The following is a 70,077-nucleotide window of genomic DNA, read 5'->3' as shown; positions in this document are numbered from 1 at the left end:
TGATGGGGAGATTCATTTGATGCTAAAAAAGGTTTCACTTCATATCTAGATGCCATTGTTACCTACTTTGTGGGCTTCATTTTTCATCTTTTGGTTGCTTTAAAAGAGATACCATAGCAGATTTTGCTAAAACTTTTCAGGTTGAACCCAATGCTAACAGAATAGAAGAGCATCGCCGAAAATATGAACGTCTGCGAAAAGAAAGGGAACTGAGAAAAATTGAGCTTGAAAAGCAGAGACGTCAAGCTAAATCCCAGGTATCTTCTAATTGTTGCCTTCAATTATTTATCATCAATGGCTTCCCTTTACTATAGACTAGGCTTCTCTTGTCGTTGTGTCCTTTTTTTTTTATGTTCTATCTAATCAGAAGTCTCAAGATTTATAATTCCATTTATAAAGCTTGTAATTCTGTATGTGGCTTACTTCCCTGGTTCCATTTACCCATTTTCTCGAGTTCAACTTGAGCAATCACTTCCTTTCGATTTTATTGCAGGATGCTGAAGCTGCTTATGTTTTAAAAGATGGTACTTTCATCCCTTCTTTCGAATTTTGTCCGCAGTCAATTTCATTTATTCAAATCCCTTGTCATAGCGGCTTAATAGCTCCTATCAGAGCTAGATAAGCAACATTGCACATGCTGGCACATGTAGCAGCACACATAATGCCTTTTTCATGCTGAAGTATGACTTGTGATGGTTTTTCTCTGTTTATTTTCATTCGGTTTACAGGAGAAGTAATCGGAATTCACTCTGCTAGCGAGCTGAAAACTAAGCTGAACGCCGCTTCAAAGACATCACGGCTTGCACTCATCTACTTCACTGCAACATGGTGTGGCCCGTGTCGTGTCATTTCTCCAGTGATCTCAAGCCTTGCAGGAAAGTACCCGAAAGTCGTGTTTCTGAAAGTTGATATAGACGAGGCAAGAGATGCAGCTGCTGAGTGGAATATCAGCAGTGTCCCAAGTTTCTTCTTTGTGAAAAATGGCAGAGAGGTTGATAAAATGGTTGGTGCTGACAAAAGTACACTTGAAAGGAAGATTGCCCAGCATGCTAACTAAGTCTTTTCACAGTGTAATAACAGAGACTTCCTCATGTAATCGAGCCATAGAATTCGTGTCCTAACTCTCATGAACTAAATCTATTTATATATCCCAAATGTGAATGTATTGTTCGGGGCGTATCTGCCCTTGTTTGGACTCTGAATTATATCTTAACTGTTTATGAATTACATAAATTACTTGACAAGTGGAATATATTTTTTTAATTAAAATTTCAAAAAAGGAATCTTAAAGATTAATTGATATTTTTTGGCAGTCGAGGATACATGTCTCGCCTTGGCTGGCACACGAATCTGTATCAGCCTGTTGATCAAGAAAGCTTGAAAATAATTTATAAACGTTCATGTTTACTAGTATTTTACGTTCTGTTACCATCTGAATATTTTTTTTCCTTCAGCTAGTGTCTTCGTAAAACTGAAGAAACCAAATGCTGCAATCCGAGATGCTGATGCTGCTTTACAGGTGCCTTTTTATATATGGGCTATTAACTGAATCCAACGCTCAATTGATGCATGGAAGATACTATATGTTATATATATTATCTTTTAAGCCAAAAATGTAATTTATGTGATGGCATGTTAGATCAACCCATGCTTAGCTAAAGGATTTAAAGCATGTGGAATGGCAAAGGCATTGTTGGGCTCATGGGAAGCTGCAAGAATTGATCTCCATGTAGCATCAGAGTTAGATTTTGATGTGGAGACCAGTATGATGCTCAAAGGGTAAGCTTAATCAGGTTTATTCATCAAAAGGAAAAAGAAAAAAAGGAAAAACGCCATCACTATTGCCAACTTACATGGGTTTAATTGTCATACTTGTTTTCTAGTTTTGGCAAGGTTTTCAATTTCCGTAGTTGAGATAATGTAATAGATGTTGCTTCAAACTCTTTAGGTTGAGCCTTTTGCTAACAAGATTGAAGAGCATAGGCAAAAATATGAACGCCTTCGCAAAGAAAGGGAGCTGCGGAAAATTGAGCTTGAAAAGCTGAGGCTGGCCCAGGTATCATTCTAATTTTAGCGTGCAGTTGCTTTATGGTCAATATATTATGTAGTGAAGATCTTTCGGCACTTTGAGATTGCTCTTCTAGTGAAAGAACTGGAAGTTTTCATGTTAGTAATTTGAATTATGATCTGGCCAAATTATGGTTGTTTCTTCCTCAATCATACTTATTTTTGTTCTGATTTTAATTTCCCATGCCTTAAGTGTTTCTAGTTGAGTAAAATTACTTTCTTTTCATATTTCAACAGAAAGCTGAAAATGCTGGCTTGTTGATGCACTGTACGTTTATCGGATTTCTCTTCTGACCAGTATGATATGATAAATCATTTCCATAGTTACAAATTCAATTATGCTGTCTAAAGTTAAAGCTTTGTAGTTGAAGCCTTTCACATAAAAAAGAACAGATAAAGGAGTAGAAATATATTGAAATAGTGCATGTCTTTGCAAGATCAAGTTCTTTTGTTTCGTTCTATGTTTGTGACCTATACGAGTGGAATCTTTCTACAGGAAAGGTAATTGAGATTAAGTCTTCAAGTGAAATTGGAATCAAGTTGAGGGCTGCTTCAAATTTGTCCCCACTTGCAGTTGTTTATTTTACTGCAACATGGTCCGGCCCCTGTCATTACATGGCTCCACTATGCAAGCTTGGCTGCAAAATATCCAAAAGTCGTGTTTCTGAAAGTTGATACCGACAAGGCAAAGTATGTAGCTATTGAGTGGAATGTCTACAGCATTCCAAGTTTCTTCTTGATTAACAGTAGCAGAGAAGCTGATATAATAATTGATGTCGATATGGCCCATGCGAACCTTGTTAAGAAAATGGGGATAAAGCAAATATTTTGCATTTGAAGAACTGAAGCATTATCACATGGCATCTGCACAATTGTTGCTTTATTCATGTTAGAGATCATGATCTTTCTGTGTAATTCACATTCTTTGCAGTTTTGCAAACTGAAGGGATTAAATGATTGACTTTCTGATAACATGCAGCGGTCTTGTTTTCTTCATGCTTTCCCTTGTGTGTTTGTTGTAGTATTATAGAATTTGTTCTCAAAGGCAACAATACAATGAAGTAGTGGATTAACCAAATTTTGTACTTATGAAGAATTTTATGCACTTCTACTTAAAAGTTGAGGGGGTAAGAGTATTGAAAATTGTTAAATAACTAACGACAAAACATGGAGATGGAGGACACACTGTGTCGAGCTTTTGTTGATTTGTAGTATTTCTGAGGGCTCCTTGATCTCTGCCCTTAGACATTGTGAAATGAAAGATTATGAGCATTTGTTGCCTGTCTGAAATCTTCAGTTCTGTTTAAGTACTTGAGTCAAACAAAATATGTTAGGATATGACATGGTTTAACCCTTGAAGTTTGTAGTGTGATGGATGCTCTAGAATAGAGCGAACACAAAAATCAAACATAATCTGAACTACTGCTACAAGATTACTCCTTTTGGGTACAAGAAAATTTTCATTTCCAAGCTGACGAAGATTATACCTCCTTCCGAGAATGCAATCTTCATACCTTGAGAAACTATGCTTTTAGATCTAAAATATTGGAATGAAGTCATTGTGGTACAATCTTTTATGTGCTTCCTGTCATAGAAATCTGAATTTTGGGAGATCTTCAAGTTAAAAGAAGGATACAAGTCGTCATTTTCGCTCATTCTTGGAATAAAACCTGAGAACCACATAGAAGAAAAGCCGGTAAAGAACTCCCCATGCCAGCAGAATGCCGATGTCAACCCAAATACTCTCGATGCTATGAATATCCATAGTGAATAGAACATCTTCACCAATCAACATGCACTTTGGATCCTGAGCTACAGCTGATGATGTATTATGCAGTTGGCTGATCCTTATCTCTCCAAGAGGGCCAGGTGAAAGGTCTTCAGGTTTGCCTTGATAACACTTCGTGCCCTTGAATTCATTTATCAGCAGTGCCTCAAAAGGGTACTTGATTGCAGATATGTAGTGCAGCCATCTCCAGTACCTGGGAATTTGTGATGATTTCAAGAAGAAGCCGCAAGTCAAGAAAAAGAGAGCTGTTGTGGCTATAACTACTGCATAACCGGTGATATAACTTGGAACCATTGCACTCACAAGCATCACATAAGCATTCGTGGTTATAAGTGAAGCATAGAGGATCAGCCAGAAGTATATGATGTTACACCTCAGGCGGAGAATGTATCGGGTAATTGCTGCAAATGTGATGCCCTGGACTGCAAAAAATGGGAGGTACACTATGAGGGAGGAGATGACATAAGATGAAGCTCGATAAGCATTGTGGGACGTTTCGCGTATGAAGATAAATCGTTCTTGGATGAAAGTTGGGACAGCATCATTGGAAGAGAAGAAGACGAGGCAGATGGCAAAGATGTAGAAGTTAAGAAGGCGGTTGATGGTTTTAAAGTCCTCTTTGTTAAGATTCTTGAAAAGGGATGACAGAACCAGAGCCATTACTGCCAAGACAATCTCGCGGGACAAGAATAGCTCTGGGGTACGGATCACGTTGAGGCCCGTACGCCATGACAGAACCGCCACTTCACGTAGCCAGGGGTTGGCGAATTTGTTCCTGTGCTCAGGCTCATCAAGTACTTCTTCTGCTATGTTCAATTCTTCATAAGAAGGTGCATATGAATCAGGTGCAGGGCTAAAGACTGTTGGAGTTTTTGTATGTGGAGGGTTCCTATGATTAGTGGGGTAATGGTTTGATATATGACTTCTTGAACTGGACATAGGAGTTTGCCTGGGGGTTCTTGCTGGAGTCCATGTTGGAGGCCGGCGGGGGGTCCCCCTGACACCCTGATAGATCCACACTGAGAAGTCTTTGTAGAACTGAGAAGCCAACCGAGGATGATAGACTCCACTATGCATGCTCATGGGCGTATGAGGTATCCTGCTTTTTCGTTCCAACGAAGCATCAAAGTCTTCTTCATCATCTTCTCCATCATCATTGTTAGAATCGAACTGCCTTGATTGTGCTCGAGGGGTCATGTTTCCATTTGAAAACTGGCTGCTATGGAGGCTGATAAATCTAGACCAGGGACTCTTTGTGAGTGGAGTCTTAGGCCTTCTCGGTGTTCTTCGAACTGGGGTCATAGCCACTCTGTCCGGTTTGATCCCATCACGTTGGTACAGAACGAGCGGGTCAAGTCCGATAGTTGATTCATCATACTCTTTGATCACATCCAGAAGATACTCAATGCTGTTTTCACCATCTGGAACTGGCCTTTTAAATCCAGAGAGGTAGGAAGGCAGCGCATCTGGACTTCCCATGTAAATCAGTCTACCTCTGTACTCATAAGTTAACACTTGCTTAGCCTAGAAAATGACATATGTCATGAATTGATTCACATAAAAAGATACACATACCTTGCAAGAACTACGATACGGTCCAGGAGCATTTGTATTCTGAAGGAAGGCTGGTGGATTGTCATGAGGACTATGCTGCCACCTCTTGCAATATCCTTCACCTTTTCAACGACACTAAAAGCGCTCGTCGAATCAAGACCTGATGTTGGCTCATCAAGAAACAAAAGTGATGGTTTGTGGATTATGTCAATCCCAATAGACACCCTTCGCCTTTCTCCCCCAGAGACTCCTCTATTACCTTCGTTGCCGATGTATGTATGCATTGTACTCTGCAAAAACACAAATAAATATCACCCAAGAAATCACATGAGGGGACAGAACGGAGGAGGAAGGAGTTTGGAGAGACTATGCATACTGTCAAACCAAGCTGATCAAGAAGTTCAATAACTCTTTTCTTTTTTTCAGCAGTGGAGATAGATGGAGAAAGCCGAACTTCTGCTGCAAACATGAATGTCTCCAAAACAGTTAACATGGGAAAGAGCTGATCATCTTGCATCACATAGGATGAAATCATCTTCATATAACTGGTTGTCACCTGCAAAAGGGAACCTTATTCATCCATAACAAAGAATATTTCTACTACACTACCTAGCTCTTTAGTTGAAAACATTTACTTGTTTCCCGTCGATTCTGACAGAGCCTTCAAGACTCCCCTGCGCTATCCGACCAGCCAAAGCATCAAGAAAAGTTGACTTGCCGGCTCCACTAGGCCCCATAATGGCCATAATTTCACCTCTCGTGGCCTGCCCTGAAATGTCATTGAGAAGATAAGTTTCCTTGGTGATCCACACACCATCTTTCTTTTGTTTCTTCAAGACGCTGTATGATAAGTTCTTGAATTCAAGGCCATGGCCTGGAATCAACTTCCGTGTAGGCTGCCTCGTAATATTTTTATTCCCTGGAGCAGTTTTATCCAAGTCCAACAATGTCTCAAGGTTCCTATTCGCGTCTGTACGTGCAAACTTTGCCATTTGTTTCCCTTTATTTGATTGAGAAAACACTCAGTTTCCAGCTACTAACTTTCCTCCTTAAGAGTAAGAACAGGGACATAAAGTATGTATAAATGCAGGGGCTGGAGATGGAGACGGTAGAAATGAATGAAATGGATTTGGAAGGTAGCTGAAGAATACTGTCAGCATAATCACATTGGTTTTACCGATGATACTTCGTTGTTGCAGACAACAAATTCTTATATTGTTTGCTTATGCAGTAAAGACAATCTTTTCTCTTTGTCTTGTTTGTGTTGTGCTTTAGTGATTTCTTGTTCCCTGTTGAGTGTCAACAGTAGGCGTTGCTTGATGATACTTCCGGAGGAAAGGGCAGTTGTTGAACTCTGGTAATTCAGTTGAAAGGACTGGATATCAGGCTCTCTTTCAGCTGCCCTCTCTTTTATGTGCTGCTTTTCTACAGTAGTAATTTCACTTTAGTGTTCTTACAATTTTGATGTCTTTTCCGCCTGCTTCAGTTCATTAATCCTTCATTACATTTCTTCCAATTTTCTGAATGTTAGTTTGATGGTTTCTTGCATCTGTCAATACTGTTCCTTATGTTACATTTCATTGATATTATTCGGCTTTTCTTTAATCACTTCTCTCTGCTTATTTCCTTCTGGGACAGCGAACTGTTTTTCTCAGTTACTATTACTTTCTAGGACAAGGAATTGATGATGAATGAAGAGATAGACAGCATTTTCCTGTGTCATATAAGTTTGCACCAAATAGATCCTTCTGTAATAGTGAAAGGTCCAACATGCCCCTAAACTCCTGTCTTCCACAAATTTTGTCGACCTGTGACAGGGAGAAATAATTAGAAAAAAAAAAAAAAAAGCCAAGAATACAAAATCAGCAAGAAAGAAAAAGATAAAAAAAAAGGAGGAAAAATCATGGTTGGTTTCTGTGTGTTGTGGAGATGAACATGAGGATAACTTTGGACACAAACAAAACAAAACAAAGGATCGTCGCATTTCAACCAAATCATACCTTAGCATAGGAACGAGAGGAGTAAAAAAAAAAAGAAGAAGAATTGCAATGGCATCAAAAGCCATCTCTCCTCCACCACTCACAGCTTCATGTTCATCAGCAAAAACCCAATTTTTTACCAAAAAGACTGTTCTTTTATCATCATCGTCATGTTCCAAGATACTAGGAGGTTCAAGATTAGCCAGCATAAGAATCAAGAAAAGAACTTTAAGCAGTGGGAGGGGGTTTGGAGTGGTGAAATGCATGGCTTCTGCTGCACCATCAGTTCTTCCCAAGGCTCTTTTGTTCGATTGTGATGGTGTGTTGGTTGACACTGAGAAAGATGGCCACCGCATTTCTTTCAATGAAACTTTCGCTGAAGTACTTTACTCTTGCGGTTCCTCAGCTGTTCTTGTCTTTTCTGTTCTTTGTTTGCCTTGGCTTTCATTATTTGTTGTAAAGAATTGCTTGTTTAATTTTTCTGTTTTTGCTGGTGCGAAGTGGGCTAATTTTGTTTTCATGATTCATTGAAAAATAGTTCTTGTTTAGTTCTGCTGTGTGTATATTTATTTTATGTGTCTAGATGAGTGGAGATAGTGTTGGTTGTTTATCTCGCTGAATGGGCTTCTTAAACTAGAGAAGTTTTGTCCTTTAGAATTAATGCTAATGTGTGATCGATTAAGATTTTGTTATGGGATTGAGTGAACATCTTCAATTGTTTCATTGTGCAGAAAGAATTGGGAGTTACTTGGGACGTGGATTTGTACGGTGAACTGCTCAAAATTGGGGGTGGAAAAGAAAGGTACATTCACCATTCTGGGAAATTTCTGCATAGTTCTTTGGGCTTGTTATGTGATTGCCTGATTCCTGAGGTACCTTTGCTTAATCAACTTTACATTGATTTTGCTCTAGCATGGAAGTGTGGATTTTGGATTTCGCGTTTTGAGAAAGAAAACAACTTGAATTCACAGTTCACATTAGTGAAATTATCTTGAATTGCTGAGGAATATATTTGCTGAAATTATATGATATGTTTATTGCTGGTCGGACTCCAGGATGACGGCCTACTTCAATAAGGCGGGGTGGCCGGACAAAGCCCCCAAGAGCGATGAAGAAAGAAAGGAATTCGTAGCATCACTTCATAAGAGAAAGACGGAACTGTTTATGGCACTTATCGAGAAAAAGTTGCTGCCTCTTCGACCAGGTGTTGCAAAGTAAGCTGCTGCTAAATCTATGTGCAATTTTCCTTTCTGAAGAATTTGCAGCGAAAACCTTCAATCCACTACTCTTACATGTGTTCTGAGAAAGCAAGGAGAACATTCATATCATCTGAACAGTATCCTTCGGACCAATATGCCATATAAATGATAAGGATTCTTGGAAATTAATGTTATTGCGTATTTGACCTATATTGTGGCCTTGTTGTAATAATTTTTTCTCCCATGTCTGAGTATATGCTTTCTGAATATATTATTCTCCAAAATTCAGAGCTCAAATCCCTTTTCTTTTGAACAGGTTAATAGATCAGGCTCTCGGAAATGGAGTCAATGTTGCTGTATGCAGCACTTCAAACGAGAAGGCGGTATGCATTATCAGGTTCTTAAGTTTTCTATTGTACTTATACTATTGCCCATGTGGATTATCCACTGCGGCATAAGGCATTTTACGGACAATACTGATAGGAGCAACTTCAGCGAGTGGTCTTTATTAACAGTTAAGCTGTCAGATCGTCACCATTGGAAATTAGAATGAATAGATTTACTTTATTTGATATTTGTCTGTACCATTACAGACTACTACTCGTCTTGATTGTAGAATCTGTTATGTGAAATATGATCTCATGTTTTACAGCTGATAGCCTACTGCTGATGAAACCTTGTGGTGAGTGTCAGGTCTCTGCTGTAGTTTCATTCTTGTTAGGACCCGAACGAGCAGAAAAAATCCAGATATTTGCTGGAGATGTGGTTCCTCGCAAGAAGCCTGATCCAGTAAGCTTCACACCCTTGTACCTGAACTTAAATGCCATAGCTTCTGCAGCAAGATCACCTTACCTTATATGGTTTATGAACAAGAACCATAAAAGTACAACTTTGTTTTGCACACGCATTTGGGAACATAAATGTAGTCATGTTGGTATCATCTGTCGAAGTCTTAACTGATGCCTTGCGTTGCAGGCAATTTATCTGTTAGCTGCAGAAACACTGGGAGTCGAACCTTCAAGGTACATCCTCATTACTAAAATCAGACAACCTTTTACATCTACAAGACTGTCATACCTAAAGGTTCAGTGATTAGTTACAGACATTTCATGGTACCAAAGAAGAAACTTTGATGCTCGATAATCAACAACTCTACAAGAGTTTACTGTTTCTGTTAGAACGTTAAACCATCTAAACAGTGCTATTATTCTTTGTAGTTGCGTTGTTGTGGAAGACAGCGCAATCGGTCTTGCAGCTGCCAAGGCTGCAGGAATGACATGTATCGTAACAAAGAGCGGGTAAGTTGAGGTATCCTATTAATGCAGCCTCATTTTTCTGCTAAATTTCCACAGATGACTTCCAAACTGTGGAATTTCAGGTACACGGGCGATGAGGATTTTGTGAATGCTGATGCAGTTTTCGACTGCATCGGTGATCCTCCGGAGGAACGGTTCGACTTGGCATTCTGTGGGAGCCTTCTTGAGAAGCAATATGTTAGTTGATCCCACTCCACTTCATTTCCGTCTTCAACATGTGTTCTTCCCACCCATTCTGAGATTTTCAACTTATCTCATCCTCTTCTTTCACTGTATCAGATGACTGCAAAAATTCTTTGTTTGAAATAGTGCAGTAAAAAGATTTGTTTTTCTCTTTTTTTTGCATTTTTGCAGTACCAAAACATATAAAAATTTGGTTACTTATTTGTTTGTGAATTGGTACGAGAAATTATATTATTCAGTACATTTAAATATATTTTTGATTATTCAAAAACCAATTAAATACAATTTGAACCAAAACAAATTAGGTTAAATTATACTGAGCTCCCCTGAAATTTAATCTAATTACAAATATTTCTCCTTATTTGAAAAATATTAACAATACTGCAAATATGTAAGATAATTATGTAATCCTTGATAACAAGGTGGAAATGTCAACTTTACCCTTGTTGAATTTTTTTTTCTTTGAAAAAATAATAAATATAAAAAAAATCTGATAATAGATGGACGTTATTATACAAAAAATAAATAAATAAATAAAGTTTTAAAAAAATGTAAAAAAATTATAGTTCATGATCTAAAATAGCATTTTAGACAATTCAATATAAAATTGGGATGAGGCTCCAACAACAGCTAATAGAATGAATCAATTATTAGATGGACATTATTATTAGGACTATTTTCTCGAATAATAATTACCAAATAAATTAGGATAGTGGGCTCAAATTTAAAATATTTTTTTTTAGGGGTGAATGTAAGTTTCATTAATAAAATAAGATCGTACAGTACAACAGTGTTCAACTGGTGGTTGCTCCCTCGATAGGTCAAGGGATACGCCATAATCTATATAACACACATGAACTAACAGAACGAGATAAATTATCAAATTAAAAATATTTGTGGCTTAATTTTGTAGAGAAGAAATGCACCCTAACAATGTTTCAATAATTTGATTGAATGTGGAAGGGGAATTCAGAAGAAGGATTCTTTTCCAACATGAATTATTAATTATGTAATGACAATGATTTAGAAATATTATTTCTTTGTCCATAAATAGTCATGTTCTTGCCAACTTTCGACACGAGCAATTTTAATTATTTCTCGTTACTATTATTGGATCATGTCTGAATCAGGTTTGCGTACATGTTTTATTTTTTCATTTCATCAAAATAGATTTTTTCATCGGCCATTTAAATCGAAATTTTTTGTGCCAACTTACCTGAAAAAAAAAAAAAAAAAGTTAGAGAATTCGATTTAAATATTTTACGTTCTAGCTTTTTTGATATATTGAATTTTGTATTTAGTAATAACAAGAGAATTAGTACAGTATTTAGTAGTGGGGGCTGATTAATTAAGGGGTAAATTACAATGACCTCTTCTAAAGTTTCGTATAATTATGAATACTCTCTCGTTATTCGAAAAATTACAAATACCCCTTAATGATTGATGAAATTATGTAATCTTTGGATGGATGGATGGATGGATGGATGAAATTGTCAATTTTGTCCTTATTGTATTTTTTAAAATTAAATTAAAATTTTTTGAAAAAATTGAATGGGGTGGATGAAAAAAATTTAAACTTATAAAAATAAATTATCAATTAAAAAAAGTAAAAAAAATTACAAAATAATTAAAAAGGGCATTTTCGTCTGTTCACCACAAAAAATGAACAAAAACCTAATGGATTGAGTTAATTGTTAGACAACCATTAGAACCAGAAATGTATTGATACTTTTTAAACAACGAGATTATTTGTAGTTATGTTAAATTTCAATTTGTAACTTATTCTTAATTAATATTACAATGATGTTTTATTCTTTGTCCCTTTTTGAAGAAAAAGAGGAGAAGAATTGTCGTGTAATGTAGTCTCCTAGTGGGACATATTCATGTTGTGGTCCATCCATCACCTCTTTTATCATCTTTAGCCGTTGCAAACATCATTTTCTCTTGACCTTTTCTCATTTCTGTTTTTTCTTTTTAATTTTATTATAATAAATAGCATAAAATTACAATAAACTCCTATAAAATTCGACATAACTACTATAATTTTTTATTATTCAAAAAATTATCAATACTTCTAATTTGAACCGCACTCTAACCTCAATTTATTAGCCTCCGTTATGTTTTCATCAATTTTTGCGGTGAATTGATCAAAATGTCTTTATGGACTATGGGTTATAATTTATTTATTTTTTTTAAAAAAAATTACAACAATGACAAAATTGGCATTTGCAAGTCTCCATTCAAAAATTACATACTTTCGTCAAACAACAAGGGGAATATTGATAATTTTTTAAATAACAGTGAAATATTTATAATTGCTCCAAACTTTATAAACTCATTGTAATTTTACCCTAATAAATAATAATAATCAAAAGAGCACAAGTTTGGAGTTATGTAGAAGAGAAGGGATGATATAAAGCATGTTCCTTTTGGACATAATTGATATCCCTTCTCACTCACACTTTATCATAATAACACATTATTATTTTCACTTTATTAGGTGTACCCTAAAGTAAGTGTATATAATTAATCAACAACATTATTTCAATTATTACTACATATATTATTGTTCATGCATTTTTTTTTTTTTTGAATATTTAGGGTATTATTAAATGCTGGTTTTGCAAGTAATTTAAACAAGATTTAAAATAATCACATGATAATCATAATACTGTTATAATGTGATTGATTCAGTACAGTCAAGCTCGACTCCATTTAAAAGCAAGAAATAAATCAAAGTTGAAAGAAGAACCAATATAGTTGTACAAACATATATTTGAAACCTTGGATACAATAATCTTGAAAATATTAAAATTAAATCAAAGAATAATGAGTGTCAAATTTCAAGAATACCCTTCTATGAATTCTTTGTGATCATCAAATAACAGAAAATATATATATATATATATTTTTAATTTTAATTAATTTTTTTTCCTAAAGACAACCTCAGTGTCCAGCCCAAATCCATCAATACTTGTTACCTCAACCAGCTCCGAGTTCTTGAACAGTTCCTGTAATGGCTTCACACTGTACAGATCATTGGCCGAGTACTTATCCGCCCGTCGAGATAGCAACACGTGTAACACGCAAACCCCTCCCCGCTTCAACGTCCGTTCGATCTCCCCCACGAATTTCCATGGATAAAGCGCGTGGTCAAACACGTTTGAGAACTCGAAATCAAAGGTCTCATCATTGAACGGCTGATGATGGAAGTCGCCCTTCAGGACAAGTGGAGGATAGGGCACTAGATCGATTCCCACGGAGTCATGGACTCCCACCCGTTTCAGGGCAGCTACTTCTTGCCCCACCCGAGCGCCAATGCATAGAGATTTTGACCCGTTAAACAAGAGTTGTCTCTGCTTCAGACTCTCGAAAAACTGGGAGAAGACCTTGACCTTTCGGGTCCAGTCGCGGGTGGTCCATATTTGTCGGAGTTTGGGGTTGAGGGTCTTGTTGAGCTGGCGTTGGAGGTATTCATCGTAGGAGGAGTAGCCGGGTCGGATCTTGAGATCTGAAGGGAGGTTTTCGGGTGTGGTTGTGGTGGTTTTGTGGAGAGCTGGACGTGTGGTTTGGAGGGAGAGAAAGGCTAAGAAGGGTAGGGAGAGGAAGATGGAGAGGATGAAAGGTTTGAGGATGAAGGGTAGTTTTTGAAGATCCGTTTTCATGTCTGCATGAATGGATGTGTTTTTCTTCTGAGTAAACGACTGAGTTTTCTTTGTGTTTAGTGTGTGTGTGTGTGTGTGTGAGAGAGAGAGAGAGAGAGAAGGGAGGGCTAAATGCAAAGTGCAGAAGTGAACAGTGTGTGTTTGGGGAGAGTCTTGGAATAGATGTGTATATAGGAAAATACAAAAGTATTGTATACCACAATGAAAAGGACAGAAATGATCAAGAATACACACACACACGTAATTGAGGAGAATTCAACAAAGCAAACAAAAGGTGGAGAATATAGAAATTAAAGAATTATGAATGTGTGTGAGTTCAATAGTGTCATTGACTTTATAGTTCACATGCAATGCAAATCAAAGTAATAAAACAATAAATGAATGGGGAGTAGTGGGTTTGAATGCAATACAAATAATTTTATTCTTTTTCCTGTCCATATGCGTCCAACTATATCCCCTTCTAATTAATGCCCATTATCTCCCCACCCCACCCTAAACCACATCAATCCATCCTTTTGAGTGCGGGTCAGGTGTATAATCTTCTACTACACTGAAAGTTTTATTTAATTTAGGTTTGATCCAACATATCAATCATATAATAAATATAGTATAATTATCATGTGAATTAATTATACGATAATTATATTGCATTTTTTATATAATTAGTTTAGATACGACCAAACTCAATTTGAATTAGAATTCTTAGATCATCTATTGATAATGTTCATGTTAAAAGAAAAATGAGTGTTTTCAACTTATTGATGGTTCTAGAATCATAACCATTCATTTTGATCTAATGGGTTGTAAATGGATCAAGTGGAAACATTGTGTTAATTTGCTTAGTAAGCAACTAGGGAAGGTATATTTGGGCTGTGGGGGGTGAAGTAATCAAGAAAAACTGGCAATGGATGAAGTAGAGTATGACTAGTTTTATGGGCCAGTTGCAGTAGGTAGAATGTCCCCTTAATGCGCCCATAAATCTCTACTTCTGAAAATGGGAATTTGGAATGTCTTGGAATTCGTTTCACGCCCACGAACTCAGGATCTTGTCATCCTGTAACACCACCACAACTTCATCATTCACCACTCAAATTCTTTCTTTTTGCATTTCAGAGGGGAAAAGAGAAAATCTCTTTTTCAGCTGATTCGATGTTTAAATAGTTGCATACCTATTTTACACCAAAAGGTATGAGCTTAATTTCTGGGCATTCTCATAATATTTTCAAATAACTCGATATGTGCAATTTAACTCCAGTCACAGTTCTAAATGTCACATGAAATAGAACATCGATGTAATGAACAATTTGTACGTAAAAATACGTAGAGAAAAACCAAATGCCAGTTTGATGATACTATTCATAAACTCTCCAAACGTTCCACTTTCTATATATATAAATTAAAAACAAAAAAAAAAAAAAGAAACAGAAAATTCAAAGTTGACAATGCAGAACCTACAATTTACAAAATCACAAAACAAAACGAATATTACAATTGATTTCTGTAATTGCGAGTTTTCTGCAAATGTACACATACAATTGTGTCATTGTTATTATGCTTTACCTATTGACTTATCGGCTGCAGTGGTTGATAAAGAGCTAGAGAACACACATCTGACCTCTTCATGTGTCCTTGCCGAAGGTCAACCAAGCAGAGAGTTCTATGCAATTTGAAGATTTTGGACCGCACCAGAAAATACTGGTTTGGTTCAGTGTGATGTCTTTTCATCATATATACCATTTTTATCTGCCCAGATGCAGCATAGGATAAGATGATGCACCGGCATATGCCACCAATTAGACCACATGAATGCCAAATTTTTCCATGTCTTGGGACATGGAGATCCTTACTCTTCATTCTGCATTGAACTTAACACGAGCTGTGAACTTGGTTTGAACAGGTAATATGCAGCCACCAACAGCGGCAGCACTCCTGTGACCCAAACCTGCCTCCTAGGCACTGCCTTATCGTCCAATATGTGGAAGATTTTCTAACAATATGGCCCTCTTCTCAGATCAATAATCTTCCCTAATCAACATTAGCTGAATCTTCTTACCCTGTTTGTCATGATTGCCCTCAAGCCCAAAATAGCACAAATAACTCTTCTATAATATTCTACAGCTCATCAAATGAACCCTCATCTCAAAGAAGCGTATCTTGATCTCAAGGGACATCCTGAAAGGACTCCCAATTGTTCCCACACATCCTTGACAGCTGCAGCAGCAAGCCAAAACATGAACCTTGATAATGGGCTGATTAGTGGACCAACAACAGAAAAGGAACTTATGATAGCAGCAGGCAGATGCTGAAGTTAAAACGACAGCTTCCCTTGTGAATCGAAGTTGAATGATTATCTCATGCTGGTGCATATCATTAGATCCAGCAATGGCTCAATGATGCAAGACAAGGCATGAGCAACCATACCCTTCAGAAGTCAGGGACAATGCTTGATTTGCACAATTGGTAGAATCTGGAAATATAACTTAACCATTCGTTGCCCAATATCTCCATTGCCCTAACAACTGCATCAGAAGCACCTCAATTTGGAGAGATTCAACAAAGTGGAAACCAAGACATACACTAGTGATAATTTAAGAAAAGCTTTAACAGGTAACAACCACATAATCTTCTCTTATTACCTACGCATTTAAACATACTGAAACAAAGAATTCAGTTGACTATTAGTACATCTCATGATATTTTGACCAGTTAACAATGTGCACTATAAATTTGACGCCACCATCAAATCAATTCAACCAGAAATACTACTACTATAATTCGGGGTATGGACTTTATAATGTAGTATTGAGGAACAGATGTCATAAAACTGAAAGTACCGTGGACTGAGGTTGCAGATGGCCTAATGCATGCTTAACTCCTACTATTAGGATATGTATGATAGGTGCTACTCAAATACTACATTACCTTCAGTTTCACCTTAACGAATCAAAAATGAGGCATGAACACAAGCTAGTATCTGTTTTTGCACATGGTAGCCACTTTAATCACGTTGGATTTGGCTGCATCCAAGAATGGATCCGATTCAATCGCCTTTTTGAAGCAAAACTTGGCTTCTTCAAAGTGACCCTCAGCTACAAACACGAGACCGAGATTATTATATGCGGGAGCATAACCTGGCTGCAGTTCGAGAGCCTTGCTAAACATTGCTTTTGCACTTGCATATTTTCTTAACTGCCGATAGAAGTTCCCAAGGTTGGAAAAAATAGCATGTGCCTGTCGGGATGTAGCTAATGACAGAGCATGTTTATACACTTCTTCAGCTTGTGAAGACTCCTCCAGAAGCTGAAGTGAAATACCTAATACCATCAAAAGCAACTTAACCAAAGGAAACATTATTATTTAAACACACATTTCTATGGAAAATCTAAAAGTTGCAAATTACCAAGATTTGACCATGTGTACGCACAGTCATTAAAACGAGCAACTGCTGCCTTGAGATATGTCTCAGACATTTTAAGCTGCTGCGTACAAAGACAATGAAGGCCAATTTGGTGCCAGTGTACAGCATCATCAGGATCTTCACCTATCGCCTAATCAATGTCCACGACAATAAACGTTAGCATTGTGCTTCTACTAAGCTTTCTTTTCTTCAATGCAGCTTTGACAGCCCATTCACCTCCTCAACCCATCAAACAAATGTGGATTTCACAAATTCATTAAGAGCGGAGAAGTTCAGGCTCTGGGTGACTAATGAATTAAGTTACATAAGAAGTTGTAATTCAACCTATCTTTTCTCAAACCTTTTTGATAATTCTATTAAGAAGAGCTCAGCTAAAGTTGAGATAAATAACTTATCATGGAGTAGACAAATGAGAACACAAATTTCAGAACCAAGATACAGAACTCAAATACTGTGTGTTAAAATAAGCAGACCATACACCATGCTCGATCAAGGTCTTCAAATAAACTCAGTTTGTTTAAAACCATTGAATGCACCTTAACCTCAGAAAGAAGAGAAAAACCACAAATTGAAGCACAAAAAGTTTGTCTACAGTCTACTTTCTTTAAATTGAGCCTTCAAACAATCTTGTAGAAATGGTTAAAATCCTACTTCAGATCTAAACAAGAGGATCCAATCTGAACCCAGTTCTCCTATGTTCTGTTTCGTCAATTCTTAATAGGCCCTCTGGGTATGATTGCACACTAACTGAAAAAAGAAATCCATGTGAGGAAACATGGAAAACAAAGGATAAGTTAGCACTATAAGATTACAAATCAAGTATTCCATGCAATTTTTCTCTAGAAGTGGAAATATATGAGAATATTCCAAATTATATAACAAACTCACTTCTCTATGCGTCAAAATTGATGTGACATGCTTAAACAATTTAATTTTGTTTTGCAAGAACCCTTCAAGAGTTTTGAGCTTTTCCGTTTTCACTCTTCTAGAAACATGTCATGAAAGGAAACATCAAACCACATTAATGAGTTACGATAAAACTAATAACCTGCTTTAGACTGTACATAGCACGTTCTTTAACTTCTAGCAGTTCCGTTGGATCAATGTCAAATACTGCTGCAATCTCGTGTTGAGCCTTGTGCGCCATAGCAAGACCTGCCCATGCTATTGGGGGCTCAATGAGGATGGAATCTCCTTCCCTTATCACTGAGGCCATCTCATTTCCTGCCCAAGTGAGCTGTTCATTGGGATTTTGGGACCTTTCCGCCTCTCTAATACGGTGAACACCAACAGCATACCGTGTAGCCAAACAATTTGGATCCAGTTTTCCAGCCTAGAAAATAACAAGGACAGCCATAATAATTAGGGTTGTTAACAAAGTTCACAGATCAAAGCCCCAGAGGTTTGACAATCATGAGGCACTAAAGAAAACATCTGGAGAAAAGGATAAAAGTTTTATTATTCGAATGATAATACTTCACTCACCAGAAAGCAAATTATGGTATTTTCCCAATAAAGGAAGTACGAAACAGAAAATTGAAAATACTAAGTAAACTATGTTTCAGAAACAATAACTAGAGCACAGAGCTAAAACACCTTCTCCAAGCATTTTCCAGAAGTTCTATGATCACCAATCAAATAATATGCATTGGCCAGATTGGTCCAAATATGAGCTGCTCTGGGGTCAGCTTTTGCAGCTGCTAATAAACATTCCTTGGCAACATCAACTGCTATAACTTCATCCCCAGAAGTCTGAGCATCAGCATTAGCCCCCGCGCCTATGCATAGTGGGTTTGAATTAGTGATATCTCTTTGTATAAAAAGCTTACAAGAGAAAGTTAGAAGCATTCAATGATACAGATTATGACATTTGTTTAAGACATCATAAATTTTGTAGTGATACCTGCAATAACTGATCCATATTTACATAAAAGTAAAGCAGCATAGTTGATTAAAGCTGCAGGATGATTCTGATCCTTCAGAACCAAATCTTGCAAACACTTCTCTGAAAGTTCCAAATACCCACTGAAAAACAAGTTGTTAAAATCAACAGTCAAATTAGCAATCATGAATTAAGCAAAAGAATTTGATATACAAACAGCTGCGAGAGTGGTGTGATACTTGTCAAAACATGTCAAATAGCACTATAGGAAACAGACGCTAATTGGAAAACCAAAAAGAATCATAATCTGGCGGTCCTGGATCACTCTTGAGAAAATAATAATTTGCTGAGGAGGAGGCGTTGCACATCAAAATCATGTTGAAATACTTTGCTACTCTATGGCATACAACCTCCCCAACCCTAGTAGACTTTGGTCAAGTTGGAACAACTAATAAACTTTGAGGACTGCAAGTTCACAAAATTTTGTTTGTTTATGGATCATATCAGTAGTACAACATATACCACAATATTGCAACATATCCTTCTTACCCTTGAAGATAGGCAATTCCAAGGTTTCCAAGGCCATCCAAGTTGTCAGGGGCAATCTCCAACAAAGAAGAAAATACAGATATAGCACTCTAGGAAGACCAGAAGTCATGTTAGATAAAACCTTATTATATACATATATACTCTTGCTATCTACACAAAGTATATTACTATTTGTACCTGCAAGCGACCAGTTCTAAGAAGTATTAAACCAAGTGTATTCCAAACAGATGCCTGTCTAACATCTGACTCCATAGACTCCCTCAACCTGGAACAAATTTCATCAAGTTCTTGAGGTTCAAGTTCTTTGTCTGAACTACAATTCTCCAAGCTTTCTAAGAGTATACACTGCATGAGCAATCAAACAAAATAAATATCAGCAAAAGAGGGAAAAAAAATTTACCAACCTGACTACTTATAAATAAGAATGATAGAAAATTTTATGCCATTGCATTTTCAGTATAGATTTTTTTCCCACCTGTACACAGTGATGCTGAACCAACCAAGTTTATTACTTCAACTAGGACTAGTGAGATTGCAAAATGCTACATATTTTGCCTTAAAACTTGATCATACCTGTGCATGGTGAAGTTGAACAACAGAAAGTAACTCTGGTCTGTCAATTTCTTCTTCAGAGCGAAGTAGTATCTCTGCTGCTTTTTCATATGCCAAAATTGCCTGTAAAAATTGAAGGTGAATGGTATCGAAGACATACGTACAACCAATTAACAGACATGACATAACTCAAAAAGTACCTTTTGAGGTTGACCCATTCTTTGGTACATCAAGCCAAGTACGAAATGTGCATGCATATTCTTTGGCATCTTTCGAGCAACATGTACCAATCCCTGAATATGATGCAAAAACAAGTCAGATTGAGCTAAGTCATGCAAGAGCCTTAGCCCAATCTCTATCTTGGGCTTGCTTTCAATAAGTGCTGCTGCATGAAAGGAGCAGACAGAGATTTAGCTCCAAAAGTATGTTCCATTTTACTTTTTGCCATCACCTAAATCTGAGTCATCTTAAATGTGACCTAAGTGATACATAACATTTTGCATGTGCCTAAACTAATGTTCATGTTCTGCAGAATTATCTAAAGTTCGCTTCTGAGATGTACAACAAGATAATATATACTCTTTTTTATGTTTTATGTCTCAAATCAACTAAGGTGGATAAAGACAGCACGTTCCCCTGCTGTGACAAAAACAGAATTTTAATAGAAGTCAACCTGAAAGCAAAATAAATTCCAATAGAATTCAACTGGAAGCTACAGAGTATTAGTTCCTGCGGCAATAATGTTAGAAGTTCTCTTCTGTATCTGTTGCTTTTAAAATCCCTCAAGCCACATTTTGGCTAGTTATTTACATACTTCCCCAGTCCAGAACTGAAAGGGCTCACTTGAGATGAGAACAAAATTTAGATGAGTTGAGAAAGTGAAATGTTTTGTGCATCTTTAGATTTTGAATAGGGTTGAAAATAAAGGCAGTCATATCTTAACCTTAAATGAAGATAATTTTGAATAGTGAATTACCATGTTAGAAGTGGAACATTATTTCCAGACATCCAAACTAGATATGGGGCTTCTAATTGCTATTTTGGGGAGTAGGACTACAGATAATTTGGTTCACAAACCCTTTAATAACTATAATGAGTGTTCCAAACTGGTAGATAGAACTAATGTTTAGAACCAAAATTTAGTGTCCTATTTCAGGTGCAAAATGAAGCAATTATGCAGCTAATAACTTAAACTTTTGCAGTCCTCCAAATATTGAGCATGAGAAGTTAACAGGCCATGAGGGAGACTTCATCAGTTCAAGGAGAATCTTTTTCTGGCGCGTCTGCCTAGGTTTTCATTTCCTTATTCCTTTGCTGGAAGGAGGTGTACTATCATATCAAAGATGTGAAAATAAACTCACAGTTTTAAGGCTGCTAACTTTTTCCTCACGAGAAGTGGCAACCCCATGACCATTTTGGTCAGCATCTGTTTCAGCTCCACCGCAATCAGGAGGATACTCCACTTTCATAAGTTTTGAACGGCATTTTCCAACTTTTTTTGACTGGGAAGTCTCTGCATCAAATGCCTCAGCGTCTTTACTTGTAAAGCTCATTTTTTCTAGAATTGTCTCATCAATATTTATCCTAGAAATTTGATCAAAAACCACCAGGAATCAATAGTGTGTGGAAAAGTTCTCAAAAATCTAACACAAAATTAAATGTTATTCCCAGCCTGGACTCAGAATCTGGATTTGCCATGACACCAACTTAGGTTGAAATAAAAGTTTGTTTTTATTTTTGGTAGTTTGTAAGTTATATTTGCGAATGTTTGCACAATGACGCAGCAGCAATCATGAACTTAGTAAGAGAGCAAAGAAACAGCTTAAAGTGATAAACAGAGAATAATAAAAAAAAGGAAAAATTACGTGCGCTTGGTACAAGAAATTAATTGCTTCAGGTGGAGTGGTATCAATAAATAGAAAAAAGTTGTATCATGCTTTTTGGTTTTGAATAGGCAACCAAAGGCATTAGAGACGAGCAATCCTTTCTTATTGAGCATTCACCGGATGGCTTGAGATACGTGACACGTCCAACGCTAAATGTTACTAGATAACTTTCCCTCAAAATAATCTATTGCACATGCAGAGCTGTTTACACTCAGAAAAACAGAACAAAGACTGAATTACTATCACATTAGGATTTAGTACCAAACAAGCCGATGCAAATGAATATCATGTTTGAATCTTTTTCTGTAATCACACTGTCAGCTACCAAAAGCCATTCTGCGGGTTCTTTTCTCATCTTCTATTTGTTATCGTTTAATACCCTACCACTAACTTCAGATATGTTCATGCACCTCTGTATCAATACACCAAAAGAACAAAAGTTGTTGAAAAGAATGAAATATGCAACATCTTACATCTGAAAACTACCTATATACTAGCCTGAGTAAGCTTCATGTTTCCGGCCTCTTAAAGGTGACTCGGCATCCCACGAACCAACTCAGAAATGCTCTAATGTTTATGTGAATTCCAAAACCAGTCATTTATTTCAGGATAAATTTAATGTGACGACACAGGCCAATGTCAAAACAGCTCAACTCGGCTTTCAAAAATACCTAATTCTGACAATCGCATAAACACAAATGAATTTCATACTTGGACAAACGTAAGACAAAGTAGAACAAGTCAGCCAAAGTCAGAATATCTCATTAAAGTTGAACCTCGGAAGAGGAACGGAAGGAGAAGAAGAAAAAGTGTAGGCGTCGGTTTCCGGTGGGTCAACGTTGAGGTCAGCCATAACAATCGGTCTCGGCGGTGGCTTCATGGAGGTATCTCCGGCGAGAATCTCGGCTTCGGCAGAAGGAACGGCGGCAGGCGGGTGCGGCCGAGACATTTTTCTTGGGCGGAGGTGGTTGGAAATTCAAAGACAGAAGAAGAAGAAGGGAAATGTGTGCTGAAAAATGCTCTGAACATATGTTGGAAGAAGAAATAGGTTTCGGTTTCGGAGAAGGGCTTTTTAGACCTTTCATTCTTCCACTTTCCTTTTTGCATTTTTTGAATTTCTAACTTGAATAGTTACAAGAGATGTAATTGGAGTTGCCCAAATAATATGATAAATTTGAAATTATTGCCAATTAATCATTTTCCCCTACTTTTCCTTTTCAGCTCAAAATAATAAAATATATTCTGGCAAAATTGCATCTTTAATCCATAACATCGAGGTTGCAATCTTAGTCTCGTACTTGAAGAAGTCATACAATTGAAAAATACTGTAAATGTAATCCCATGAACTAATCTTATGGAACCCAAGTTTAATAAATTTTAAAACCAAATCTATTAAACTTCGAGATCACATCTACAACATTTTGTCATCATTTGAGGTCAAAATATCAAACTCGTAACATATGAAACCAAAAGTGCAATACCTCTATCATATGATAAAAATACAATTTTGCCAGAATCCCTGTTTTAAATTGTATAAATAACTACATTGGTTGACCTGCATAAATTATAGAATGTCAAAAAAGTTATATATTAATTAATAGAGAAATGTCGGTGCTATTTATTCAAAATATTAAGACATACTACTGTAGTATACTACTAGCACAACAGAGGTTTGCAAGTTGAACATTTGAATGAGACATAACTCCCCTCTCGTATTCTAACCTCAAAATTAAAACAATTAAACATTCAAAAGCACATGTCTATAGCTAATCTTGAAACAAACCACAGACCTAATTTTGTACATTCAGAACCTTCATAGGCTGATGCAGGAAATGAAAGAGAGGACATAACAGAAGGGATTGAGATCATCACCGATCTATCCACTTCTGATGTGCCGGACAGAAAAAAGAAACAACGCAACAACAGCAGAGAGCAATAAGGTGTATTGTAACCACCATAAACTAAGCAAATGACGGCAGGAGCCAACCGTGCTCTCTAGCATGCTCAACATAGAACTTAAACTTATCCTTTGCGTTTGGGATATCAAGAGCCAGATCGTCGAGCCCGTCTTTGATCCTGTTGAAACCTTTGGTCATCTGATTGATGGTGATCAACCCCTCACTGAAGCATTCTTGCAACAATTCCAGCATCCTGTCATTTTTCTTCTCCATGGCCATAACTAATGCTTTCTTCACCACCTCATGATTGAAAAATGGCATGGCCAAATCGCGAATGCATTGGCAAGCTTCACTAACAACTCCACCGCTTTCATATTCCTCGAGAAGTTTCTGAACCTTGTCCTTTGCATCCTCAACAGCCCAGCCGGTGCCACCACCCCAGCACCTGAGGATCCGCTCCCCAGCATGACGTGCTGCTGTAAGTGTTCTGGCCATACATACCGTTTCACTACCACTGCTTTTTGGTGGCAGCATACTGGCAATTTCATCCAAATTCAGAGGAGCAAGGACATCGTCTATAACAGCCCTTGCGAGGAAAAATGCAAGTTCATTTGATGCGTCTAAAATGTCAAGTGCAGTGTCTTCTGCAGATTCCAACAACATAACAAAACCATTGACTATGTCTTCTGTTGAGAATATCTCTATGTGCAGAGCAGAGAGCAAAACAGATGCCATTTCTTTCTCTCTGTTTTTCCGGTCCATGGCTAGAGTGATGAGCTTCTTTAGAAAAATCGAGTTATATTCAGGCATCCCTAGATCTACCAGACTCCGAATCAGTTCAGGGATATCATCTGAGAGGAAGTATTCATGAATTATGGTAACAACTTCTTTCTTGTAGAGCATCAACTTCTCATCTTTCTCCTCTGATTTCCCCCCTTCCTTGCCTGAAGATTTTACAAAAGATGCATCAAGCCATCCTTCAGATATTGCCTTGGGAACAACGGATTGGAACATTTTTTTGGCAGAGGGAATATCAAGGGCAAGATCATCAAGGCTCTCAGCTAATCGAGTAAAACCTTTCACCATTTGACTTGAACTTATTAGACCCTCATCCGCGGCTTCCTTTAGCAGCCTCAGGATGAGAGGTTCTGCAGTTCGAATCTCCATTGCTAGAACCAAAGCTCTTTTCACAACTTCATGATGGAAAAATGACACACCTAATTGTCTAATACATCTACAGGCTTCGGAAGTATCTCCACTTTCGACATATTCTCTTAAAAGGTCAGCAATCTTCTTCTTCACCTCATCAACACTGAGATGGGTGCTACCACCCCATCGTCTCTCGACAAGCTCTGCATGATGAGGTGCTGAGAGGTAGCTTTTCTCAGCAGTTTGCAATACCTGAAAACCCTTAGATGATTCTGGGAGCATTTTGCTGGCCCTGGTGATGAAAGCTGGGGGTAGAATGTCATCTACCACTGCTCGAGCAATGAATAAAGCAAGCACGTCAACAGCATCCAAAATGTCCACAGCCAGGTCATCCGCAGACTCAAGTAGCATGAAAAAACCCTGACTAATCTGGGCTGCCATTATAACATCAGCATACAAGGCTGAGAGCAAGACTGAAGCCATCTCCTTCTCTTTATCATGTCTGTCCATGGCCATTGAAACAAGACGCTTAATGAAGTATGGATGATACTCACTTGATCCTAGTTCTCTAAGATCAGAGGCAGCCACTTCCACATCACCAGTGGTAAAGTATTCCTCTACAAGAGATACCACAGCTTTCTTATATTCATCCAAAGGATCAGAAACAGTTGATCCAACAAGCTCATAAGGCTCCTGTTCCAAGGCAGAGTGAAGGGAATTATTAAATGATATGCAGAAAGGACTATTCAAATACCAGACGATATAAAGATACTTAATACATAATTACCTCGCCACTGTCGTAGTTGGGATCATTTCGATCAATGAAAGATTCACCATCTGTGTCGAGTAATTTTCCCCAGGTTCCTTTGCCGCCAGCACCATCTATCATCAACATCAGGATAACCAATCACATGTGAGACATGGAGAACTGCCTAAGAGGTTTTAAGGGGAAAAAAAGAATAATAATTTCTAGCCAGAAGGAGACATTGAACCAAAATGAAAAATACCTGTTACTAACCCAATAATCAAGAAAGCAACAAACATAAACATAAAGTAGATTTGGAGCCTGGCTCCATGACATCATGTGGGAAAGCATGAAATACAACAAATTGAATTGATTCCAGGACCATGTATACAAAGCAACTAGAGCTTTGCTTTTGAGAGACAAACATAAAACTTGTCAGTGTTATCAAACATCTGGGATAAATATAACATGCAAATTAAGTTATAGGCAATTTTTTAATTTTATTTTTCAAGAGAGAATTTTGACCCAACTGTAACATATTACGCATGCGATCTGTCTCAACCAGCCAGATTTTTGCCAAATTGTAATCTGCACAACCATAATAAGAGTAAGTAATTTTTCATAGTTGCCCAATCATCTTTTGCAGCATATGTCCTGGTCCAAGAATGTGCTTGCATTCGTCACATATTTATAATCAAGCATCGACCTAAGCACATGTACACATCAACACTCTAGAGGATATACAAACTTCCAAAAAAATGGAAATAAAACAAGGATTAAAGCTTCCATACTCATAATTGTGAGAACACTAAAAGATGGCAGCACGTACCAGGAGGTCCAGATATAGTCATTGTGGTCATACTTCTCACTCCCTTGATTTTACTAAAATTTATCCCAACTAATTATACTAAATTGTTCTTAAGCATGAAGCTGACTCATACTGTAGATTTTTTATAATTCATTGCATGCCAAAAAGCACAAAGTGAAGGGGGATAAAAGCATACCAACAGTGAAAGGATGCCAACATAATAAACTCCTTCCATGTTATATGTTTTTTTGGCCACATATCAAAGAGATTTGGTAGGCATTGCAAAGCTTTCTACAACACATGTAAAAAAAATTCATTATCTATCCAGATGGAAATTCTGATGGCACTAGCACTTTGAACAACGGCAAAAGTCACATGTATGACAACATGCATAACCATTCTATTCTGGTTCATTTTCAGCTCCCCAATTCACATATATTTGGAAACAAGCTTGTCCACTCTCTGAAGGCAATACTTTTCTAATAAACGCAAAAGCTTAACAGGAGATGGCCATAATAGATGCTTCGGCAGAGTGACATGAAATTGAAAAGCAATATCTAGTTCCTCAAATATCTGGTGGAAAATTGAGGAAAGTAAATGTGTATTGCTATCCTTAAAAATAAGGCATCAGTAAAAGGTACCTTGTCATCTAATACCAGATTTCCTCATGAAGGAAAGAGTCATGTTCATTTCACACGGAAATCAAATGTTTCAGAAGAAAGTCACACTTCTAGCATTTACCTTTAGCTGCTCACAATCTAGTATCAGACATAGCATTTCGGTGACAATTACAGAATTGCTCCCTTTTTAGATGCCACATAAGGCAAAATGGCAGTTGAATGATTGCCACCACCAAAATCCGATCCTTGGATATAAACAAGGGAGACAACACGTTACAAGGGCTTCTTTGACTGGTTGAGGAATCCAGATTGTGTTTTAGACTTGACTGTTACCGGTCCAACATTCAGTCTGCCTCAAAGTAAAAGGGAGAAGTTGCAAAATACGAATCCTTTATCAAAGATGTTAACACTGTTTCATCTTTAACATTGATTAAGAAGAAGTAAAACATGTAAACACATTCTTGTATATCTCTTCTCACCACAAACTTTAAGTGTTCACCACCAATTTACATAAGGCAATCTTAGTCTATACCGAGTTAATCCCAACAACTAAATCAAAGAATATAACCTCCATCGGAAACATCTAGAAAAAGGTATCACCTTTCACACCAGAACGTCCAACAGCAACTAAACTACTGTACAGAATGGCTCAAATACCTTAACAGCTGAAAAATATAAGATATTGACTAATAACTTTTATCGGAAAATTACCCTTCTTAACTCTGATAAGTTTCCCAGAGTGCGACCGCCGCACATGCCTGACCGCCACGCCCCCAACCATAGCAGAATGTCCTCCACCCGGGGCCTTGACATGGTGGTGCTCGGACAGCACAGAAGAATTCTGACCGGGAGACTTCGGTCGGGGAGACCTCGGGCCAGGAGATTTCGGAGACGACGATAGCGACAATGATGACATCACCTCCGCATTCTGAGAAGCTATTTTCAGCATCTCCCTCTGCTCCTCCGTCAGAAACCCCTCGCTGCTAGCCATTTTCACCTCTTCTCAACAAAACCCTATCCACGAAAATAACAATACTGACATACAAAAAACAACACCGATTCATTTCAGATTCCATATCGGAAGCTATACACATTCACTACATAAGTTGCCGGATTTCATGCTTTTTACCTCTGGCAAGTCCAGCAAAATTCCTCTGGTCTTGGCTCGGATCTCGAGCCAAGCGAGGAGATAGTAACTGGAGAAGCAATCGAGACTCCGATCTTCGCAAACACGCACAACCACGCCCGAGTGCGTCTTCGAGTGCGTGCAGTCCGATTGAACCACTGTGTGTGCCGAAGCAGTGTGTGCGAGTGTGTGTTTATGCGCTTTCTTTCCTTCTGAGAGAAACTGTAGTTAGCGAGAGACAAAGAGGAAATGGATGAGAACGAAGCGAATAAATAGGGAGGCTACGGTTACATGTACACGTCATCACCTAAACAACAGCGTCCACGTGGCTTTGGCGCTTTAAGCGGATTTCTCCACTGCTCCACTCCGGTACCATTCCCTGCGCTGCTCTACAATTTCCTTTGAAATTGCTTCTCTTCCCGAGGCTGCATCAGTGCGGTGGGCGATGGGGTGCGGTTAGGGTTTCGGGATGTAGAGAGAGTGAATTACGTAAATACCCCTGGAATTAAGAACTGTAATTAATGAGAGGTAATTGAGATTAGAAGGAGGATTAAGGATAAAAGGCAAAGTTGCTCTATTTGAAATTAATGCGATTTTGAGGAATCTTAGGCGGAAAGAAAAGTTTGATTTAATGAGGTAATTAGGGAACAAATTATAATGGGGGAGGTGCCAATTTTGGACTTTTATGGATAAAACACACCAAAATCTTTTATTTATTTTTTATAATTAGAAATGGAGTGTCCAAAATATATGGGTTTATTTTTAATACACTTTGCCCCCTAAATTATTCGTCATATAACATTTATTCCCCTAAACAGATAAATATAACACTTACCTCCTTGGTTCGATAAAAATACCGCTCATGTCTTGAACAATTTTATTATTTACAATATATTTTAGTATTTTGCACATTAAATCATAACTATTTTAGTATTTTTTTTAATAAGTGAAGAATTTACATTAAATAGTGGAGTATAAATTAATATATACATATAGTAAATACACAATAAATATAATATAACCAACAACTCATATATGCTTTTTAAAAAACAATTGACAAGTATATATATATATATAAGCTTAACCAAAAATTAAATATTTTTAAAAAAATATATATGTTAAAAAAATATTAAATATTTATTTTTATCTAAAAAAATAAATAGTTAATAACTTAATTTTCATCACAGAATTAATAAAATCTTTTCATAAATTTTTTTTGTATATTTATTGTACTCATTTTTTAGTTGACTTTGAGTTCGTAAAAAAACTAAAATTCAAACTATTTAACTCACTAATTATATTTTACTTTATTGTAAATAAAAGATATTTTTTTTAATTATTTACATTTGTTAATTTAGGTGGATAATTGTCAATTTTTAAATTACGATGAGCTCCTGTCAGATTTTTGCATAATTTTAAATATCTTTTTGTTGTTTGAAAAATTATCAATATCAGTTTGATTTTAAAAGTCGTCTAATAATTAGCTCAATTCGTTAATAATTTATATATTATTGATTAATTTTAATTATTATTTAATTTTGATATATTTATTAAATTTTATTTATTTATAAAATATGTTAGCTAAATATTAAAATTCTTAAAATATATATAATTTTTAATTAAATTTTAAATTAACAAATCACAATACAAAAATTAATATATTAAAATTAACTTTTCAAGTTTAAATGTTTACATGAATATAAATAAAAATCAATCATAACAAATATATTAATAACAAAATTAAAATTAAATTATTATTTAATTTAAATCAAATAAATATCAAACACTAAAAAAGTATATAAATTATTTTAAGTTATATTATTTATAAATAATATTTAATTATAATTACCATATATTAAAAATAAAAATGTAATAGTTTTTTTATTATTTTTAAATTTTGAAAAATTAAATAATTTGTACTTATTTTTCAAAAAAATAAAATTTTTAAATTCAGATTTGTTTTCAAAATTTATATAAAATAGAAAAACAAAAAATATCTTTCCGCCAACGCCGCCGCCTTCCGTAATCGCTGTCCCCACGGAGTCGCTGCCCATAGAGGCGGTTGTTGTCGTCACCGTCTTATAATTTATATATATATTATGTATAACTATATATATACATGTAAATATATATATATATATATAAATCTATACATATATATAAGCATATGTATATAAAATATAAAATATATATTTAAAATAATTTAAAATTTGGACCATTCATTCTTATATAGTGAAGATCATGGCTCATCATAAGGGCATAACGGTCAATTTTTTGAAAAATATAACGACGTTAGCCTTAATTAACAAAAGGGGAGAGTATGCATTGTTTTAAAATATACATAAGTTTTTTTGCCTATAAAATTAACATAAGAGATTTTTAGCTAAAAAATTAAAACACAGGAGGAGTTTATGCAATTCACCCTATTATTTATACTAAATGAGCGACCGCGTCGGCCACGTATCCTCACCAGATCCAGTGTTTGGGCCTTGAGAATAGAAACACGAACGTGAAGCTCGACGAGTAGATCCTCGACTACGACCCTCCGACGCTCAAGGTAGGTTAATCGAGGTAAAAATGTGCGAACTCAGATAGTAGGTCGCAAGTAAATAGACAACAGTTACCTCTGAAAATGACGCGTCGGGGTATTTATAGTTTCAAATGTGTATGGTGGCTTGGGCCACATGTCATCATCTGGGTGCTTGCGTATCTAATCGAACGGTTATCATCGTGTCGGGCCCTCATTTTTCTGGACAGGTTCTATCCGACCCATTTCAGCGAGGTGCAGGTCAAGCATGGTCAGATTATTGAAATGCCCCTCATTAAGGGTATTTTTGTCAAATTTAGGCTTCCTCATCATTACTCCCCCACTTCTTTAAAAGTGAAATTTATTGCCTTTTGAAGAAGTTGATCCGTTGCGACCGTTGATCGTCTGACGAAGGTCTGTCTCCATGCCACTTGTCGGAATCCTGTCATTTCTGTCCGATCGCATTTTTCCATGGGTGTTCCTATATATATGCATTGCATTCAAATTTTTTTCCCTGTCTGCTCGCACTCCACGCCTACGATCTCAACCCACTCGTCTCCCAAGGTCGCTCCTCTTCTCAAGGTACGATGTCTTCCTCAAGCTTAAGTTCTAACTCTAGTTTTAGAGTTCGGGATCTGGGTCGTCAGCGACCTTGCTTGGATCTGGCGTTGCACGCTCATTTTCACCCCCAATAGTCCACCTACTAGGAAGATATCTAAATCTAAGCTTCCGCTAGCTCTACCTGTAGGTAATCCTGATAAGCCCACTATTCTTGAAAAATTTGAAGCTCTGCTAGAAAGAAAACCTTGGACTGCCATAGTGAGTCAAGTTAAAACTCCTATCAAGAAAATACGCGAACGCTTTTTCATTCCTTTAGAATTTGAAATTAGGATCCCCAAATCCTTGGAACGCATGCATCGCCCTCCCTTAGGATTTTGCGCTTTTTCCATCTCGCATTTCGCTGTTGGATTGAGGTTACCCATAGCCCTTCCAGTCGCAGCTATCCTTCAGCGTTTGAGGCTTTGCCCCATGCAATTGTCTCCCAATTCCTTTAGTTAGATAATCTTCTTTATCATAATAATGAAGGCTCTTCGCTTTGAGTCCAGTTTTGACAACTTCTGGTCGTTGTATACCTTCACGACCTCAAAGAGGTCGGCAGATAGAGGCTTCTTCTATCTATCTGCTAAAAAGGAGTGTAGATACTTAGAACCTCTGAAGTCCAATGTTGGCCCCTGGCGTTAGAAGTTCATTTTTGTTCAACCTCCCTCTGGTCATGGGTGGCATTTTCGTTGCAGTTGGAATAAACACAAACCCCATCCTAGGACTGAAGGAGGGGGCTGGAAGGCGACCAAATAAATAGCCTCACAGCTTATTGGTTTATCCGAAAATGCTCCTGACCGAAAAGGTTCTATGGCTCGCTCGCCTTACTCCAACGCCCCTCCAAGTAGACGAGTCCTTAGTTGACGTTCTCATACTTACTTTAATCCATTTGCTTATAAACGTTCCTATTTTTTATTTTTCTTTCTGCTACAGTTGAGATCGTCATGAATTCTCAGATCACAGCACATCTTCAATCCTTGAATAACACTGCTGGTGCAAAACCGGTTACCCCTTCTGCAGAACTAACAGCGACCCCCTCTCATGCTCGAGATGTTGAGACAACTGCTCTCATTCCGATAGATAGCGAGGAGACCCCTGAAGTGCCAGTTGACATAGGTCAAGATCCTTCAGCAGAAGATGTAGAGCGACCAGAAATTAAGCGACCTGAAGATACCAATGTAAAGAAGCAATCTCGACCTGAGGATCTTCCTACTGGCAAGCACAAAAGGCATAAAAAGCATAGAAGGCATAAGAGCAGCAGTGGGAGCTCTAAAACTTCTAAATCTGCCAAAACTAAGAGTGGGGATGAAGCCCGGGATATCGGTGTGCTAACTGTGGCGGCTGCTGATGAACGCCTCAATTATCACCTTCTTAAGGAGGTGACCGATTGGTGGAAAGATGCTCGCAAAGAGCTGAAATGCAATCATCATAAGACGGAAAAGCTGGAGGGGGAGCGCTACGTCCCCAAGTGGAACATTTCGGGCAAGAGTTCTGTACTGTATGGGGGACGCTGGTCAAGCCTCTTGGGAGATATACAAGAATATCATCCTCCCTCGCGATCAGGCATCCGTGCTGACACTGTCCCACACTCGCATTGAGGAACATTTGGCCCACGCTTTAATGCAGGTATGTATTTCTGACTTACACGTGTAATGCATTCCTCACACATATCTGATGTGATTTCTATTGCAGGCTGCGACCCTCTCTCACAACATGGCTTTGAAATGCACTAGCCACCGGAAAAATCACTTGATCGCTAACAGAAAGCTAGAGGACCTCCGAAAAGAGTTTGTTGAGAAGGAGTCTAAAGAGGTAACCTTGGTCACAGAAAATGAGGGCCTCAAGAGCCAGATATCCGAGCTTCAGGCAGAAATGGAAAGGGTTAGGGGCAAAGCCTTTTCTGACGGTCGTAGGGAGGGTGTGCTCGCTGGTCGTGAGGAAGGATCGGGAGAAAGCTACGAGGCTGGACGCCTTGACGGCATTGAAGAGGGTAAGTTTGATCGAATTCATATTGAAGAGCACAAGAGGCTGCTTGCTGAAGCGCGACTGCACGCTGCTCGTGATTTTCTCAAATCTACCACTTTCCAAACGACAGTAGAAATGAAGCTGCAAACTTCTTCAACGACGGCTTCAACACTTGCAAAGCCCAATCAAACACCCTTGGTGCCTTCTCTGAAGGCTTCGATCAAGACTGCTTGGACCCTGCTCTGGATAAGAACCTCCAACCTTACAAGGATGCCCCTGCTCTCTCAGATGAAGGAAGCAAGTTCGATATTCTGCTTAATGACTTGGTGATGTGACGATCTCAAACTCTTCTAACAGAATCCCTTTTGTGCAGATCAATTCTTTTTAGATCACTTTAGGATTGTTTTTTCATATGAGCTACAGCCAATGTAATCCTTAGAAGGAATCTTTTTGTAATTTCTAACCGCACCCGATACTCGTGGATTTTCTTATCCGTCTTTTAATGCAAGGCATTTTTTTCTCGCAATACCATGCATCTCTTTCGATGTGTATAGTCTTTTAGATCGCATATTCTTTCTCAGGCCCTTAATGCATAGTTCATCACTCTCAGATCGCACGTTTGAAACAGTTGGTCCTTTTTCTGGCACCTTAATATGCAGTGCATCTTTTTTAGATCGCACATTTAAAAGAATTGGCTTTTTTCAGGTACCTTAATATGTAGTGCATCTTTTTCCGATCGCACATTTAAAAGAGTTGGCCTATTTCAGGCACCTTAATATGCAGTGCATCTTTTTCAAACTGCACATTTAAAAGAATTGGCCTTTTTCAGGCACCTTAATATGCAATGCATCTTTTTCAGATCGCACATTTAAGAGAATTAGCCTTTTATAGGCACCTTAATATGCAGTGCATCTTTTTCAGATCGCACATTTGAAAGAATTGGCCTTTTTCAGGCACCTTAATATGTAGTGCATCTTTTTTAGATCGCACGTTTAAAAGAGTTAGCCTTTTTTAGGCACCATAATATTTAATGCGTCTTTTTCAAAACGCACATCTTAAAGAGTTGGCCTTTTTCAGGCACCATAATATAGAGTACGTCTTTTCAGATCGCACATATAAAAGAGTTGGCTTTTTTCAAGCACAATAATATACAATGCATCTTTTTCAGATCGCACATTTAAAAGAGTTGGCCTTTTTCAGGCACCATAATATATAGTGCATCTTTTTCAGATTGCACATCTTAACGAGTTGGCCTTTTCCAGGGACCATAATATACAAAAATTTGAGGAGATCCTATCTAAGTTAATTTACAAATAAGCTAGCCTTTTCCAGGCTTAAGACAAGAGTTGATGGCCTTTCACAGGCTCAAGACAAGAGTTGATGGCCTTTCATAGACACCCAAAATTGCTTCACGCATAATACTTCTTCAAGTCTGTATGTTCCACGATCGCGGAAGATCCTTCCCTTGCATGTCTTGTAATTTGTAAGTTCCTTTCTTTTTTATCTCCACCACTTTGTACGGACCATCCCAAGCAGGATCGAGCTTTTCCACATGCTTCGATGCTTCGACCTTCTTTAGTACCAAGTCTCCTACCTGCAGCTGACGTGGTTTTAGCCATTGGTCGTGGTTCTTCATGATCATCCCTTTGTGATGTAGTATTCTGGCGTAGGTTGCGTTCCTCTTCTCTTCAATGACCATAAGGTCGAACTCCCTCTCATGGAGATTTGTTTCTGGATCGTATGCTAAGATCCTCTGCGATTCCTTGCCAATTTCTGCAGGAATAATGGCTTCAGTTCCATAGACTAAGCAGAAAGGGGACTCACATGTCGCGGTTCTTGTGGTCATTCAATAGGCCCATAGGACTCCTGGAAACTCTTCGGTCCACGATCCCTTTACTTCAATTCGCCTCTTCAAGTATTGGAGTATGGTTCAATTGGTCATCTCTGTTTGTCCATTTGCCTGAGGGTGAGCTACAGTAGTGAAGTGTTGCGCGATCTTCAGCTCCTTGCACCATTCCACGATCCGTTTTCCTTGGAACTGAGTTCCATTATCGGAGATCAACACCCTAGGGACCCCAAACCTACAAATGATGTTTTTCCATATAAAGTTGATCATCTCCTTCTTAGAAATCTTTGCGACTGCTTCTGCCTTCACCCATTTAGAGAAATATTCGACTGCTACAATGATAAATTTCTTCTGACCCTGGGCAGGGGGAAATAGCCCCACTATATCTATCCCCCATTGATTGAATGGACAAACTATCTTAATCGGCTCTAAGGGAGAAGCTGGTCGATCTATCAGTGACGCATACCTTTGGCAACTGTCGCACTTCTTAACAAACTCCTTTGCGTGTTTCACCATAAAAGGCCAAAAATACCCTTGCTTCATGACCTTTTGCACCAGGAACCTTACTCCAGAATAATTGCCGCAGCTGCCTGTATTTCCCTCAATACATATTCTGCTCGCTCAGGATTCAAGCACTTCAGCAATGGTCCATCCACAGTTCTCTTGTATAGCTGTCCTGAAATAATGGTGAAACAAATCGCATAAAATTTGATTCTCTTTGCTCGAACAGGGTCGGAAGGCAAGGTACCATCCTGCAAATATCCCACGATCTCGTCCTTCCAAGATTTGGACTCCTCGACTAAGTTCACGTACACGCTCTTTCCGATCGCAGCTCTCTCTCGCACCAACGCTGTGATTTTGCGATCTCTAATCCCAGACATGGTTGCTCCAAACTTCGATAATGCATCTGCCTCATCATTTTCATTGCGGGGGATTTGCTGGATCGTGCAGCTATAGAACCTGCCCATCCACCCTTGCACGATCTCTTTGTAAGAGACCATCGTCCTTTCTCGCGTTTCATAAGTTCCCTCTACTTGCATAGCGACCAATTGGAAATCTGTGAATACCTCTAAGTCCTTGGCTCCTGTCTCATGCGCTAGCTCCAGTCCTAAGATCATGGCCTCATATTCTGCTTCGTTGTTGGTGACTGAAAAGAATAGCTTCGCTACAACTTCGATCTCGATTCTTTCAGGACCTTGAATCCAAATTCCTGCTCCTCTGTTACTAGCGTTTGAAGACCCATCTACATGCAGCATCCACTTTCCCTTAGATTCCTCGGCTGGATCCCCCATTAATTCGACCATGAAATCTGCCACTACTTGTGCTTTTTGTGCGACCCTGGCTCGGTAGTCTATGTCATATTTCCCCAACTCTATTGCCCATTTCACTAACCTTCCAGAACCCTCGGGACGTGTCATGACGTGCTTCAATGGATGATTTGTAAGCACAACGATCTTGTGGGACTGAAAGTAAGGTCGAAGTTTCCTTGCGGTAACGACCAACGCAAGTGCCAATCTCTCCATCTCGAAGTATCGTTTCTCCGCTCCTTGCAGCATCTTGCTAACATAGTATATAGGATTCTGGCTTCGTCCTTCCTCTCGAACCAGGACTGAACTCACCGTATTCTCCGACACTGCCATATATAAAAGCAGTTCCTCTCCTTCCCTTGGGTTAGCCAACAACCGGGGTTTTACCAAATAATATTTTAGATCTTGTAAAGTTTTTTCACATTCATCATCCGATTGGAAATCCTTTCTTTTTCTCAACACTTTGAAAAATGGTAAACTTCTATCAGCAGACCGCGAAATAAACCGATTCTGGGATGCGAATCTTACTTGTTAGTTTTTGGACTTCTTTGATTGTGGTCGGGGATCGCAACTTCTGGATAGCCTCAATCTTCTCCGGGTTGGCTTCGATCCCACGCTTGCTGACCATGTATCCCAAAAATTTTCCTCCTCCTACCCCAAAGGTGTATTTGTCTGGATTCAACTTCATCCCGAAAGACCTCATTATGTCAAAGGCTTGCTTCAGGTGCTCGAGGTAGCTATTTGCTTTCTTGCTCTTTACGAGCATATCATTAACATACACTTCCATTGACTTCCCTATCAATTGGTTGAACATCTTGTTTACTAACCGTTGGTAGGTAGCCCCAGCGTTCTTCAATCTGAATGGCATCACATTGTAACAGTAGATTCCACCTTCCGTTATGAAAGAAGTTTTATCGCGATCTTCTTTTGCCATAAAAATTTGATGGTACCCTTGATAGGCATCCATCATCGAGAACATTTCAAACCCGGCTGTGGAGTCCACTAGGGTGTCTATTCGAGGTAGGGGGTAAGGATCCCTTAGACATGCCTTGTTTAAATCCGTGAAGTCCGTGCACATGCGCCATTTCCCAGAAGCTTTTGGGACTACAACCACGTCCGAAAGCCACTCGGTGTATTGAATCTTTGATACATATCCGGCCTTCAACAACTTGTTGACCTCCTGCTCAATGATCTGGTTCTTCACTACTCCAAACGACCTTTTCTTCTGTCGGACGCGTCGCGCAGCTAGATCGACGTTGAGCCTGTGTACGATCAGCTCAAGGTTGATACCTTTGAAATCAGATGAACTCCAAGCGAACATATCCATGTTCTCCCTTAAGAATTCGATCATTGTTGTTTCTAGCCCTCCTATATGGACTCCTATCTTGATGGTTTTCATTTGGTCCCCGATCACGAGCTCGACCGCCTTGTATTCCTCGCTTGGTTTCATGCGCTCTGCCTCATATGGTCGCGGTTCCGGATTTCCCTCGCCTTTTTGTTTCTTCCCCTTGGTGCCTATCACAGACAGATTGTAGCACCTTTTGGCCTCCTGACGATCGCACACGACCTCGCCCACACCATTCTTTGTTGGGAACTTCATTTTCATGTGGTAAGTTGATACGACAGACCTGAAGAGGTTCAAACCTGGCCTTCTTAGTATCACATTGTAGGCAAATGGTGTATCCACCACTAGGAATTTTACCATCACTGTCTGGCGCCTTGGCTCGACTCCTAAGGAAACCGGCAGGTTTAGGGTCCCTAAAGATGCGACCTCGCCGCCTCCAAAACCCACCAATGGCGTCCTCACAGGCTCTAACTCAACATTGTCTAACCCCATTTTCCTCACGATATCTAAAAATATTATATCCGCTGAGCTTCCATTATCTACTAACACCTTATGTACTGTGAAATTTGCGACATCCATTTTTTATGACCATAGGGTCATTCTGCTGATCCACCTCATGGGGCCTATCCTTGCTGTTGAATGATATCTCTTCCTCCTCGCACACATTCAGGACAAACTCGCGACCTCGACCCGAGTAACTTGCTCTCTCGCATTGCTTTCTCTTCCTTTTGGAATCCCTTGCACTTGGTCCCCCGGCTATCGTATTTATTACTCCTTTCACAGGGGCATTATCCCTGTTAGCGAGCGCATCTGTTCGCGGGTTATTTGGATAGCGATCCCTACTCCTTGACCGGCTCCTTTGCTCATTATGCTTGGCCTTGCTTTCATTTGTAACATAATCCCTGAAGTATCCCTGCCTGACCAGCCTTTCGATTTCATCCTTCAATTGGAAACAATCTTCCGTGTCGTGACCTTTCTCCCAATAAAACCTGCAATACTTGTTAGAGAATTTTTTAGAAGGTGTATAACTGGTATGACGAGGCCACTTTAACACATCCGCGTTCTCCACCAACATTAATGCTTTAGATCGAGTCATTCCCAGCGGAGTGTAATTGTGGAACTTCGGCTTATAAAGTGGTTCCTTCCCTTTATCTGGTTTACTACTACCGCCCTCTTTGCGCTCCCTCGTTCTTGAAAAACCTCGATCTTGGAGTCTGGTTCTCCATTCCCCGTCTTTCATCGCATTCATTTCCTCTTCATCTATGTATTTTTGTGCCATAGCCATCAACTGCTCTACATCTGTGGGCGGGTTGCGCGCTAACGCCGACGCTAATGGTCCTTTCTTTAATCCATGAATCAATATGCTTACCATCATGTCTATTCTCAGGTCTTGGACCTCCAGCGTTTCATTGTTAAATGTACCCATAAATTTCTTAAGCGGCTCGCTCTCTCCTTGACGGATGGTAAATAAATGAGTAGCTGACCTTTTTTGCTTCCTCTTGCTCGCAAAATGAAAGCTGAATTTTTGCGTCAATTGCTCGTAAGTTTCTATGCTTCCACTTGGGAGGCTAGTGAACCATTCCTGCGCTTTACCTGCAAGAGTGGTTACGAATAATTTAGCCATAATTGGACCAGACTGTCCATATAAGTTCATCACCAACTCGAATGCTGCCATGTGCTCCAACGGGTCCTTCGTCCCATCATATTTCTAAGATTCGGCATCCTGAAACCAAGCTCGACCACCTGGGTGAGTATTTTGTTGTTGAATGGAGAACTTCGGTTATGTGCAACTATCTCCCCACGCGTCTTGAGTTCCTCGATCTGCTTTTCTAGAAGTCGTATTTGCTCACATTATCGACCTCGGCTTTCGATATAGCTGGCTCTCGTGCCTTAATCTTTCCTCTATTGCTAGATCCCGCCTCTGAGGTTGCAAGTCCTCGTGTCTGCTCTTGATCCCTTCGGCTCGCCACCTCTATCGTTCTTTCGACCTTTTCACGAAACAGTTGCCTCCTCACTGCTTCATTTACCATCGGAATCGCAGTTCGCCTTTCGTATGCGACGATCGCATTCCTTTCAGCTTCCTCCATCATCCTTTGTAACTCTCCTTTTGTTATTTGTATCATAGGACTTCCTTGTTCCGCCACTTTCTCCCTGGTGTACACATTCCTCCTCGAAGATCCTTCCATCTCCAAACTGGCGATCCTCAGGTTCCCATAGACGGCGCCAACTGATCGAGCTCGAAATAAGCGACCGCGGTTGTTGATCGTATTCGGCCACATATCCTCACCAGATCCAGTGTTTTGGCCCTGAGAATTGAAGCACGAACGTGAAGCTCGTCGGGTGGGTCCCCGACTATGACCCTCCAGTGCTCAAGTTAGGTTAATCAAGGTAAAAATGTGCGAATTCAGATAGTAGGTCGCAAGTAAATAGACAACAGTTACCTCTGAAAATGACGAGTAGGGGTATTTATAGTTCCATGTGTGTACGGTGGGTTGGGCCACACGTCATCATCTGGGTGCTTGCATATCCAATTGGACGGTTATCATCGTGTCGGGTCCTCATTTTTTTGGGCGGGTTCTATCCGACCCATTTCAGCAGGGCACGGGTCAAGCATGGTCAGATTACTGAAATGCCCCTCATTAAGGGTATTTTTGTCAAATTTGGGCTTCCCCCATCACTATACAAGCGTATTTATGAAGGCTAATATTGAAATTATAATTTTGTCCTCGAATTAATTATCAACACGTGTTTATGGTGTTGTGGTTATGGGCAACTTGGTAATTTGCTGGGTAGGCTAAAAATATATGCTTCCTTTGGTCCTTTTTTATTATGAAAAGCCTGTTTTGCCCTTTTATGTCCTTTCGTCTTCTGTCCCCGATAAAAGAAAGTAACCGTATGAATTTCTAACTTAGATTAGATTTAATTGGTACTCATTATATGACGTGTGTTATGTTATACACAGAAGATTATTTTAAAATATATGTAGATGGTTTCATGCATATCACTGCCAAACTAATTCTTTTGTAAATACAGAATTGTGTAATTAATTTTTTGAGATAGACCATAAAACGTACAAATAACTTCAAGACTAATTTTAAAGTAAAAAAAAGAATTGTCTTGATAAGGTGAAATGAGTGAAAAATATCAATGATGATCAAAAGAGATTATTAAATTTAATTTTTTAAGGGCTCATTATAAATAATACGTCATATAGTTAGGGTTAATCACACTTAAATCTCTTTCTGAAAATATGAGATTATATTTTTCTGCAAAAAGAAAAATCAAAATTATATTTACACCCCGTCTAAAAATTCTCTATTTACACATGAGCAATTTCCGTTAGTGTTTTGACATAAAATATTAAAGTCAACAACAAAAGTTACATAAATTTTTAATTTTGCCCTTTATTTAAGAGAATGATGTATTTTATATTTATAAGGGGATAAATGTAATATATATATATGTAGAGTGATGTTGATATTATTACATTTTTCTTTATAAATACAAAATTATTATATGAAAATGCTAAATGAGAGATGAAATTAAAAATTTATGTATATTTTTTTTTTTTTTGTAACGACAATATCTTTTTATCAAATCTTTACAAAAAAGGAGCCAAGTGTAAATAAAAATTTTTAGAGGGGGTGTAAGTATAATTTTAAATTTTTTTAGAAAAAAGTATAATTTTATATTTTTAAAAGGGTCTAGATGTAATTAACCCTATACTAATATAAAAGAAAACCCTTTTATTGTACCAACTTTTGAATACTCAAATTTATTCTTTTGATTCATCTCTTTCTTATAAAAAAAAAATTGGGTCAGAATAGTAATTTTATTTTTTTTAATAATTTCACAATTATAATTTTTTTCTCTCACCAACTCCATTGTTTCTCACACATAAAACTTCTTCATATTTCTTTTCTTTACAATTTTTTTAATTTTTATTAAGTTGATGATTATAATATTTTTTTTTTCTCTTACCTCACGTGTTTTTCTCTTAACATACTTTTTTTCTTTTTAATTCTCGGGCCATGATTGTTGTTTTTACAAAAGAAATTCTCTGTATCTCACATCATAATTCTTTTTTATATTATCGAGGGTACAACGACATCGAATATGTTAAATAGAATAAAATTACAATAAGATATAGAATAGAAAATCCAATCCATACTTGTTCCTTCATGACCTATAATTTGCCCTCAACTGAATTTAATGTCTTACGCAGTTACCGGAGAGGTGTAGAGTGAATTTTCTTATAGCATTCATTGAGAAAGAAATGAAGGAGACAAAGCAGACAAACATGAATTCAGAGACCAGAGTTTCAGGAAATCTCAACACTTTCTATAGATGAACTTCATTTACTGGTAATGAGAAACAGCAGTTTCTTGCTACAAAAACAGATGATTACCCCGTTGTTTGTGTACGGGCGAACGAAAATGTATCTTGACAATTGTTGGAATAGTCAGTTTCGTCCACAACGTCGGCTGATGAGCTAGTTTGCAGCAGCACAATGTAGGGCGTATTCGACCAAGCACTCGCTCCGGGGCTGATGATGCCTCAGTTGCCATGCCTGCAGATTCATTGGATTTTGGTTTCACTCAAGTATTAATCATCAATGTTGGAGTTCCCTCATCAAAACTATGCGGAGAAGTTCCGTATTACCTTGCGGAAAGGAAACATGGCAGTTCTCCAACAATGAAATTTTGAGTGCTCCTTTCGACTCCTAACAACAGAGAACAATGCAGAGAACAGTCGTTTCAAGCATAAATAGATGATGATTGTCATTTCTAAACATAGTACGTTCAAGTAATCAAGATTCTCATTAAGGATGTAAGTTTTGTATTCAAGATTCTTAAAACATACCCCGGTTTACTTTCGGGCTTGAAGGAGACTGAATTTGGACAACCTTTGTCAATTTGCTTGGTCAATGGATAAGCTCCTGACTGATCCCCTCTTGCGGTGCTATCTTGCAAGAAGTCATTGCGTGTACTCACTCCAATGCTTAAAGCATTTCCATTGTTGCTTCTTATGGTCCTGAAAAGCTCCTTTCCACGGCAACATGTATGTGAGACTTGAGACGTCCAATCAGAGGAACACGTTTCAACATATTTGTCCCTTGTTATGACTGCTGTTGGAGTTGAGTCAGAGGTTTCTGAAGCATTGCTTGTACTTTCTGCAGAAAACTGTGACCTCAGATGCACTCTGCGTGAGCAACTGAAAAGACTGAAATACGGTTTCTTGAACTTCACGTCTTTGTTTGACGCATTACATGCAAGGTTTATTCTTAGTTCCACGTTATGACCGAGCATATGTTGAAGTGCACCAGCAATCATTTTCCACGACTTTTCTGCTTTAGATACATAGTCAGGATGATCAAACTCCAATTCAGCCACTGCTATACCTGCATATAGAGCAAGAATCCGTCACATTCCAGAACCATAGATGCAACGTGTATGCATAATGAAGACGATCAAACTTCAATTACACATCTAAGCTATTCTAACAGTGAATTTTATTTTTGCTAAAGCAAATGGTGTTACAGACACGTCCTTCAAACTTAGATCGCCTTTACTTTGTAAACCATTTTCAAGTTTTACCGAAGTGGGATGCTAGATATGCAAGTGGAATCAAGTTCGACCACAGTTAGGTTACCTTGGGAGAGATGAATAGACACCAACTTTCCCCGTTTTAGAAGGAATTTCTTGAGAGAACTTGATGTGCACATTCCAATAGCTCTCATCCAGATCAACTCCAAGATTTCCTTATCATCCTGTGTTCCTATTTTCCGAGATCCAACATCCTCACAAGCAAATGCGATAGGGAGCTTCAAACTCTCGCCGGTTGATGATCTGCTGTGAAAGTCACCATCTGCAAAGTAGAACTTGCCTGAGGTAGTACAATAAAGAATTTTGTACAACCGACCAGCAGTTATGTCCTAAAAATTACGACTAAAAGAGTTTCCAGGGTTGTTCTAACCTTGTGGGTGTAATGTTTTCATGCTCAACCTCGCATCACTCACATCACGCAAAGATCCTGGAGAGCTTAGCTGGAGAAGAGCTACGGTGAGCCATGTTGTCTGATTCTTTGACATTCTCAACTGTTTCTCAGTATCTGAGAGTACTTTCAGCGCGTGACTTAGTTGCTGCATGTCAGCTTCAGCTGCAGGCATGATAAAAAATATTTGTGAAGCAAGCCACTGAAAAGAATGCTTGGAAAACTTCACATGTTATCAATTTAAGCACCAGTTGGAATGAATCATCCTATCACCAAAAATTGCAAAGAACCAGAAAGCAAAGGCGTTAAGTTGCAAGCACTTATATAAACCAAGGACAGTTATTTGGAACATACAATTATCTGTTCCGAAAAGCTTCCTTCTGACCTCAGAAACACCGTCTGGACATTTCCCAGCAAGAATGTCCATTATGAGATTTGCCAATTGTGCTATCAGCTGCAAAGGATCTATTCTTGATCTCATTAGCTCTCTGGCCCTTTTTACTGTATTTGAAGCGTCGGAAGACAACGCAAGATATAGTAAATCAAGCAATTCATCATCAGAAACAACTCCGTTCTGCAACAATTAACATCAAGTGAGACTTGGGATCAGAATGGTTTTGCAAGTTAAAATGAATCAGAAGAATTATTTAAAACTTACTACTTCATAAACCAATGGCACAGTTATCTTCTTTCCAAGCAGACTCAGCTGATCAAGCATCATATCTGCATCCCGAAGTGAACCATTCGATTTATTTGCTATGAAGTTTAAAGCATCCTCATCAAAGTCAAGACCTTCTTGAACACATATTTTCCGCAACCTGCTGCTGATATCAGCTTCTTTGACCTTTTGGAAAAGATATCTTTGAGACTTTGATACAGCACTATGGGGAAGCTTATCAAGGTAAGGAGTGACCATTATGAAGACAACATGTTGAGGAAGCCCCTCAAGGCCGTTCAATATAATTGCCCATGTTTCTCGGTGCAACAGGTGGCACTCCTCAAAAACATAAACCTTAAATCGAGAGGAAACTGGAGAAGCCCCTGCATTCTTAATAAACGATCCACACCTTTGAATTCTATTGATTCTCACTGAGTCCACTTCTTTAACATCCCTACTCTTTCCAGAGAAGAACGAAATACATTCTTGGCACAAGCCACACTGTCCTGTAATCTCAGGAGAAAGACAATTTAACGCAGCAGCAAATATTCTTGAAGCAGATGTTTTTCCAGTTCCACGGGGCCCATGGAAGAGATATAAGGAACTTATCTGCCTACTAGAGATTGCACTCAACAGAGAGGTTGCTACTGTATTCTGCCCAACTAATTCGCCGAATGATTTTGGCATAAACTTTTGGCAGAGATTTCTAGGACTTCCCATGTATGGACTAACTCCTTCACGATTGTGCTTCCAGTCCATGCTCTCCCTAGTTGCCAGTACTTGGCCAGCATTCTCTAACAAAAGAGGCTGTTCCTCAACATCAGCAAGAATACTTGGTTCTCTAAATTTGGCAGTTCTTGACCAGCAGCTACCTATTCCGCATCCTTGATGACAAGACTCCATCAAACTAACGTCTTCATTTCTATACAATGACATTCCCTGACTTGAACGTTCCTTTGTAGCTTCAGGAATAGACAAGCATGGACTTGATGCACGGCTCGAAACATCACCAGCTGTTACTCTAGACAATCCTTCAAGCTTCCGATGCCAGATTTTGCATTTTGACCCACCACGACGCCTCTTTTCAGCTAGCTTTGGTATCTCATCTGGTTCGTTGCAGGAACCTGAACCCTCGATGCAGTCACCCGAAGCTGTCACACGGGTGAATTCCAATCCTTTATCATCATAATCTTTGCAATGTCGCTCACTCAATGTTTTCTCATTACACCCCATGTCCAGGTTAACGGGATGTGAACCCGAGCCTCCAACATGAAATGACCTTTGAGGTGTAGAACCTGCGTTTCCAACCGTGCCCCCAATTGTTTCAGGAGAAACCAACCTTGGATTACAATGTCTTGAACCATAATATAATTCGTGGTCACTCACATGTTGCTCCTCCTCCCTTCTACATCCTGGGACATTGTTATCAGTTGTGCCTCTGCGGAAACTATTTTCAAATCCTAAAGTGATCCCATTGATGGAATTTGTTTCCCAGTTCACATTGTCAACCAAGGCAGAAAATTTGCTCATAGAGTTGGTAGATGGATCCCTAAGAGACCTCACTCTCCTGAGTGCTACCAGTGTTCTTGATATAGGAACATCAACAGAATGCCGCCGGCCATCCATTTCTTTGAGTAACAAAATGAAAACTATCACAGACTTAAGAACATTTGATAGCTAGGAACCATCAAGGTGAACTGCAATATCAACCTGGAAAACACCAAAACTAGGCATTCAGAAGGACATTGTGTAATTTGAACCTCATTCTTTCCACCCAAAAACAAGATTCCCAAGAGAAATAAAGAAAAAGTATGGAAAATATAATCTTCAAATCTTTCAAGATTGGAATTTTGAGCATGCATATCCAGACTACTGAAGAAGTTGGCTGTAAAACTGTAGGAAAGTAGAAAGAAAAACAAGTGAAACTTCAAAAATTATATTCCTCCAGAAAATGGGATTTTCATGGCAAACCAAAACTGTGCTCATTCAGTTTTCAAAAAGCCTTTATTAGTCACCCAGTAGCATCACAATGGCAATGTACTACTTTCTGGGATTTCTTTAGGAGCACCTGAAACTCACCAAAAAGGGGAAAAATCAAAAGCAAACATGAAAGGCACGTACAAGAGGTACAGCACAACGTATCACCTTTTTTTCTCAGAGAACAACACTACAAAAAGTTGAAAACACCAGAAGTCACCATTTTCACCAGAACACACACAAACACACAAAACGGTACGCCATCACTCACCAAATACTACAAACACGCACAAAGAGATAAAAACTCAAACATAAACAAATGTTAGCATACATTAAACAACCCCCTCTCAGTCAAAAGAAAAGGAAAAAAAGAAAAGATTCTTGAAATTCGAAAACTCACACAATAATAAACAAATAGTAGACTAATATTTCTTCATTAAAATCCATACTCTAGTACCATATTATACTACTCCCTACATTGTAAGAAACAAGGTGGAAAAACGACAACTTTGAAAACAATGGAAGCAAAAAAACAACGCACAAAACCAGTGGATTGAAGAAGCAGCTACACAAACGTCGTCTCCATCCCCTTGAGATCCACAAGAAGCAAAAATTTTCAAATGGGTACGAGAATTTCGGTAGACCCACAAAGAAAAGATTGTTTTGTCTCCTGAAAAAAATCGTACTTTACCTCTATACACACACTATACACGCACTATACACACAGCCCTCGGCCTCAAGAACAGAGGTCAAGTCACGTTCTTGGAGGTGGTAATGAGTGGCGACGCAGTAAATGTCATTAATGGGGCAAAGGGTGAAATGCATGCCATCTCATTGAATTCAAACAGCTCAGTTTATTTACTTTGATTCAAATTGAAAATGAAGTGAGAGGATTATTCCAAATAGGGATTTTATTTTCAGATAAGTTTTCTTTTTTCTTTTTCTGCAGATATTCTCTTGTCATGTGTGTGATGTTTGTTTCTCTTTCTTCTGCGCTTTTGCAGAGTTTTGTTGCAGGGACTTTGGATTTTTTTTCGTATATAGTCATGGGCCTAAGTCTTGACAACTAGTACACCTATGTGGTCTTGAGGGGTAGTATGGGAATTTAATTTCTGACAGTTGCTGGTAGTTTTGGTTGGGAAAAGAGATTAATACTCTCTGTGGTGGCGCGTGCAGACACGCTCGCCGTGTCCAATGGTGTTTGATTCTTTTGGGTTCCGAACAGTAATTACTATATTAAATTAGCTGTGCAGCACGTTATTTTTTATCTATAAAATAAATAATTTTATGTTTTTAAAATTTTTAAAATATATAAACTAATATATTACATTTAAAAAAATAATAATAATTTATCATGTAAAATTTGAAAAATTGAATAAGTTAATTATCTTATCAATTGAAGAACAATTTCGGCTTCACCAGAAAATGGTGGGCCGGTGTCATTAATTGCCGTATGAATGAAGGTAGAAGGTCTTTCATTTTATATTGACTAGCTGTTACGGCACGTCGTTCTTATGTGCATATAATAAATTTTTTATGTTTTAAAATATATTATAAATAAGAAAAAAAATTATATAGATTAATACATTATATTGATAAAAGAAAGAAAGAAAAAAATAATTTATCAATTAATGTAAATTTTGAAAAGTTGAATTAGTTATTTTATCATGAAGGGCACTTTTTACTTCACAAACAAGTTGGTGCAACGATATTATTAACCGCATTTGTAAGTGTGGAACGCCTTTTCTTTTTATTTTATTATAAATATAGATAAATGTAGGAGCTCATTTATTTAATTTTCTATTAAAAAAATATGATTTTTTCTCATATTTTTGCTCCGTTTCTAATAAAAATAAAATATTTACTTTTAAAATATTAGAAGTTAAAAATTGAAAATGTTGATTTCTAAATTTGTAGATGTTAGTTCAAACAAATGTTTGATGAAATGTTCTATTTTTCATTTAAAAACAGTTATGTACTAACAAATTAAAGAATCCTTGGAATTACTTTATTAAATACAGTAAAACCTCTATAAATTAATAAACTCTCTAAAATAATAAAATCTTCCGGTTCCGACTTGAGCCTTTGTAAAAAATCATCAAATTCGATAAGATAATAAGATAATAATTTTTCGAAAAATTCCTTTATAAATATTAGGTCCCATTAAAACTCTAAATTAATAATTCATAAATATTATAATTATAAATATTATGGTAATTTGCTCAATTATGAAGTCCGTAATGCTTTACACATTGGATCATTCATGGATGATTTTGCGATGCCTTTTAGATGAGAAGACATAGTTGGGTGTTATGAATTATTTTATTTTCATATTGAGATTTATATAGTATATGTTTCATTCATCATAACATGAATATATTTAATTGGCTATAATAGTTATTTAAGTGCAACGAATTAATGTAAACATGTATGTTTAAGTAATTCCAATGAATTGATACATGCGTCTATGTATATAATAGTTAATTGTATAAAATGAATTGATATTATACATGAATATATTTAATTAGTTACAAAAAAATGATTGTTGCATGAATATAATCAATGGAACATATATGAATTCATTTATTTTCAGTACATATGTACTAAATTTGCTGAATTTAAAAAGTCTCTCTTTTAATTAATAAAATATTAATTTATCGATAAATTAACATCTCTCTAAATTAATAAAATTTCATGGCCCTAAGATTATTAATTTATAGACGTTTTACTGTATAGGTATATAGGTGTGAGAATGTTGAATATAGGTATATGTATTTTTTATGTGACAGATGACAACATTGATTGAATATGTGAAATTATAAAATAATCAAAGTGTATCTTGCCATTTGAAACAAGTTTAATTGATTTGAAATAAGAAAAAACATGCTGACAAGATAAGAAAAGTATGACAAACCTATGTGACCTATAATTTCAAGAAATTGAAAATTAAAATAGGAATGCATTTTCAATGAAAATGGCTTGATCAAATAAAATCCCAAATACCCAAATAGTAAAAAATGAAAAAGATCTCATTGAAAACACAACCAAACGGGCTCTTATATTTTAATATAAGTGGAATAAATTGCTATTTAAATATAACATATAATGGTAAGATGCATTTTGCCCTAAATAAAAAGTAAGATGAGTTGAATAGAAAAGTTGTCCCCTCTTATTAAAATCCACATTTTCAAGCACTCTATTACATACCTTATATTTTCCAAAAAAATATATATTTATTTTTGTTTTTCTTTATACAATTATGATTAGCTATAGATAATTTTAATTTACATTTTATTCAAAAATAATTTACATCATCAATTAATTCAATAAGTGATATTATTTTTATTTGTTATAATTATATTCTATACGTACACACATTAATTGTGCAGACACAGATACTAAATTGCTAAAAAATATTAGCGTAATTACAACGTGCTCTTATGAGGTTTGTTGTAATTACAAACACTATCGTTGTTAGAAAAATTATAAAAAAAAAATCATTTGAAATTAACGATCGTATAACAAATACCACACTATAATAGGCTGTTATGATGGAGCATTTGTTAGACGACTATAAATTTTAGGAGACTATTTATAATTTTATAAATAATGAAAGAATATTTATAATTATGATAAATTTTAGAGAGTCGATTATAATTTAATCAAAATATTAAGGTCCCATCATTATTAGTCCCGTAAATGTATCACTTTTAAAACAAAAAGCCCAACATTTACTCCAATTGGGCCTTCAACAATCTTTCTTTTGAAACTGGGCTTCAACTTAAACATCTCATCTGCATTTCTTGAGTTTTTATGCATTTTGTTCATTTGCAGTTATTTCCAAGATTTTCTAACTTTTCTACAAACACTGCTTCACATTTTTGGGTCACATATAAATTACACAGTAATTACACTGTTTTGTTTTTTTTTTTTAAAAAAAAAAATTAGTATAATTACATGTAAATTTTATATGATTTAAAAAATACATCTAATATTTTGATATTTGTTTTCATTCGATAAGTAGATCAAACGTTAGTTAAAATTCTGAAAATTAACTGATATTAGCAAAAAATAATTGAATAAAAATTTATATTTATTTTCTATTAATTTATTATAGGTTAAACAAATATTTTTTTTTTTCTGGGCATTGTTAATTACACACCTACAAATCAATCAATGCTAATATATAAGATATCAATCAACTAATCGCAGAATATTCCATATCAACACTCCCCCTCAAGTTGGCACATATACATTGTTTACGACCAACTTGTCAGGAAATAAAATTGTGGTCTAGCTAGTGCCTTGGTGAAATGTCTGCGGGTTGCAATTGTGAATGTATATGAATTGTAGAAATATTTTTTCTCTTGCACTAGCTAGCGAATACAATGACAATCTATTTTAATGTGTTATGTGTTTGATTCTCTCATAAAAGACCGCATTGGTCGCAATGTGAATTAGTAGCATGGTGGTCACAAAACAATTCCATCGGCCCCTCATGGTCTACTAAGAGATACATTAACAATTATTTTAGCCATACAAGTTCACTTGCAGTTGAAGCCATGGCTTGATACTCAGCCTCTGCTGATGATCTCGAAACAATGCACTAGTTTTTTGTCTTTCACGATTTTTCGAGCACAACAAAATATCCTGTGACGGAACGACGTGTAATTGGACAACTTGCCCAATCAAAATCACAATAAGCCCACAATTTAAACACAATGATTAATGTATAGTAACATTTTTGGTAAAATTACATTGACACACATTGAGGTTTGGCCAGTTTATACAAACACCTTCTACCTTTCGCAAAATACAGCTACACCCCCTTGAGGGGTGTTAGTGTGTTATTTTTGGCAAAATTACAGCTATACTCACTAGGGGTGTTAGTGTAATATTTTTTAAGAGGTGTTTGTGTAAATTTTGTATTTGAATAGGAGGTTTATTTGTAATTACAACTATAACCTCATTTTGCATTTGAACAGAGAGTTTAGTAGTAATTACAACTATAACTTCATTTTGCATTTGAATAGAGAGTTTGTTGTAATTACAACTATAATTGCATTTGAATAGAGAGTTTAGTTGTAATTACAACTATAACCTCTTGGGGTGTAGCTGTAATTTTATAAAAAGAAGAGAGAGTTGTGTATTTTTACCTTATTTCAAGAAGTGTTAATATTATTTACCCAAATATTTTTATCGTAATTTTTTTTATTTATCCACGCATCGCGTGTGCATGGACTACTAGCATATATACAGAGCAAAATATTTTTTTTGTCCCATAAAATAAGGACATAATTTTTTTTGGTACTACAATTATGGTAGTGTGACACTTTTGGTCCTATAAAACTCAAAATCACGTCTTTTTAATTCCAAAAGATATGTGATTTTGGGTCTTTTTAGTCACAAGCAACGCCATTTTAGTTTCAAAACCACAACGCACGTGACTTTTTGAGACCAAAAGTACGTGATCATGAGTTTTATGGGACTAAAAGCGACACCTATCATAATTGTGGTACCAAAGTAAATTTTGCCTTATTTTATAAAATTAAAAAAATATTTACCCTATATATATATATATACTTTTTTCACAAAATTAATATCAAAACAAGTTTCCTCTTATCAAAGCACAAGGAAATCGATATTTCAATCTCATAGAAATTAAAGAATATGGTGATATATATATATATATATATCTTTCCTATATAAAAGAAAAAATAAGATTTCATTTTTATTTATAAATAACGGTTACTTGCATAGCGATATCAATTTTTTAAATTATAAATAATATTTTTATATATTTTCAACCACTCCTACTTAAATTCTTATCTCATCTATACTATCTACCCACGCTAATATGAAAATTTTACAGAATCAATTCTTTGTTTTGGTCGACAATATTCTTAAATTAGTTTTATTTTATTTATTTCTTTTTCTTTGAATTAATATGTTGATTTATATATTTTATTTTTATTTATAATATATTTTAAAATATAAATAATTATTTATTATATACACACAAAAATCTCATACCATAACAGCAATATAAATAAATAAAGGTTTCTAATTAATTATTAGAGAAGTATGTTTGTGACCAACAAACAATTTCATATTATATTATGTAATATAATGTGGAACATGGTCTAATCATTATGTGATCTAACCTATATCACCTTTACCTATCATTACCAAAGATTTAGCCATCATTTAATATCTTTATCCAGTTTGGGAAAACAATTAAAAAAATGAAAAACAATCCATATTTGAGAAAAATAAAAAATAATTATCCTAGCTTTTGAGTTTAAACATTTTAAAGTTTTGAACTTTTTCAAGAATAATAATTTTATTCTCCTACATGCATTAGCCCATTATTTTATTATATTATATGGCCAAATTTTTCATGAAAAACAGTAGTTATCATGCACATGATAGTTAAATATATGATTCTTGGAGCAATTTGGATATGTCACAAAAAGAAATTAATATGACTTTATGTTATGATCAATTGTCAATATTAAAATAAAAAATGATCGATGAATATTAATTGATCACTACTGTTCAATTAATTAATTATTTTTGGGAGTAAAACCAAAATATCGAACCATAACTAAAATTCACGACAAATAAATAACCAAGTATAGAATTTTGTTTATTTTTCTTACTGTCGATGCAAAAATTGCAATGAAAGAGTAGCTAATATATTAGACTACAATTCGGCTATTTCCCCCCTAAATAAATGTATATAGTACTAAAATTGTAACTCTGCTAGTATGCTATATATTATGCAAATTATATATGACGTAAATTAGAATATTTTCTGCTCAGATTTGATATATTAATTATGATTCGGCTCGAATTCAGCGATCTCGAGTCACGAACTCGTCACAGACAGCTAACTACTCCAAGATCAGATTTTGGGTTTCCTGAGAATAAGACAAGAACAATGAGCTCGTCGGACATGTCCCCAGCAATGACCCTCCGACGCTCAAGTTAGGTTGATTGAGAGAAAAGTGTGCGATCTCAAGGTTTGATTTCAATAAATGCAGAACAATTACCTTTAAATACGCCGTTGCGAGTCTATTTATAGGGCACAACAAGTAACCGTTGACCAGCCACGTGGCCCCATCCTACTGGCCGGCGTCCATGATCGGACGGTATATAATTGTCCGGGTCTTCAAGGGCAGACGGATCCATTCGGGTCTTTTCGACCCCGCCGATAGAAAAGGCGCGGATCTTTGCTTAAATGACTATAATACCCTTAATGAAGGGCCTTTTGGCATTTTCCTAGCATCTCTTCTTAATCACACATCAAATTATAAATATTTTTTTGTTGTTTAGAGAATTATAAATACCTCTTGATTTTAATGGTTGTTTAACCACTAGCCCAATTCATTTGTCTCTATTAGTTTTTATCTATTTTAATGATAAATTAGCCAAAATATCCTTGTGGATTATAAATTTTATTTTTTTTAATAAAAATTATTGACTAGGTGAATATATATATATATATATATATTTATTTATTTATCTCGTCGGAATTCTTTAAATATTCAATTTTTCTCTAAAACAAATACAATAAGAACAAAGTTGACAATTTTAGGCCTTTATCCAAAGATTACATATATAATTCCATCAAATGTCAGGACGGTATTCAATAATTTTTTAAACAATAGGAGGATATTTATAATTATAGTAAATTTTAGAAAAGCTCGTTGTAATTTATCTTATATATAAAATATAAATCATATTTCAAGAAAAAAAAGTTTCTAAATAAAATTTATAATATTATATTTATACACATTGCATGTATATATTAATTGAAATAAAAAATTCAACATGATCTGAAATAAGAAAAATCTAATCCAATTTCTTTTCGCTAGGGTTTATTGTTTTTCACAATAAAACCCAACGTATCCTTATGTTACGGGAACTTTCTATTCTATTCATCAATAATTTTATTTAATCTCTTGATATATATATATATATATATAAGTTATATTTATTTTTGGAACCCAATTTCTATAGTATAGTCATTTTTTATTCTCATTATTCATTCCAATTAATAAGACATGTGTCAACCAGTGAATCATCAAATTGTTGAATATTAAAAGTATGTACATTAAATCATTGTAATAGCTTATCATATAGCATCCCCAAAAGTCAAAATTGATCATCAGTAATAAGATTTCAACAAGATTTTTGAGAAATTAATAAAAAAATGATTTTTAAACAAGAGCCCCATTATTAAATATAGCATTTTCTTGAACAAAAAATTAATATTAATTTTATTTTTATTTCTTTACAAAGAGTTAAATGATTCTGACTAATCACAATCATGGGCCAAAGCATATTAGGGACCATTTATAAATTATTCACCTAACGTAATACCTTTCGTTCTAAGAGTCATGGAGTTCAGACCTTCGCCCAAGCCCCATGGCCAACCCTCCGCTTGGAGCGGGTGGGCTAAAATTATGCCACTGCAATCGAGCTAGCCGAATCACCCCCAACGTCTAGTTATCTTGATGCCCCACTTGGGTTACAAGTACGAGTTTACCAAGCTCGACTATGTAGTCGATGCAACCTTCGTATTACTAGAGGGAGGCAGACACCTCCGCATTTTGTACCCATAGAGGCCAAAACACCATCTACGTGATGAATTCTTGGGAAGAAATTGACCTTTTGCCACTACATTAGGCACAAAAATCAGGAACACTTTGATTTTCTGGGTACCAACTTGTGTAATTGGACAAAAAATTTGGAATTAAAAATGCATTCTAGATTTAAAAATGATATTTTATTGCAATGTGGTTATTCTTCCACGTCAATAAATGTTTTTTAATAGTTAAGTTATCGAGAACGAAAAAGCATATTGTTAGGATCAAAAATTAAATGAAATATGACTTTTGATTATGATTAATTATCATAGTCAGAAGCAAAAAAATAATTGCGAATATTAATTAATCAAGGTTATGCAACAAATATTAACTGTTGTTTTTATAAGCAAGGCCAAAACATTTGCAACAGTAAAAAAATATGGCAAATATTTTGACATAGCCAAAATCATTACAAATATTGATTAATCGTGGTCAAAATTTAAATTTTTATATTGATTTTGTTTGATTGTAATACATAATATTGACCCGTACTAATTTATACTGTAGAGAATAATTAGTTATTTTGGTAGTGTGGAGGGCCAACAAATTCATCAGGCTAGCTCTCTTGACGATTAAGGCAGATAGATTGTAAACTCTTAAAATGAATAAGAGTTGGGCAAAATATTTTTTTAGTCCTATAAATTAAGAGTAGAATTTATTTTGGTATCACAACTATGACGGTGACGCTTTTAGTTCCATAAAATTCAAAATCACGTCTTTTTTATCCCAAAAAATGTGATTTTGAAATTTTTTAATCCCAAAATCGCAACACTTTTTTAGTCACAAACAACAACTTTTTAGTTTCAAAATCACAACGGATAGGATTTTTTGGGACTAAAAATGCACGATTTTAAATTTTATGGGATTAAAAGCGGCACTTACCATAATTGTGGTATCAAAATAAATTCTACTCTTATTTTATGGGATTGAAAAAATATTTTGCCAAGCTTGACCTTTTAAGTGTTGAAAAATATAAATTGGTTATATTTAGAGAACGAATAGAGATATATAATTTTGTGGTGGGATTAAAATGATATTTTCTCAATTCTTCATTATTGATAAAATAACTGTTATGTTCTTATAAGCAACACTTTCTGTCCCGTCCACGTCCTGAATCCATCAATTCGCATATACATATCATATTTTTATGGGGAGAATTTGAGATAAAGGCTTTTTAAGTGAATTTGACTTATTATTATTCGAAAAGCCAGAAATTAATACTCTATCATTTCAGGTATGAGTCTACAAAACACACCATCGTTAGAACCACATCAGGAAGGTCCCAATTATAGCCTGATGGTTAGCTAAGGTTGCAGGAGAATAATAATCACGAAGGTTGTAAGAATATTATGGCAGCAAAAGTTACACCTGCTGCATGAAGGATGGCTATTTATATATCTCCCTAAATTGTATGACTTTATACAAATTACAGATGTTAAAATGATCGAATAGTCATGATAAATCCATACATTTTAGGATTAGAGATGGATCGAGTTGTAAAAATTTATTGAATCAATCAACCGATCTAAATTTGCAAGAAGACGTCTGATGAGGGCGAAATTAGGAAAAGACTAATATACCCTTGATAAGGGGTAAAAGTAACCTTATGTACCATAAAGTCAGACACAATTCTGTGTAAGGTAAAGAAATCATCCCGAGGCATCATTAATGGACAGAATCGCGGATCTCTGGCCATAAGCGCGATCCAGGCGCATAATCTGAGGAAAGCTGCTTGATTGCAGGCTCCTAAGGCCCAGGATCTTGACACGTGGCAGCCTCCCATGGAAAGTTCAAATTGTATAAATATGAGGAAAATCACGCCGAAAAAGATAATTTTTGAGGTTTTACAAAAACAACATAATTTTTCTTTATTACATACTTTCGACCCAAGGAACGTTGGAGTGTCTTCGTCAGGGACCGACCCGACTAGCTTAACGTATTTTTTGATCCACAGTTCCTCAAGATCGGGAGCAAGACGTGATCATGATCGTGATCAAAGATCTATATCGCCGATTTCGTGCATGATCAACGTCATAGTATATATATAATCTACATGAAATTATCTATAAAAGAGTATGTTATATATATAAAATTAAGATACATATATGAAAATTTGGAATATAATATATTGATGAATACCATCCACAGTTTTGATAAATGGGGAGTTGATGTGAAAATACGAAAGGGTTGCATGTGCAAATGGGCTCAAAAAATTGACCTAGAATTGGTGAACATGCATGTGGGCATGATGGATAATGTAAACATGAATTGAAGAGGTTTCCAAGTCACAATCCAATTAGCAGCAGCAGCTTTCAAGCACTCTACTGCTAATAACATGCCTCATGACTATACCCCTTTATTTTGAACCTACACCTCAACTTCCCTTAATTAATACTTTCTTTTCTCCCACACCATTCTTCCCACCACCTAATCTACACACAACAATTATTTCTTCACTAGGGTTTTCATGTCTATCTGTTCTCGGCTCGTGAGTCTGTCGGACGTGAGAATGTATTATGAAATTTAACTTTAGAATAACTCGTCGAGAGGAAATATTCAATCAACATACTTGAATTGCTCGACCAAAACTTATATGTATTGTTCACTTCATCAATCTGTAATCGATCGAGAATCGAGCATGGCATTAAAAACTCATACCACGTCGATGCATGTGTATATCTATATGTATATATACACGGATCTTGGTACACATTGAAGATGATAAAATTTCCAATATATGCATACTCGTGTGTATAGATCAATCAGCTCTTATTCATAAAATGTTTATTTTTTCAACTTTCGTCTAAAACGTTGTGTCTAACTCAAACAGATATATACTGTATAATTAAGCCATATGAGTCAAATATTTATCAAAAGCAAATATAAATAAACACCTCTAATTACGACCAAAATACTACCCATAAAATTAGAAAACAAAAATACATAAATTATGAAACAAAAAATGCATATAATCCTATATGTATCCTTACCACAGCATGAAACGCTTGACATCCTTAATCAATGGCAACCATTGGTTCCAAGAGACAAGAGAGGGAGGGGGCAAATGCAAATCTCCATGTGGGAGAGTAGCTTTCAAGAGGAATAAGGTGGTCACTAATCTCTAAGGGCCATGTGTCGGTATGACAAGTGGCGCAACAAGAGGTGCTGCTTTTGCCATGTTAGTTTGAGTGTCGCTTGTTGCGCCGTGGTTTGCGGTCTAGGAAAAAAATAGATTTAAAAGTTGTTATTGCGATTTTATTTATGAGTTTGAAAAGTAGAAGCAGAAATTGGATGGAAAAGTAGGGCAAGTTTGAATCCATGAGGTTTGATTTTTGGAGCCAAAGCATGTGCTGCTGTCTTTTGCCAAAATTTTGGGGGGTTTTTGATGATATGTCACCATCATTATTCAATATCAAAACACACACACACACACATGTATATATGGATAAATCTTGAAAATACATAATTAAATAAATATAAACACACACACATATATATATATTTTTTTCAATTCACGTACCCAATACACACCCAAAATTCGAACGAAAAATTCTCTATAATTATTTTTTTTAAATATCCGAACCACTTACCTATTTCCTTAAGGTTATTAAGTTGAAATTAGGGTATCAAAGTAACTAGAATTGGTTTCCATGCAACATTTTAAAACTCCGGACATTATCGAGTTGGAATAATTTATTTTTCTATTTAAATTCAATGTCCGAAAACTTCCCATTGTTAAAAATTGGTCTGTTTATCGAACCGTGCCTACCTCTATCTAGTTAGACACAGTTAAACCCTACTATATTCTAGTTTCAATAACAAAATGGTAAATTACATAGTTTTCTCAAGATTTTTAAATAAAAAAAAATCACAATTTTAGTTCTGTAAGTATGCAAGTTGGCAAGTTTTGCTCCATACAAATCTAATTTGTCCTGTAATTTGAAATAATTGGGATATTGGGGACAAAATAATAAAAAAAGTGCATGTGATTGTGATCAGCTTAATTAGGTGTAATTTTCCATCAGTTTTGTCCTTAATATACAAAATTATTAAAAATACATAATAAAAATGCCGAACTTGATTCGTATAGAAGTAAAACTGTCACTCCCTTATACTTATAGGACTAACATTGCAATTTTTTATTTTAAATACATATAGATACTCAATTTCTTTTATACTATATATACATGTATTTATAACCTTCGTGCTACCCTGTCACATAATGTAAACAACAACAAATTTTTGAGGTCCCATGAGATCAAATATAGTTCGTTTTGTTCATCAACAGGTTATATATGTCCAATGAATATATAATATAATTAACTATTTTACTATATAAATATAAATATATATTTATAATTAGGTATTACATCCACTTGCAAAAAAAATACAAATAAAGGGTTTTTCAAAGTGATTAATGAGAAAATAAATAAATAAATAAATATGAGTAAAAAAGGGAAGATGAAGACAATGATGTCACCACCAAATCCAAATAAATATGAATTAGTATGAAATAAAAAAATATTATATAGTTAGAAAAGATGTCATCCACAACCACAACCACATCGCTGTATAAATTCTGTCGGTGAAGAGTAAATGAAATCATGACTATTTTCTTGTATTTTCTCCAAACCCAAAATTAATTTGGCCTACTTAATTTGGTGGTTCAATTTAATGCACATCAAGAAAATAGAAAATTAAGGACGGAAAAATTTACGATATTTTTTATATATATTCAATGATTCGAATTTTTATTTTGTTATAATAATAAATTTTAAATTTTTAATAGTAATAATTATCTGTAAAAATTATAAATAGCATGAATTAGTGAAAATATTATTCACTAAATTGTCACTAAAAACAATCAGTGACACAAAGTATGTACAGTGACAATCTAATGACAATAATCACTTATTGTCGCTATAAGATGCTATTATAGACACTAACGGAAAAATTGCAATTTACGTCCCACAACTCACCCTCTTTGCAATTCTGGTTCTAATATTTTATAACTTATTATATTTAGTTCTGTAAGTCACGAAAACTTATAATTTTAATTCTAATCACAATTTTTCTTAAATACTTAACGGGGTGCGTGAAAGTGACATTTTGGTGTGTAGATGTGGAATTCCCAAAATATTCTTACACTTTTAACAATTTACTCACACTGAGTTGTCGTACTAATTAATTGTGTAATTTCTATGAGATTTGATATTATTACAAATACCTCATCATTGTTTGAAAAAATATAAATATCCTCCTAATTTTGACATCTGTCTAACAACAAGCCCATTTTGTTAGGTTTTTATTCAAGTTTTATGGTGAATTGATCAAAATTATAATTTTATATATTTTATAATTTTTTAAATTATTTTTATGAAATAATGTTTCCTCTAGATTTATTTTATCCACCCTCAAACTTTTTATATTTTTTAAAAAAATTAATAAGGATAAAATAGTAATGTCCACTTTACCCGCATTACTTTAAGTAAATAGCTTTATTAATTAATTTTGATTTACGCACATTTAAAATTATTTCTTTAGTAGTTTTGATTAGTTATTCAATTTATACTTTTAAATTCTTAAATAAATATAATTAAAATTTAGAATATACGCAAACGTCGAGTACGCCCCGACTACTAAGTATATATTAAGTGTATATACAAAAATATAAGTATTCATTCTATATTAACATTAAAGGTAAATTACAACGAGTTTTCCTAAAGTTTAATATAGTTACAAATATTTACTTATTGTTTAAAAAATTATGAAGGCCTCATGTTTGATGAACTTATGTGATCCTTAAATGGGGCCTGAAATTCTCAACTTTGTCTTTGTTGTATATTTTTTTTCTTAAAAAACACATAATTGCAAAAATATAAAAAAACATCTAATGAGGTGAATGAAAAAATCTGAAAATCATAAAAAGTTATCTATTTCGTTCATAAAAAAATTTAAATAAATAAATAAAATTATAATTTATAGATCATAAAGACATTTTGATCTATTTATCAAAAGAAATGGATGAAAATTCAATAAAAATTAATAAATTGTGCTAGTTATTGCACGACTGTTAAAGTTAGATAAATATAAAAAATATATAAATTTCAAAAAAGTTGGTTCTAATTTACCCAACATTGATGGTAGGTAAAATTTGAAGTCTCCACCAATGATATCAAGAAGGGAAAATTACGTTAAAAATACAAAAGTACGTACGTAGTACGTCCAAAAATCTCATCAAATTCTTTAAGCTATACGAATGAAGTGTTTTTCTCTTTTAGATATTATTATTTTTTTGAATATTATTATTTTTTAATGTGAGAAAAAGATGTGGAATTACTTAAATAAAGGGATCAGACAAAGCCCTCTTTTCTTTTGCCAAAGTCAAAAAATACCATCATTATCTACCTCTCTACTTCCCATTAATTAAACTTACAGCACAGTAACTTTTCTTTTGGTTCCTCTTTTTTTTTTTTTTCCGTATTGTGTTTAATAAATGCTAATTATTTTAATTAAAAAATTATACACATATATAATTTTGTATATATTAAATGAAATACAAAATACAAGACTATTTTACGTTAGAAAATTCAAGTTGTTTTCTTAAAAGATTTCTTATTCTAAGCTTAAGTAAAATAAAGATATAATTAGCTCAATTAAATTAATCTCATATTTCAAAATAAATAATTTAAATTAAGAATAAATTACAATGACTTCCCTTGAGTTTTTCCTTAATTATAAATACCTCTCGTTGTTTGAAAAATTATAAAGATCTTCCTGAAATTATAAATACCCTAATAAATATATTCCAACAATGAGGTGTCACAAGAGGAATATTTGTCAACGTATTTATAATTTTAATAGAGTATTTATAATTTTTTAAATAATAAAAAATATTTAAAATGAAAACAAACATCATAAGAATCCGTTGTAATTTACCTTAAATTAAAAAAAAGAGATGCATGCAGATGCAGGCTTAAATGATGGAGTCTTGAAACAAGCTTCAAATCCAAGATGTCTTATGAATAAAGGCAAAAGCATTTGTTGAGTGGTTGTATGCATGCGTTAGGAAGTGTGTATTTTTAGGAATATGTGCTCATTGCACGTAAAAAAAGACACCATCTCCAAACATATATATATATATATAATTTAATACAAGGTATAAATCAAAAGTAGTACATATATATAAAGGGTTTTCATGTCCAATTTCTTTCTCTCTTTCTTTGTAATAATATGGACCAACTTAACTGCCAAAACTACCATAGGTGGGGCGTGGGGGGGTGGGGTGTGGGGGGGTGGGTAGAGGAATCTCATCTCCGTCTCCGTAAAACCAGTAATCACGAAGTAGCCCAAGGCCAAAGGGCCCTACGTGTTTAGTTAATTCACGCCATCTCGTCCGGCTTTTATCCTCTTTATAAACTCCATTCCATTCCCTCTCTTACTCCCACTCACAATTGGCAATGGCATCATCATCACTTCCATTCCTTCTCCTTCTACTCTCTTTCTTGCTCCCTTCTCTCATTGCCTCCTCTCCAACATTACAAGACCCTGAATTAGTTGTCCAAGAAGTTCATAGGTATTTACATATGTACAAACAAAAGTACACTTGTTAGTACTAGGTACATGTATGTATGTGTGTGTTTTTCGAGTTGCATTGAGTTTAACTGACAATGTTTTTGCACTTTCTCCACTACAGCAAGTTGAATGCCTCGAGGAGGAAACTGGGGTTCCTGTCCTGCAATACAGGCAACCCCATTGACGACTGCTGGCGTTGCGACCCCAATTGGGAGCAAAATCGTCAGAAGTTAGCTGATTGTGCCATTGGGTTCGGCAAGAATGCAGTTGGCGGTAGGGATGGGAAGATTTATGTGGTGACGGACTCAGGGGATGACGACCCTGTTAACCCTAAGCCGGGGACGCTCCGTTATGCTGTTATTCAGGAGGAGCCGTTGTGGATCATATTCGCTCGTGACATGGTTATCCAATTGAAGGAGGAATTGATCATGAACTCGTTCAAGACGATTGATGGTAGGGGTGCTAGTGTGCACATTGCTAATGGTCCTTGCATTACCATACAATATGTGACCAACATCATCATCCATGGCATTCACATACATGATTGCAAGCAAGGGGGGAACGCTATGGTGCGGGACTCCCCCCGGCACTACGGGTGGAGGACTATATCGGACGGTGACGGTGTCTCAATTTTCGGTGGGAGCCACGTGTGGGTGGACCATTGTTCATTGTCTAACTGCCATGACGGCTTGATTGATGCCATTCATGGGTCCACGGCCATCACCATCTCAAATAACTACATGACTCATCATGATAAGGTCATGCTTTTAGGACATAGCGACTCATACACCCAAGACAAGGGCATGCAAGTTACTATTGCCTTTAATCACTTCGGAGAAGGGCTTGTCCAAAGAATGCCAAGGTATGTAAAATGTTGTTGCATATCATACATCATGACTTATTATGTATGTATATATGTTACATGTAAGATACAATATCCTCATATCATACATATGTATGTATGTTATACATGCAGATGTAGACATGGTTATTTCCATGTGGTGAACAATGACTACACCCATTGGGAGATGTATGCGATTGGAGGGAGTGCATCCCCCACCATCAATAGTCAAGGCAATAGATTTCTTGCACCAAATGACAGATTCAGCAAAGAGGTCAGAAATTTATAGTTGCTACCTATTATATATACATATTAGGTAGCTATTATTATAGTATTTCAAGAGGTAGGAGAAAAATTGATACATATACCATTTTTTCATAAAAAGAATAATAATAATAATTCAAAAAATTACACTTTTAGTCATATAGAATAAAGGCATTCAATGTTGTTAGTCTTACACTTTACAAAATTTTAAATTGGTCACAAAATTTAAAAAATTCAGGACATTTAGTCCAATAAATTTAAATATGTCGAGCCCCATAAATCCGTAAATAAGATGACTAAACGTGTCGAGTTTTTTCAATTCCGAGGCCGTTTTAAAAATTCCGTAAAACAGATAATTAAATATGCCGAATTTTTGCAACTTTGAGACCATTTTGAAAATTTCGTAAAATAGATGATTAAATGTGTCGAGTCCCATAAATCTCATAAAACTGATGATTAAAAATGTCGAACGTATAATTTTAGGGTAGATATATTTACTAAATAAAATAGGAAACACAAGACTATTTTAGGATGAATGTGATTCTTGGTAGGTGAAATAATATTTCATCTACAACTAATTGATGATGAGCAGTTGGAAATAAAAGTAGCTTTTTTCTACTTTTTCAAGCACTAATTAATTAGCTTTCTCTCTACTACATCAAGCCCTTATGATGCAGACAACCTACTTCACAATCAATAGAATTGCCCAAACATTTCATTACTTTGACTAACAAACCAATTCAATTTCGGTGCAGGTGACCAAACACGAAGATGCACCCGAAACTGAGTGGAAGAACTGGAACTGGAGATCGGAAGGGGACCTAATGCTAAACGGTGCCTACTTTACCCCGTCGGGAGCCGGTGCCTCATCCAGCTATGCCAAGGCCTCAAGCCTTGGCGCTCGGCCGTCGTCCCTCGTCAGCTCCATCACCTCTGGATCCGGTGCCCTAAACTGCCGGAAGGGGTCACGTTGCTGATGATCGAATTTTCTATTATGACTGTATAACAAGGCTCCATTATTTTGATTTTGGTCTTGTTTTGAAATTCTAGGTGGGAATTATTACATTAAATGTGTGCTCCTAGTAAGAAAGTCACAAAGGACCACCTAAATGGTCCAAAGCTGGGGCACTAGGGTTTCTTTAAGACAACTTTTTGTGTTTTATCTTTACTTTGGTGGCTCTTTGTCTCCACCAATTTTCTCTCTTTTTTTTTTTTAACTTTTTGACTGTGTTGTCGGATTACAACCTCGGCCTGCTGATCTGAACCATTGGGAGTTCTGTTATCTTGGACTTGTAATTGGATTATGAGGAAGCAAGGGCTGCAGTGTTGGTATACTAAAGTTATAATATATATATATATGTTCTCTCTCTCTCTCTCTCTCTCTCTCTCTCTCTCTCTCTCTCTCTCTCTCTCTCTCTCTCTCTCTCGTAAACACACACAAACACAAACACAAACACAAACACACACTATGAATGTAAAAGTTAAGGTAGAAAAGACAAATGTAAAGGGTTTAAAATGATCCCGCCAAATAAATGCATTAACACGGACAAAGACACCAGAGCAACTCCAACTACAACCATTCTAGCTCATAAATATTAGCCAAAAGGTTTAGAGTAAATTACAACGTTTAATTTGAAAAAATTATAAATACTTTATAATTATTGTTTGAAAAATTGTAAATATATTTGATAAAATTACGTAATTCTTGGATGAAGGTTCGAAATTGTTAATTTCACCCTTCTTGTAATTTTTTTTAAGAAAATTATAAAATAATAGAATTAGGTGAATGAAAAAATTTAAAATAGTATAAAAAATATTTCACTTAGTCCAACAAAAATTTAAAAAAAGTAATAAATTATAATTCAAAATTCACCAGGACATTTTGGTTATAGTTTACTATAAAAAGTGAATAAAAACTAATAGATTAAACTAATTATTAGACGATCGTTAGAACTAAAGGAACAGTGATGTATAATTTTTTTAAACAACAAGAAAATAATTATAAATACGTAAATCTTAAAGGAGGTTGCAATTTACTCAAAAACTCACTAGCATTGTACTATAGTATAATAATAACGACAACAATAATTAATAATAATGTAATGTAATGAACATTCCAATTCCATTAGGGAGGTGGGAGTGATTTGTGCTGATTTTAACTGAAAAGGAAAGGAATCAGATGCTAATTAACTTTATCGATAATGCCAATGCAATTAAATCTCATCTTATTCATTTTCTTTTTATTTATTTACCCTTTTTCTTTAATTTATTTTTTATTTTTATTGTCGACTTTTAGGAGAGAGGTATAATTTGTAATTTTAATTACATTGTTTACTGAGTTTTAGCCTTAAATCGTTTGTTCTCAAATTCTACAAATTTTTTTTAATGAATTATAATTGTGATAGGGAAAACCCTAACGAAGGGTATTTCCATCATTTGGAAGCTCAAGATCCGCACATCAATGAAAACGGGTCAGATAGACCTGTTTTATGATTGAAAACCCGACTCAAGGAGGATCGTCCAATTGAGGATGCTTATCACTCAGATGGTGACGCGTGGCCCAAGCAATAATATCCACATAGACCCCATAAATACTCTAATGCATTACTTTTTTAGGTAATTTGACATTTGCTATTTTCGACCTATATTTTTCAGTTCGCATATTTTACCTCAAACATTCTAACTTGAGCGTCGGAGGGTCGTTGTCGGGAACGAACCTGACGAGCCTCACGTTCGTGTTTTATCCGCAGAATCCAATCACTAGATCTTGGGAGAGTACGTGGCAGTGATCGAAATAACTAATCGAGGTTGCATATTTCGAGCGAGATCAAGTTTCGTTAGGGAAGTTAAGGTTTCAAAATCAATGAGACATGAGTTCAAATCCCATCAATATATAATTTTTGTCTTTTTTCATAATAGTTGTTGGTCTACTATAACAATGAAACTTATCTTAATTGGTGAAATTGAGATCCCCATGACTAATAGGGCATGGATTCGAGTCCGAACTATATGTGGGTATTAGTCTACATCGGTAGCGCTTGTTAATCTAATGTAATAATATTTATTGATTAATCCCACATACTTTTGATATTGGTATAACTGTTTCTCATATATTAATTATTGATGATTAAAATTTATAATGTAATCGTATCATATTCGTGAAAAAAAAAAAAAGAATCTACTAATATTTGAGATCTATGAATACCCGAAGAAATTTATCATTCGGTATGAACTAAAATTATAGTAAATAACTATTATTTACTATAATTAAATAAAAATCGATGCGAAAATTTAAATGATCTAAAATAAAAATTATATTTTTCATAGTTTTTAGTTATAATAAATATTATAGCCGGGCTCGTAAAAACCACGGCCACCACTATTGCGCGATCAAGATTAATAATTATTTACTAATAATTGATTAGTTTTAACTATAATAATTAAGAATAATTACATTATAGCTGTTTTTAATTAATTGGAAATCAACCCTAATGTATTGGGGCCAGGCAGTGATGGTGATGCCTTAACTTTCTTTTGGAAATTAAGAGGATTTTGATGGGACAAAAGCAGCAAAAGCACATGTCTTTCATCTTCTTTAATGGCTTACAACTGCATCTTTGACAAAAATCTCTCACCCTTTCATTCCTCAACATCTACCATTACTTTCAACCCCTATATTACATCCTCAATTTTCATAAAAATAATGTTTGAATTTTTACATCCTTAGATCAAGGAAGTTGTCTACGATGCAATAAATACTTGCACTTAAATTTATTATTGACTATTAAATTATATCGTACGAGCTGAATTTTTTTTTCATTGGATATACTTTATGATCTAACAATTTTAGTACCACTACTGAAATTTGTCATATGTATTGCGTGTTATTCGCTCTAGAATTTCACTTAATGAACATGGTTTACTGTATTTGTTTTGGTATCAGTTGTGCGTAAAATATCAATGTTGCATTGGAACTTTCGGAACCACAATAATTCCAACTCTACATCTTATCAAAGATCAGAATGTTCAACAGTAGCTTCTTGTTCCTCTGAAAGATGAGTCACAGATTCAAGTCCGAGGATTTGATCCTGAAAAGATTTACTTTTTGACGAGCACCTGATAACGAGCGGAGATAACTTGCTGTAATAAGATTAATCTGAAAAATCCCAGATATAAATCATGCCATATAAGTAATGGGATTTAAATAATGCTTAGATTATATAGTTTATATCATTTGACATTTTTGAATATATTCATATAAAAGAAGTTTGTAATTTTTTTTAAGCAAGAAGAGGGAAAAAATAAAGAAAGAAAAGTAGAGATCATCAGACCCAATTGAATCATCACACATGGGATAGAAGATACGAATGATTGTCCTATCAGAGATGCTCAATCAATTTCGGTCCACGTGCACCAAAGAAAAAACGTCCAACAATATGATTTTGACTAGTCATGTCAATTTTATTTTTACTTGATAGTTCACACACTTTTTCTAGAATAAAGGGACTAATTTTAATTTTACATTTCTAACTCTTTTTAATTTTTTCAATTAAAAAGGTTAAAAAAAATCATTAATTTTCGTATTCTTTTTAAAATTTTATTTAAATATCTTTTTGTGGTATATTTATTTTTATTTTATTTTCTAAAACCCAATGTTGAGTGTGCTACAAGAATTTAACATTATATTTACATATTATAGTATTATTTTTTTAATTTTTGAAAACCCAATTTTGATTTTGGGCCTACAATTAGGTATGGCCCAATTTTGCTACCACAAAATACATCCAAGTAACCCAACCCAAGTGCAGTTTATTGGGCTACAAGTTAGCCTTATAAACCTAAAAATAAAGAACTTATTTGAGCCCAAAACTTAACTTTGAAGCCCATAGTCACATATGGGCCTAAGTTGTAGCCCAAAATTTGAAGGACAAAAACCAAATCCCTCACAAAATTATTCGATTGGGCCTAAAGGGTCGGGACAAGGCCATCGATCGAGTCGAAAGCATAGTTCGATAATATTAATGTGGGCAGCGGATTATCATCCTTTTATTCATAATAATATCGATATTTCATTTTATAATAACCCCTCCGTCAACCTCACATTGCTATTTTTGTGTTGTTATTACAATCGATTGTTTCTTTCTTTCTTTCTTTGTTTTTTTTTTTCTTTCAGAACGTTCGTGAATAATATTTTATTATTATATATATATATATGAAAGAAAATAGCAAAAGAATACAATTTATAGGTCATAATTGAGAGATAGTTCAATTGCGTAGTCACTCAAAATTGATTTCCTTATGAAAATCAATTGGTCCAATATTATAGGTCCAAATGTGTTGGTGGGCAATATATACAATGAATGTCCAGAGTCATATCAATTTGAAAAGGATGTAGATAAGGAGGAAAGGGTTGAGATGTCAAGTGCACAATGTCATAATTGCATGCATCTACTATTTACCCCCAACAACCAGATATTTTTATTTCTACCCAAATCAACTTCAAACAATTTCTATGCCATATTGGTTTATAAAAATATCTTAAAAATTTAATTCATAATTCAAAAAGACATTTTGACGATTTAACACAAAAAAATGAATGAAAATCTAATAGAGGCTAATGGGATGGGCTCGTTGTTAAACGAACGTTAAAATAGGGTGTATTTATAAATTTTTTTTAAACAACGAGGAGGTACTTATAATCATGCCAAACCTCAGGGGAGGTGGTTGTAATTTATATTTTTTTAAATATGGATGTGGGTTAATTTTTTTTTAATGTGTATACATATAGATTTTTTTTATTTAAAATTGATACTTTATTAATTCATTTGAATATATATACACTATATTAGTTATAAAATATTAAGTGATAATAATTTTCATCTTGTGATAATATAGTCATTGATAATAAGAATTGCACATAAAGTTGTCACTATAAATAACTAGTGCCATATTTATACGATAATATATGATATAATAACAACATTTATTTATTGTTAACAAGTTGTTGCTATACATGAGTTGTTAATTATTTTTAAATAATAACTTTATTCACATTTTTATTACTAGTTTTTGCTGATGACAATTTTTACAAAGCAAATTTTACTATTAGGGTCATGACACTCATTACTGTGAGTAAAAT

The 70,077-nt window shown here is 35.6% G+C and overlaps 11 protein-coding genes across 14 annotated transcripts in view; 4 read left to right on the top strand and 7 right to left on the bottom strand.

Moving 5' to 3' along the window:
* LOC105157323 (TPR repeat-containing thioredoxin TDX) overlaps positions 1-1,244 on the top strand; it is a 3,675-nt gene extending 2,431 nt beyond the window's left edge. Inside the window, exons 7-10 of the mRNA XM_011073715.2 lie at positions 1-31; positions 141-257; positions 494-524; positions 729-1,244. The exon at positions 1-31 is cut by the window's left edge and continues 110 nt beyond it. Coding sequence (XP_011072017.1) covers positions 1-31; positions 141-257; positions 494-524; positions 729-1,057 — 508 coding nt within the window. The 3' untranslated portion in view covers positions 1,058-1,244. The remainder of the gene's footprint in view (positions 32-140; positions 258-493; positions 525-728) is intronic.
* On the top strand, positions 1,679-2,905 carry LOC105157322 (TPR repeat-containing thioredoxin TDX-like). The gene is made up of 4 exons (XM_020692477.1): positions 1,679-1,779; positions 1,884-1,893; positions 1,949-2,056; positions 2,642-2,905. Exons 1-4 carry the CDS (start codon positions 1,679-1,681, stop codon positions 2,903-2,905), a joined length of 483 nt encoding a protein of 160 aa, XP_020548136.1.
* On the bottom strand, positions 2,565-6,402 carry LOC105157321 (ABC transporter G family member 17-like). The gene is made up of 4 exons (XM_011073714.2): positions 6,046-6,402; positions 5,787-5,966; positions 5,432-5,700; positions 2,565-5,351 (listed from the first exon to the last, which is right to left on the bottom strand). Exons 1-4 carry the CDS (start codon positions 6,400-6,402, stop codon positions 3,710-3,712), a joined length of 2,448 nt encoding a protein of 815 aa, XP_011072016.1. The 3' UTR covers positions 2,565-3,709.
* Positions 7,277-10,241, top strand: LOC105157320 (haloacid dehalogenase-like hydrolase domain-containing protein At3g48420). The gene is made up of 8 exons (XM_011073713.2): positions 7,277-7,770; positions 8,121-8,191; positions 8,445-8,603; positions 8,905-8,971; positions 9,282-9,377; positions 9,564-9,610; positions 9,806-9,886; positions 9,967-10,241. Exons 1-8 carry the CDS (start codon positions 7,459-7,461, stop codon positions 10,088-10,090), a joined length of 957 nt encoding a protein of 318 aa, XP_011072015.1. The 5' UTR covers positions 7,277-7,458; the 3' UTR covers positions 10,091-10,241.
* Positions 12,781-13,927, bottom strand: LOC105157319. Its single transcript, XM_011073712.2, has one exon. The coding sequence runs from the start codon at positions 13,750-13,752 to the stop codon at positions 13,009-13,011; it is 744 nt and encodes a 247-aa protein (XP_011072014.1). The 5' UTR covers positions 13,753-13,927; the 3' UTR covers positions 12,781-13,008.
* On the bottom strand, positions 15,486-23,081 carry LOC105157318 (UDP-N-acetylglucosamine--peptide N-acetylglucosaminyltransferase 110 kDa subunit). Its single transcript, XM_011073711.2, has 12 exons — positions 22,816-23,081; positions 21,515-21,737; positions 20,354-20,446; positions 20,175-20,276; positions 19,779-19,946; positions 19,602-19,690; positions 19,074-19,195; positions 18,767-18,948; positions 18,219-18,503; positions 17,153-17,300; positions 16,675-17,066; positions 15,486-16,271 (listed from the first exon to the last, which is right to left on the bottom strand). Exons 1-11 carry the CDS (start codon positions 22,986-22,988, stop codon positions 16,720-16,722), a joined length of 1,932 nt encoding a protein of 643 aa, XP_011072013.1. The 5' UTR covers positions 22,989-23,081; the 3' UTR covers positions 15,486-16,271; positions 16,675-16,719.
* On the bottom strand, positions 23,634-28,631 carry LOC105157317. Of its 2 annotated transcripts, none has more exons than XM_011073709.2 (4): positions 28,389-28,631; positions 27,971-28,294; positions 25,874-25,968; positions 23,634-25,779 (listed from the first exon to the last, which is right to left on the bottom strand). In XM_011073709.2, exons 2-4 carry the CDS (start codon positions 28,248-28,250, stop codon positions 24,001-24,003), a joined length of 2,154 nt encoding a protein of 717 aa, XP_011072011.1. In that variant the 5' UTR covers positions 28,251-28,294; positions 28,389-28,631; the 3' UTR covers positions 23,634-24,000. The 2 variants fall into 2 exon arrangements, with proteins under 2 accessions (XP_011072011.1, XP_011072012.1); XM_011073710.2 differs by having other exon boundaries at positions 27,971-28,273.
* Positions 35,887-36,963, bottom strand: LOC105157489. The gene has a single exon (XM_011073894.1). It carries the CDS (start codon positions 36,961-36,963, stop codon positions 35,887-35,889), a length of 1,077 nt encoding a protein of 358 aa, XP_011072196.1.
* LOC105157488 lies at positions 38,526-39,650 on the bottom strand. Its single transcript, XM_011073893.1, has one exon. The coding sequence runs from the start codon at positions 39,648-39,650 to the stop codon at positions 38,526-38,528; it is 1,125 nt and encodes a 374-aa protein (XP_011072195.1).
* Positions 42,123-47,623, bottom strand: LOC105157316 (protein STICHEL-like 2). 3 transcript variants are annotated; one of them, XM_011073707.2, is made up of 8 exons: positions 47,146-47,623; positions 44,628-46,337; positions 44,324-44,543; positions 43,952-44,134; positions 43,628-43,843; positions 42,839-43,376; positions 42,638-42,698; positions 42,123-42,545 (listed from the first exon to the last, which is right to left on the bottom strand). In XM_011073707.2, exons 2-8 carry the CDS (start codon positions 46,251-46,253, stop codon positions 42,468-42,470), a joined length of 2,922 nt encoding a protein of 973 aa, XP_011072009.1. In that variant the 5' UTR covers positions 46,254-46,337; positions 47,146-47,623; the 3' UTR covers positions 42,123-42,467. The 3 variants fall into 3 exon arrangements, with proteins under 3 accessions (XP_011072009.1, XP_011072010.1, XP_020547957.1); XM_011073708.2 differs by having other exon boundaries at positions 47,296-47,623; XM_020692298.1 differs by lacking the exon at positions 47,146-47,623 and adding an exon at positions 46,773-46,905.
* Positions 62,674-65,307, top strand: LOC105157315 (probable pectate lyase 18). The gene is made up of 4 exons (XM_011073706.2): positions 62,674-62,834; positions 62,955-63,695; positions 63,810-63,948; positions 64,694-65,307. Exons 1-4 carry the CDS (start codon positions 62,719-62,721, stop codon positions 64,913-64,915), a joined length of 1,218 nt encoding a protein of 405 aa, XP_011072008.1. The 5' UTR covers positions 62,674-62,718; the 3' UTR covers positions 64,916-65,307.

Source organism: Sesamum indicum, linkage group LG3 (assembly GCF_000512975.1).
Source record: "Sesamum indicum cultivar Zhongzhi No. 13 linkage group LG3, S_indicum_v1.0, whole genome shotgun sequence".
Taxonomy (NCBI): domain Eukaryota; kingdom Viridiplantae; phylum Streptophyta; class Magnoliopsida; order Lamiales; family Pedaliaceae; genus Sesamum; species Sesamum indicum.
Note: the sequence above shows the minus strand (reverse complement) of the source record. Positions and strands in the feature narration are given on the sequence as shown.

Bases quoted from the DNA above. Each gene is read 5' to 3' on its own strand.
- LOC105157322 (XM_020692477.1), top strand. From the start codon at position 1,679: ATGGCAAAGGCATTGTTGGGCTCATGGGAAGCTGCAAGAATTGATCTC. The intron at 2,057-2,641 runs GTATCATTCTAA...CCCCACTTGCAG, and splicing joins AAAAGCTGAGGCTGGCCCAG to TTGTTTATTTTACTGCAACA.
- LOC105157321 (XM_011073714.2), bottom strand. From the start codon at position 6,402: ATGGCAAAGTTTGCACGTACAGACGCGAATAGGAACCTTGAGACATTG. The intron at 5,967-6,045 runs GTAAATGTTTTC...TCCCTTTTGCAG, and splicing joins TCAGAATCGACGGGAAACAA to GTGACAACCAGTTATATGAA. The intron at 5,352-5,431 runs GTATGTGTATCT...TTATGAGTACAG, and splicing joins CGTATCGTAGTTCTTGCAAG to AGGTAGACTGATTTACATGG.
- LOC105157320 (XM_011073713.2), top strand. From the start codon at position 7,459: ATGGCATCAAAAGCCATCTCTCCTCCACCACTCACAGCTTCATGTTCA. The intron at 8,192-8,444 runs GTACATTCACCA...GTCGGACTCCAG, and splicing joins ATTGGGGGTGGAAAAGAAAG to GATGACGGCCTACTTCAATA. The intron at 9,887-9,966 runs GTAAGTTGAGGT...GTGGAATTTCAG, and splicing joins TGTATCGTAACAAAGAGCGG to GTACACGGGCGATGAGGATT.
- LOC105157319 (XM_011073712.2), bottom strand. From the start codon at position 13,752: ATGAAAACGGATCTTCAAAAACTACCCTTCATCCTCAAACCTTTCATC.
- LOC105157318 (XM_011073711.2), bottom strand. From the start codon at position 22,988: ATGTCTCGGCCGCACCCGCCTGCCGCCGTTCCTTCTGCCGAAGCCGAG. The intron at 21,738-22,815 runs GTTCAACTTTAA...TCAAATTTCTAG, and splicing joins CCTTCCGTTCCTCTTCCGAG to GATAAATATTGATGAGACAA. The intron at 20,277-20,353 runs GTACTTTTTGAG...CAATTTTTACAG, and splicing joins GAATGGGTCAACCTCAAAAG to GCAATTTTGGCATATGAAAA.
- LOC105157317 (XM_011073709.2), bottom strand. From the start codon at position 28,250: ATGGCTAGCAGCGAGGGGTTTCTGACGGAGGAGCAGAGGGAGATGCTG. The intron at 25,969-27,970 runs GTAATTTTCCGA...TGTTGATGATAG, and splicing joins ACTTATCAGAGTTAAGAAGG to ATGGTGCTGGCGGCAAAGGA. The intron at 25,780-25,873 runs GTAATTATGTAT...GCCTTGGAACAG, and splicing joins CCAACTACGACAGTGGCGAG to GAGCCTTATGAGCTTGTTGG.
- LOC105157489 (XM_011073894.1), bottom strand. From the start codon at position 36,963: ATGGCAGTGTCGGAGAATACGGTGAGTTCAGTCCTGGTTCGAGAGGAA.
- LOC105157488 (XM_011073893.1), bottom strand. From the start codon at position 39,650: ATGGCAGCATTCGAGTTGGTGATGAACTTATATGGACAGTCTGGTCCA.
- LOC105157316 (XM_011073707.2), bottom strand. From the start codon at position 46,253: ATGGATGGCCGGCGGCATTCTGTTGATGTTCCTATATCAAGAACACTG. The intron at 44,544-44,627 runs GTAAGTTTTAAA...TAATTGTTGCAG, and splicing joins TGCCATTGGTTTATGAAGTA to AACGGAGTTGTTTCTGATGA. The intron at 44,135-44,323 runs GTATGTTCCAAA...TCATGCCTGCAG, and splicing joins GCTTTTCGGAACAGATAATT to CTGAAGCTGACATGCAGCAA.
- LOC105157315 (XM_011073706.2), top strand. From the start codon at position 62,719: ATGGCATCATCATCACTTCCATTCCTTCTCCTTCTACTCTCTTTCTTG. The intron at 62,835-62,954 runs GTATTTACATAT...TCTCCACTACAG, and splicing joins GTTGTCCAAGAAGTTCATAG to CAAGTTGAATGCCTCGAGGA. The intron at 63,949-64,693 runs GTCAGAAATTTA...ATTTCGGTGCAG, and splicing joins ATGACAGATTCAGCAAAGAG to GTGACCAAACACGAAGATGC.